Source organism: Nicotiana sylvestris, chromosome 8 (assembly GCF_000393655.2).
Source record: "Nicotiana sylvestris chromosome 8, ASM39365v2, whole genome shotgun sequence".
NCBI classification, from domain to species: domain Eukaryota; kingdom Viridiplantae; phylum Streptophyta; class Magnoliopsida; order Solanales; family Solanaceae; genus Nicotiana; species Nicotiana sylvestris.
The window spans coordinates 44,559,671-44,631,759 of NC_091064.1; the positions used below are offsets into that span (position 1 = coordinate 44,559,671).

At 36.8% G+C, this 72,089-nt stretch overlaps 1 protein-coding gene across 8 annotated transcripts; it reads right to left on the reverse strand.

The window, feature by feature from the left end:
* Positions 1-7,777: 7,777 nt before the first annotated feature.
* On the reverse strand, positions 7,778-40,092 carry LOC104223089 (uncharacterized). Of its 8 annotated transcripts, XR_011401778.1 has the most exons (21): positions 39,778-40,001; positions 37,580-37,778; positions 37,425-37,506; positions 37,262-37,339; positions 37,094-37,153; positions 36,906-37,010; positions 36,529-36,639; positions 35,127-35,168; positions 31,119-31,232; positions 30,724-30,908; positions 22,766-22,899; positions 22,585-22,694; positions 22,435-22,477; positions 22,191-22,282; positions 20,314-20,362; positions 20,131-20,201; positions 18,179-18,276; positions 17,711-17,830; positions 15,200-15,288; positions 14,272-14,317; positions 7,778-8,167 (listed from the first exon to the last, which is right to left on the reverse strand). XR_011401778.1 is itself a non-coding variant. In XM_070155471.1 (20 exons), exons 2-20 carry the CDS (start codon positions 37,654-37,656, stop codon positions 8,135-8,137), a joined length of 1,641 nt encoding a protein of 546 aa, XP_070011572.1. In that variant the 5' UTR covers positions 37,657-37,778; positions 40,009-40,092; the 3' UTR covers positions 7,778-8,134. The 8 variants fall into 8 exon arrangements, 7 of the variants coding, with proteins under 7 accessions (XP_070011572.1, XP_070011571.1, XP_070011570.1 ...); XM_070155471.1 differs by lacking the exons at positions 18,179-18,276; positions 39,778-40,001 and adding an exon at positions 40,009-40,092; XM_070155470.1 differs by lacking the exon at positions 18,179-18,276 and having other exon boundaries at positions 39,963-40,033.
* Between the last annotated feature and the right edge of the window lie 31,997 nt (positions 40,093-72,089).

Below are 72,089 nucleotides of genomic sequence, written 5' to 3' on the forward strand. Positions count from 1 at the left end.
TTAAAGGTGCCTTATAAGTGTTAGGGAAATAAAAGAGAGTGTCACTGGGAAACAGTCAAAATTTTTAGTTCAGAAGCAACCCTACAAGCACAAGGGCGCGGAGGTAAGTAACTAGGGATAATTATAGACGAGCACGAACATTAAAAAAATCTGTCAAGTATATGATGTAATTAACTTGAAACTTTACTAGATCTAGAAGGTATCCCTAAGTACTACAACAAAAGACTAGTTGAGGAAATAAGGAAGAAGGCTTCAACCTAAGCATAGTAACTTGAAGAAGAAATGGTCTTATAATAGCAATATCACTACAACACTGTATGCACTCCATAAGAAAGTGGAACCTATCGTGGCTAATGAGCGAGAAGTGAAGCCAAAAGCAATATTCGAGATCATATGAGTTGCAAAAAATTCCAGCATGCTTGAGAACTAAGATAAAGCCAGTTAGAAGATAACCTGCCTCATAAGAAGTCAGTATGGAGCTCCCACCAGATTGTGTATGCACTAGAGGTGCAAGTATTATAAGAGAGATTCAAGTTGTGGATGTGAATTATACATCTGTGGAAGGGGGGTTATGAAAGATATAGAAGATACGATGTGCGATTTTAAGGTAAGTAAGGTAAAGGTGAACAATGTACGTGATACTCAGGTGCAGAAGGTTGTGAATAATCCATACTTTGGATAGAGATCTAGAAGCACTAGGATTCAGTATCCAGGAATGATAGCGGTGTTATTAGTGGTATATCTTCCGGTCTATAGTTTCTAGGTACGGAAAGGTCTAGTTAAGAGAGTAAAGAAAAGTTAGAGACAATGTAATGTCTCGCTTGATGTTTCAGAATATTATAAGGAAATCTATGGTGCAAGAAAGTTGAAGGAAGGTTGCGAGTAGTATAAATAGATAGGTGTAGGTCGCAAGATAAAGTATGGTAGAGCGACAAGGTTTTAGGAAGACATGAGTAAGGATAAGAAAAGGCAAGTGAGAAGGTGATGAGAATGGATAAGTCCTCGGGATTAAGCCCATGAAAATAAGAGAGTTGATTGTTTCTCTAAGTTATAGATAGATATCCTGAATGAACTCAAAGCAGTCTAAGACTAGCAGCATTTAGAAAAGACGGAATGTTGCCCTAGTAATAGAATGAGGGTGTAATTGTGATAGATAAAGGATGATGTTTGAGCCTTCGATTGAGTAATTATTTGAAGAGAAAAAGGGATTTCATGAAGTGTACAGGATTAAAATACCCACATAAGGTGAATCACATTGGGATGCTATGAAATATGGTTATAGAAGTATAGTATCGCCCCTAGGTGGATCAATCTAATCACTTCAGATGTTTCTCGATGAGACGTGAGCCCTAGCGGCAGTGTTACATAAGAGGTCAAGTTATCAGTGGTATATAGATCAACATTAAGGTGAATCAACGTAGATGGATAAAAGTAAAATAGTATGAGATGAGATCAGGCTGTCATTCTTAAGATGAACACCAATGAGGAAGCATTAAAGGACTTAGATTTATACATATATGATAAGCAGTGAAAGAGTAACATGGAGTTGGGTAGTAGACCTCGGTAATAATAAATCGAAGTAAGAGTTAGGATATTGTATGACCTGCCTAGATGTCGTAAAGCTATAATGATATATAACCAAGGCTATGAAACAAGATATAGCAATAGTCATAAGTTCGACAAAGTAAAGAGTGAAGAACTTCAGTATACCTATAGATGCCCAGAGGTAAATCTTGTCAAGTTATGTATATGTTCCCAAAGTAAGGCCTAGAGATTGTCTAAAAGCTAGAGCGAAGAGTCGCATAGGCGCATATACAAGGAAAAAGTCGTACAAGATGCATGACAAAAGGTAGCAAGAGTTACGAGATTGGAAGAATTCCGACCACATGTCGTGGTGTGAGAAAAAGCCTAAAGGTGGGAATGCCCTGGACTTTGGATTTATTCACAGAACAGTTGATGGCAAGGACAGTATTAAAACCATTCGTAAGAGATATCCGGTTATGAGACCAATAAGTTCATCAGTCAACATTCGAGGACGAATGTTCCAAAGGGGGGATGATGTTACACTGCAGTTTTACGTCAGTGTTACACTCTGCAGTATTACGACGATGTTACACCCCATAGTATTGTATGTTGGATTAGTCGTAAGATAATTGACATCATTTTAAGGACAAGATTATTTGAGGTTATAAGTAGTATGCTATTTGAAACAAGTGATAAATAAATTCTTGAAGGTGAGAGGGTAAGCGAATCGAAGAAAAATGAGTTTTGTCGAAATTTAACATTTTGAGATAAAATACGGTCCAAGCTATAATACCCCATATATATGGACTAGTACTGTACTACATGACCATGATAGTAAGGTGTATAAAGTAGGTTAAAGTGATTAGTATTTTAATTAAATTAGGATATTACCTAATTATGTTGGTAATGGGTTAATTATTGATTTAAGTGGGAAGTGAACAAATTAATAGAAATGGGTGGATAATTATTTGGTGGAAACATCACCCCCAACGTGGCAGCAAAGGATAATATTTGCCAAGATCAAACAATGACTCTTTGGTTTATGTACTAGGTGGTATATTTAGGGAATTTGTTGGCTAAGTCATCACCTAAAGTGGGGCCCACTCACTATGATAAAAATAACCTCTCTACATCATTAAATGGAAATATATATGCTTGTAGTAACGTATGGAAATTCTCAAAAGGAATTCCTATGAACCCCTATAATGCTATAGCAGCATGAATTACAAATTCTAAGGGAGTACAGTACAATCTTTCTCAAGAATATCATACGGATTTTCCCCTACTTTGATATCGTCATTACATGTTTTGTTGCGATTGATGTGTGTTAGAGTGATTGTCAAGAGAATTGGCTCAGGTATATTAAGGTTATCCCTTCTTTCCTTTTGGCATGATCCATATCACACACACAAAACGAGCAAACATGCAACTTTCACAAATAACTCTATTCTTAAAAGTACTAGGGGTTCCTATGTTCTTGATTACCCATGTGTCCTATTATTCTATCGTCTGTTCATGGGTCTCAGAAAATACGTAAGTTGATAAAGTTTATTTCATGATATTAATCAAAGGCATAATGACCTTATGACATTCCGAGAGATCTTATTGATGTACTTCCCATGCATTGCATTCATTTATACATGTACATTGATCCATGACCAGATGGATATATATATATATATATGGGGTATGGGATAAGGTTATCGCGTTATATACGCATCACCACCTGATTAGCTGGTAGATGTTGATGATTTTGCCCACAGTGGCCGAGATGATATGATGGATGCCCTCAGAGGCTTGATGATGTTATGTACGCATATACCTATGTATGGTATGACATTCATACACATATGCATGACATTATAAATGTTTCATGATTCACAGAGCTATTCATACTTACAGGTTATTCCTTTACTCCATGTTTTTTTTATGTCTTTTATGTACTGATTTTCATGCCTTACATACTCGATACACTATTCATATTGACGCCCCTATTTTTTGGGGCCTGCGTTTCATGCCCGCGGGTGCAGGTAGACAAGCTGATGGTCCCCCTTTTTAGGATCCTTGATCAGCAAGAGTTGGTGTGCTCCACTTGATCCGGAGTTGTTATTAGTTTTGGTACGCTATTTTTGTATGTAGATATGGATACAACGGGGCCTAGTCCCGTCCTTTATATAGTTGTACACTCTATTAGAGGTTGTAGATGTAAAGTTGGATAGTATGTGGCGTTATCGTCTTCCAGTTTTGGATATATAGTTGTCTATAGCAGCCTTGTCGGCTCGCCCTACCATTTTCCGTATGTATATGTATACATGTCTTTTGGACATGTTTTCCTCATGTATGTTATTCACGTGATTCAGCAGTTTATTGACAGATGTTATTCATGACCTACCTTTAATTCATGTTTATATCTTAGACGCATGCTTAAGGGTGTTCGACAGATAAGACTCGGACACTCGTCATGGCCCATTGGTTTGGGCCGTGACAATAAGAGGTTTTATGAATGATCCCATGAGAGTTCATAAACGGGTGAAATGGAGAAGACAAATACTATGGACATTATCAATACAAAATGTGCAGACAAAAACCCCCAAATTGATTTTGGATTCAGCGTAGAAGGTTTGAAAAATAAAAAACAATTCACATTGATTTTTCATCTATAATATCCAAGTGTGTCTGGAATATTCATCAATGAAACTGACAAAGTAGCAGAATTCCAAGGTAGAACCAACCCGACTAGGGCCTCATACATCTGAATGGACTAAAGTGAAAGGTGACTCTGGTCGATTATCATGACGCCGAGGGAAATGGCGACGAGTATGCTTATCGAGCTGATATGACTCACACTCTATAGTGGGCAAATGAGACAAACTAGGTACCATTTTTCGAAATTTTGATAAAGTGGGATGTCCCAACCATTTATGTAATAAATTTGGTGAATAAGTAACAGAACAAGTTGTAGATGTGGGTTCATGTGATTTGGCAAGGATAAGGTAATAAAGTCGATTTAATTCAGTCCCAGTACCAATAATCTTCCATGTACTGCGTTCTTGATAAAATTAGGTCATCAAGAAATAAAATAGAACATTTAAGTAATTTGGCTAAGCAACTAACGGTTATAAGATTAAAAGGATTACCATGAACATAAAGAACTGAATTCAAAGGTAAAGAAGGAAGTGGACTTGCTTGACCTATTTCAGTTGCCACGTTTGAGACCCATTGTCCATTGTGACCATTGGAAGAGATTTAGAATAGGAAATAATAGTGAAGGTAGATTTATTACCAGAAATATGATCAGACGCTCCTGAATCAAGAACCCAATTAATGGAGAAGAATATTGAGAGACACAAGTAACGTTATTACGTGTTTGAACTATAGTAGCAATCTCAGAAAATGTCTGTTTACATGCTTTGTACTAGGGGTGTACATAGACCGGGTTGGTTCGGATTTTACAATTACCAAACCAAACCAATTGTGTCGGGTTATTAAATCTAAAGACCAAACCAAACCAATAAAATTTGGGTTTTTCAATCTCGGTTTTTCTCGGGTTTTCGGGGTTTTCGGGGTTTTTCTCCGGTAAAATCTTCATAGAACAAAAGATATAACGTATGCTCAAAATATTTCTTTAATCCTAGTAAGATACAATTATATAAAGTATTTTCCAAGAAAATAATACAAAATATGAGATGTGTCATGGCATTATCCTAAATTATTCAACAATAAAGACAATAAAATTATGTAATATAAATATTGCTAATTAGAAAGACATAATAAAAATAAACACAATCTAAAAGTACTAAGTCATGCTAAAATAAATAGACTAATAAGGGAGTATTAATTACATGACTAAACGCTAAAGAAAAATAAAAATAGGTTATGCATTTTTATCTAAATTATTGCAAAGAAAAAATAGATATTTAATACATTCCCGTTCGTAATATTGAATTTAATGTCTTTTGTTAGTATTAGTATTGATTTGATTTTGGTTTGGACTTTTGTTAGCATTATTTAATTTACTAATATTAGTGGCTATAAAACTTATTGGAGCATCCAAAATTTCTAAGTCCAACCTTGAAATAATACCTTAAAAGCTAAAATTATGAAATTTTTTAAGAAATATTTATAAATTACATCACAATAAGTATATTTATATATTAAATATATCTAAATTTCTATATATGTAATGTCGGGTAGGTTTAGTTTCGGTTTGACTTTCTTTAGTTAAAACCAAACCAATTATGGTCGGGTTTTTTTTCCAACACCAACCAGACCATACTCGGTTTTTTTTTCGATTTGACTCGGATTATCGGGTTGGTGTGGTTTGTCGGTTTCCTTTGTATACTCCTACTTTGTACTGAAGGAACTCTATATATTCCTATAAAGAAACCATATCGATTGAATTTAATGTAGTGGATCCAATGGATTATGTCAAAGGCTTCTAATACGAATGACATTATAATGATTTAAGGCAGTTTTCAGTGACCAACTCAAGAATTTACTGTAAAAGTGTTGCTGCTAAACAGAAGTTGACCGAAAAGCCGCTGGAGAAATTTAAAAATAGTGAAACTAGTTGTAAAAGCTTCAGCCGAGTTCCACACTAAAAAATAGGTTCTAAAAATACCACCAAAAACTTTTATGAAAATTATCGTTCACGCCGGGAAATCACAGTTCATGCCGAAAAAATATTGTTCACGCTGGAAAAATATAAAAGTAGTCGAAACTTGGTTTAAATTAGATGGGTAGCCTCAGAACTGAAGGGAGAACAAGCTGTCATAAAGAAACTTTGCGGGGAAAAATGGTCGAAAAGTGGCTCACGCGCTGGCGCGTCGGAAAATTTTCTTCCAGTGGTGCATGAGGGCTCAGAGGATGTTCTACCGAAGATTGTTCTAAGGGTTGGTCGCTGGAGGCTGATCTACTTCATAGTGGTATTGATTTTTACACAACACTGATGAATAATGATTTTTTTCTTGTGGCAGACCTGTGTTTGCCAGAAAAAGACTTCTGATTGACTAATTTCTCTTTCCGGAGTCGCTGGAATTTTTGCACAACGATAAATCTCATGATTATTTTGATATCATGTGAGAAAGCACGAGAGAAAAATATATTATTGCTATGATCAATTATAATACAATGAGTCATATTTATACAACATATATTCTACTCCTATTCTATGTGGGACTTGAACTAACTCATATTATTTACATAATCTATCTAAGAGAACTGAACTTCACTTTGAGGTAGGAGATTGGGTTTGTGAAGCTCAAGTCATACAGTCAAGCGTCAATTCGACTTCAAAGACAACACAAATGGGGAAGAAAGTACTTTGGTCATTTCGTGTTCTTAAAAGAATTGGAGAAGTGGCATACAAATTAGAATTGCCAATAGCTGCAAAAATTCACCGTCTTTCATATATCACTGTTTAGAAAATGTTCAGGGCAATCAGATAATCAGATTACACCACTTCACTTGACTGATTTTGTTCATGATGAACGACGTACCGGACTAAAACTTGAGGACATGGTTCCCATTGGAGATGGGGTAATGTTATGAATCCAGAATCACAAAATGAACCTGTTGATGGGGCTGACTAGTTGGGTGTTTGTGGAGTCCACAGAAGATGTTATTAAGGACAATATGGTCAGGGGCAAACGAGTGAGACAAATGCCTTCAAAGCTACGTGATTATGTAGTGTAAACTGGTGATGTAGTTATAGGAGTTGGTTATATAAGGGTGGGTAGTGGATCAGGAAAAGTTAGGTAAAAGATATTGAGAATATTCTCAAATCATCTATATCTCTGTAATTCTAATTCTCATCTCCTTTCAGTCGTTATCTCCTGCACTCTATGTTAATTTCATCATTGTAGTTCCCTTTGCATATCAATATAAGTTGTTTCTGGTGTGGTTAAGAATTATTAGTAGCAATTGCTATAGTATGTACTCTTTGAATATTGCAGTCAATAACAGTATTTCAACTCGAGCATTAGTTAGTTTGTGTCCACCAGATGCCCCTTTTTTCCAGGCTTGGACCAATCTAAACTTTGTTGGACCAATTAGAATAAAGCCTCTCACTACTCATGGTGAGAGATCTGCAGTGTTGTATTAATTCATTCAACAGTTGCATATTCGTATTCCTGTAAGCTCTCACATTATGCTATAAAAGGATCCTAGGCACTGAAAAACAAAAAATTCTGAAGAAAATATACTAACCTAATAATGATACATTTGACCAAAATTATAGCACAACCATCGAGAATTGCTGAATTGATATCATTGATTTATTCAACAAATTCAATCAACCACTAATTCTGATTTCTGATAAATACAACAAAGGACACAAAATCGACAAGTCACGCCAAAGGGCAAAAAAGGACAATCTAATACAATGATACAACACATGGTGCAATCGTAAGCACCGAATAAAGTTACAAATTTACAACAACAAAATTTAGACAGACGAGGGGGGGGGGGGGGATGGAGACTATCTTTCTTCCTAGTTGTTCAAAACTGTTTATCAAAAGCCTGCTGCTTATTGTTAACTTTTTTATTTTTATTGGTTCATATAAAGAATGACAATGGCCATGAATAATGCACCTATACAGAAAGTAAAGGTTTAAATTCTCCCTTTCCTCTTCTCATCCAATGCCTGCACAAAAAAAGAGAGGTATAACTTAGGCAGCATTTTAATGAATCTATAGCACCAAAAAAAACTCCCTATGAAAGTGTAATGACTCAACCCATGTTTTGAGTTCTAGCATCTCATTCTTGATTTGAGACTTGGTACGTTCGTATAATGTTTATGACAAGCGAGCATGGACAGTTTGGACCCCAAGGGCTCGGGGAAGATTTAGAATTTTATCATTCTATTTGGAAGTTTAAAGAGTTTAAGTAGCAACCTTACCCCTGGATTCTAGTAATATACTTTTGGTTCATGTTTTGAAGCTTCTAATAAGTTTACATGATGTATTCGGACTTGTATGAATGTTCGGTTTAGGACTTGAGGGATTTGGGGGACGTTTCTGCACTATTGCATAAAAGTTGGAACCTTAAAGATTCTTTAAGTTGAATCGAGGTGTTGTTTTTGTTTGTAGCGCTTCGCTTCGTGTTTCGAGCCTTTGGATAAGTCCGTCCAGGATATTTGGACTTGTCAAGATGATTTGAAGGCGTCCCACGAGGCTCAAGTGAGTTTCGCGGTATTTGGAGGAAGATTAGGTGAAAGACCAGCCAAATCCGCAAAGAATGCAAACATGGCGCGCTAGTGCAATTTACCTGAAGTTTTGTGTAAATAGCCGCATTTCGTACTTTGAGTTCATTTCACCATTTTTGGAGCTAGGGAGCTCGAATTGAGGTAATTCTTTGAAGGATTTTTTATGTACGACGTTGGGGTAAGTTATTTTAACTCGAATATATGATTGTATCATGCATCTGCGTCAATTTTGTCTTAAAATCAAGGAATCAAAGAGGTGAAAAGGGGATTTTAGTCCAAACCTTAAGAAAAGTGATGAAGATTAAAAAACTGATTATTTGGATTGAGAATCTAATAACATATTTGAACTCGGGAGATTATGGATCACCGAGATTTGACCTTCGTTTTGAGATTTGACCATGTGAACCCGGGGTTGACTTTGACCTAAGCTTATCTTTTGCTTCGGGAATCGAGTCCTAGGCTTTATTTGACATCAGGAGCATTATTTGGGCTAGATCAGGCTCGTTTGATGGAATTGGAGCAAGGAAAAATTATTTTCGACAAATAGAGCTAGTCCAAAACCAAGGTCCTCACTGAGGGAATTTTTCCCAAAATTGCCTTGTTTTTTATGTGCTATGTATTTGGGGGTAATGTATATACGAAGTGACGAGCGTATACGTGGACATCATGTTATTTCCATGCTTGGGTAAAGGATAAGCTTTGTATGCTTTACTTCTTTTAATTGTTGCATGATTACTTGAGCATCATATTCATGCTAGTATCATCTTATTAGCATTCCTGCACATGATAGTGTTATGTATGTTGGATTACATGAGTTACTCATTAGTTATACAGTGATCATGTCTAATCTTTGACTCATGACTATTTATGCATCTTTATATGCTAGTATTATGTTATAGGCATCTTTCACATGCTAGTTTACATAATAGGTTACATAAATGTCGAGTTACATGTTTTTTACACAGTCATGCACTGAACATATGCATCTTCATCTGCATAGGAGGTTCATACATAGATGTGATTTTGGCATGTTGAGTCATCCCTATGGTTTATATTGTGCATGTTGATTTGGCAATACAATCAGGGTGTGTGGATCCACGTTCATGTTTGTGTATGGATTAGAACTCATCCCTTATGAGTCACCCTCTCATGTTTCTCTCTCAGTCGCATACACGCAGGTTTGTGAGAAACTGACGAGTTTATGGTTTGTTGGACACTTTGAGGATATCGGTTGATGTAAAGTTCGAGTTTATATCATACATATGCAATCATAGACTCTTGTTGCATTTTATATAAATGTTGACCGGTGCATATCATTAGATATATGTTCTTCCATGCATTTCACACATGCATTGGGTTGTTTGTTGAGAAAGCATACATCATATTGCATGCTTAGACTGTGCATATCATTATATATGTTATTTTGAAGCATTGATACATGTATTGGACTTGCTTAGTCGAGATAGAGTGCATCGGTTCATATGCTCTATCTGTGCATATCTTTATATGCTTTGACCATGATTAGCTTGTTATGTTGCTTCATTGCACTTTTTCTTTTATTGCTATGTATATGAATTACACGTAAGAGAGTATTTTGACAAAACCCTTGCACTAGTTTGTTAGGGGAATAGTCATGGATACTTACAGAGTATGGTGCCGCTATACGCATACTACATTTTTGCACCTTGTGCGATGATACTGGAGCTGAGCGTTTATGGAGTTCTTGAGCGAGTATTGAAGATATATCATCGTTCTAGTTATGAGTAGTCATTTTGTTCATAGGAGTGTGTAGGACCTTGTATCTATGTTTTGTATATTTCAAATGGATGTTGCATTTGTTTTTCATGTCAGCGTATTCATATTCTTAGTAGCTCTGACTTATGACACCAATTCTTGGGATAGTTTGTAGTGAATTCTACATTTTAACCTTGTTATTTATATGAAGATTTTCCACTTAAGTTATATTTGTATTGATTGGTTCACCTAACTGGTTGTGTTAGGTGTCATTACGATTTACTGATAGAGTGGGATTTGGGTCGTAACAGAAAGTTAGGTTCACGTCAAGACAAAGTTGCCGAAAATAGAAATCTTTTCTATGCCGATGTAAAGAGTAAACAAGATTCTAATCCTTCAAGTTGAATTATAAGAGTAAAGCACGATTCCCACACTAAAATATTCAAATCTTGGCTGGCAAGTACTCAAATTGCTTTATGTCATAAAGAACTGATGTCAATGCCTATGATAACATTATTTTCCCCTTCGTTTTCGTCCAACTCTAGACTTAGGGACTAAATATAAAAGATAAGAATGAAGCCAAAGCAGCACTATCATATTAACTAACACCGTGTTGAATTTGGACAAGGACAAATAGATGAAAACATGAAAACAAAGAATTCATATTCTGAAAAATAGAGGGCACGACACGAATAGGACAAGAAATTTGTGTGTTTATATGCAAGAGTACAATATAACAAAAAGAGAACACTGAAAAACATGCAACACATGCTTCAGACATAATTTATCAAACGTTGTTAAATTGTTTAACTATCTGATCTAAAAGCTTAAACTGTTGGAAAGAGAACACTTATATTTACATAAGTCTTCAACCCGCCCCTCACGTGTAGGCCTAATTCTTCTTCATGGGTCAAACACATGAAACTTTTTCATGATAACAGATGGCGGTGAGGCTAAAATTCAGAACCTTTGTCTGCTCTGATATCATGTTCAAGTGTGCGACTACCTCATTTAAAAGCTTAGGCAGTTAAAGAGAAAGAGAATACACTTTCATTTACTTATTTATGTCTTCAACAAACTTCATGAAATCTTAAAAAGGTATTAAGTGGCCCATATTGGTTGAGGAAATGGATTGTTGTCTCCATAAAAGCAAGAAATCCTCACCTCATGACATGAGTTAACTTTTGGGTTAAGTTAGGTCCAAAATTCATTTTTTAAACATGGTATTAGAGTCAAACCAGTCGTAATTCCGTTGCCAATGTTGAGACCCCTGTTATGTTTTCCATGCTTTAGCTGTCTAAATATGGTCTTGTTGGAGGGGGAGGAAGAAGGGGTATTAAGATCCCAAATTGATCGAGGAAATACGTTGTTGTCTCCTTAAATGATGTTGCGCAATCCTTGTCTGATGAACTAACTTTTGGAGTCAGAATAAGGTCCAAGGTCTCTTTATTTAACACAAGAATAGATAAAGATATTCAATATTCCAGAAAAGTTAGAAGATAAAGAGAGAGAATGTAAAAGTAGTTCCACGGCTTAAAAAAACACATGCTTGTTGTGAATTTAAAATCATTCGCAAATTTTCAGGATGTAGCTTTCTAACTTCTGAGTTAGAGCTTGATAAAAACAGGGATTTTGGAGATTCCATTTTTTGACAAGCTTCCTTCACTAAAAAGGATAGCCCATTTATTCCTTTAAAATATATTATTAGTCAGCATAGGATGGGTGAAGCCTGAAGGTGAGATTAGACGGGATTATGGGGCCTAAATGCAAGCAATTCAGATATCTAAGCTCATTTCAGGCGAGTGGAATGGGAGATAAAAATGTTACATATGGAATCAATATGAGATGGTTGAAACGGAGTAGTAGTACCTGGGTTTTATGTGCTAGAAGGATGCCTAGAAAAATGTAAGATAAGTTCTATTAAACATTTATAAGACCAGTAAAGTTATATGGGAGTGAATGTTGGGAAGTCCAACACAATCCACAGGATGTGTTTCATATAGATGCAGATGCTAAGACAGATGTGCGGTCATAGAAGATTAGATAAGATTAAAAATGACAATATTGGCCAGAAGGTGCAAATAGCAAATATTGAGGATAAAGTGAGAGAAGGTCGCTTGAGATGGTTTGGTCATGTCATGTGTCGCCACTGGTCTATAAGTGTAATAGCATGGTGAGTGGAGGTGTTAAAAGTGAACAAGGTAGACCTAAAATCACATGGAAAGAAGTTATCTTGAAAGACCAACAATTTCTTGGAATACATACAGACTTAGCGAAAAATAGGGCACAATAGAAGAAAAAGATATATATATATATATATATATATATATATATATATATATATATGGGTTTTGTTAACCTACTACATAGTTGTAGTAGGTTAGCATTGTATACATCTTTTATTTTCCTTTTATGTCCCTAAAAGTTAATTGACAAACATTAATAAGAGAGGTCTTTTTTGTCTTTTTGACAAAAATTAAAATCCATCACAATTTTGCACCGCTATCCCCTGTCCCTATCTCCCCAATTTCTCAACATCTCTCTCTCTTCTCTTCAGAAACTCTCCTTCTCCCTCCTCTCCGCAACGCCATAGCCATTCATGAAATTGAACTTATTAAGTTTTCTCCCTTTCTCCTTCTGTCATTATTCAAGGTGCCAAGAGGAATTTAAGAATGTGTGCCACCAATGTCAGTAAGAGAATCCAAAATACAATCTTCACCTTTCTATCCCCATTTTCTCTAAATCAGTAATACAAGAATGCCAACTGCAATTTTTAGATCTGAAGTTAGTGCCGTTCGAATTTGATTATATATTAATCTGATTGCTGAAGCTTCTTCTGAAAGAACTCCAAGGGAATGGTAATAATCAAGGAGAAAGTAATGACTTTGCCCAAATGATATTATAACTTCTGTTTCGTCTTTAGGTTGCAGCCATTTTATCAGTTTAATATTTTTTTCTTGTTATGGTAACACCATTGACGTGAGAAGAAAAGAGGGGGAAGAGGAATTGGGTAGGCTTTAGTTTTTGGATAAAAAGACAATAAAACCCCTCCTATTAACGTGTTGTTAGGGTGCTTCTAGGGACATAAAAGGAAAATAAAAGATGTATACAATGCTAACCTACTACAACTATGTACTAGGTAAGCAAAACCCATATATATATATATATATATATATATATAGGCGATATTAATTAGTTGGGAATATGTTTTGATAATATCAATACATTTTAGCCCTATGCTTCTAGGATAGCCTTATCTCAGATTTTATGCCGATACAAAGTGCAAAGAACTTCTAATACTACTATTCTTTTTATTCTGTATCATGTTGGTCTGAGATGAATTGAAATGAAGAAACATGGTCATCGAGGACTCATATAGTCAACTCCAACTTGTTTGGAATTGAGGTATGGCTATTCTTGTATGCATTAGAGAAAAAACTTTAGCAAATAATAAAAGTAGTAGTTTAGTGCAGTCTAGTAAATCAACACAAGTGCCCATAGTTGACAACTGCGTTTATATTTTCAAGATTTCGGACATGATAGGTTTGGTGCTAAAAACTGTCCCACTGGTGTTAGTGTCGGACTACTGTACGACTCAAATATGTAACCCAACATTTGATGCCCACACTTTCAAGAATTTTAGCTAAGCATCAATATACAGGAAAGTTTCAATTGTACTAAAACAACATATATGTGCAAACTGATTAGTAAACGGAGAAATAGTAGCAAATCATATGAGATGGTTAACTAAAAAGGAAAAAGTTAAATTTCGAACCCATATATTTCAGAATATCGTAAAGGAAACACACCTTGCTTTGGAAGATTCTTATCGTCAGCACAAGAGTATCGCGCATTCTAGAAAGAAATAAGAAAGCAGCAACTTAGATTTCAATGATTCAAAGAACGAAGAGAATCAAAATCTGATTTAATAACAATATAGTAACTAAGGAAACAATATATTCCCCATACCAAATTCTTTGGTAACAAACAAACCCAAGAATACAAGCAACAAAAGAGATAACAGATTAGTTCCTCTCTTTTTTTTTAAATGATACACGAAAGTTGCCTCCCTAAAAGAAGTCACAACTTAATACCTTATCTTAAAATTAAAAAAGAAAAAGAAGTACACAACTTAATCTCATGAAATCACTAAAATTTAAGCTGAAAAAGGTAAAATACAGTGGGAATATACATATATATAGCTGTTGACAAGCAACTTATGACAGGAAATATCAATGCATGCTACAATCTGAAATAAATCCATATGCATCAAAGAACCATGTCTAGAATAGTACTGCAGAAATAATTAATAAATACTTCTAAACGATGAATATGTGGATGCTTTTCATTCATTTACGTGATAAAGAACACATAGAGGGTGCCTTTTTATCTACTACATATTACTCTTAAGACATGTGACACTAATGCGCTTTTAGAAAAGTAACTTTAAAGATAGATGAAGTGACAAAATCCTAATCTCTTCAACACAATCTATCACTGTTTGCCTCGGTTGATGCGGGTACCCCTAAGTTAGATATTCTCCTAAAGCAAGAATTTACGATTCAATACCACTTCAATTGTTTGCTTACAGCTTTACTTTTGTGTGACTAAGTAGAACCTACTAAGCAAAAAAATTGATAAGTTATATGCCTTGTGCATGATTATGTTATAGGACAACTAACATTTTTTCAATGTCATGTGATTTTAACCCAAAAAAGATGCTGAGTTAAAAGTTACCTTATATCATTGTTTGTACTGAAGGGATGTGAAGACCCATCGGAACATGTGATAACAAACTGTGTTGACAACCCACTTGGTATTTTGATCTGAACATAGAAGAGTCAGAATTACACTCAAATATTTGACAATAAATTAGGAGATAATACAAATTTCTGTTCGGTATATTCAAGAACTTTACCACCATACAGTTAAGCCTATTTTCTGTTTATTTGCTCCAATTATGAGTATCAATCACCCTCACACCCACCCACCCTTAAGTACAAGTAACTTGCCCATCCATTGACCGATAATGGTGTCTCCAGCATTTTAAAATTACTAAATTTTGCTTCCTGTGATTATCATTAGGTTTTTCAAGAACAATGTGACGAAACCACGATAAAATGGGCTTCTTTTGCTTGCTATTGTTATTTTTACTATAGTTTCTTTTTCTTCTTTTCTTAAGTATAAGCCATATGAACCTATCAACGGTTAGGCGGCGTGGCCACCAAACACAGTTAAGTAGGATACATCCTTTTCCTCCCTACAACAAGAAAACATAAAACTAATGTATTATCTCCTCCAACTAATAGCCTGTTATGACAATCAGCATCACTGAACCTCAGTTTATATGATGATTCGAACCTATGTAAGTATATATAATTGTATCATTACATTTTTTATAAGTAATGAAATTCAGGATGCAACCAACAGCTCCTTTCCATTTGTAAAATTCAGAGAGCTAACTGCAAATCAAAGGTCAAGACAACAGTCTACCAAGTCTAGAGCTCCACATCTAGTGCCAGTTCCTTTTTTTCTATTAACGGAGTTAAAACTGAAAAAAAAAGGAGAGAGAGAGAGAGAGAGAGAGAATTGTAAGAAATATTCAGTCATATCCTCAAACCACTGAGGTGTAAATAGTGTACACACATGTGACATGCTTTAAATAACATACAATTATAGGAATTGAATCAGCCTAATGATTCTAATTAATCCAGATAATATTGCTTTATATCCATAACATTACCAAATATAAGTCCTTAATTACATAATATATACTTCTTAATTATAGAAGGAAGAATATATAGATGGTTTTCTAAACTTGGCAACAATTTTCACTTAGCTACCTCCACTATGGCTTGTAATTAGATACTTCAACCTCACTCAATGTGTTCCTGTTGAGCACAACATGCTGACATGGCAAAAAAAGTGTATACTCGGCAACAATTTTCACTTGGCTACCTCAAATGAGGCTTGTACCTGCTAGATACTTCAACCTCACTCAATGTGTACCTATTAAGCACAACATCTGACAAGGCAAAAAAAAGTGTATCTCATCCCTCTTAGGAGCGTGGAAATTCCAAAATTACATATTTTTTTCAAAAGTAAATCCATTTTCAGAAAACCACTGGGCCTCAAACATATAGTACAGTCCAAACAGCGGCATACCAGAGTCAAAGACACCCGAAAAAAATTGGAGCGAACGATTACTGCAAACAGATACTCCACCCTCTGAAGGATTCAGAGAGCTCGAGATGACTTTTCTTGAAACCATGGACGAGGAAAGCATTGAAATGGAGAGAGGGGTTAGGAAGCGGAGAGCATTTTTCGGTAGTGGTTCACTGGTGGGTTTCTGCTAACAAGAAAGGAGGGCTCGAGAAGAGCGAAAGGTGGCCGACGGCGATTTCAGAGGTTGAGACTGGTGGACCGGCAGTGGCGAGATGATGAAAAGAGGAACGGGAGGGGGTAGAAGAAGGTGGTGGCGGCTATTTTGAGGGTGTTGCATTAGTGGTGGGTTAATGACGTTTCGAAGGTTTTCGACCATGTCGGCGGTGAAGGTCCTTTCTGGTGGTTTCTTTTGGGAATCTGATGGGTAGTCAGGTGATGGGGTCGCAGGTGGTTTCAACAGGTGATGGACAGGAAGGTTCGCTTCAGAAAGAGGGTGGAGTAGGTGGTGGTTCTGACCTGCAATGGAGAGGGGGAACTTGCCGGCGACGGGTGAGGGGGGTTTGCAGCACTGGGGGAGGGGTTTCTTTTATTAGAACAGATTTTTCTTTTTCTTTCTTCTGAAAAGTTATCTTTTTGGATTATCTAAACTCAAAAGCCACATGGCCTTGTCCCATTTGTTAATTCTTGCCAAGTCATCGCATGTGAGATTCACACATTACATTCTTTTTGCTGATTAGACAATTGTGCCCCATAGGCACTCAGTAAGTGAGGTTGAAGTATCTAATAGTTACAAGCCTCAGTTAAGTTAGCTAAGTGAATATTGCCAAGTTTAGGGAGCCGTGTATGTATTCCGCCATTATAGAATGTTCTTATCAAGAACTTTTCCAGACGTGATTATAAATAATGCTGGAATGTATACATACATAAGAAATTTTATGGTAACTATGGCTGCAGGTCTTCACATTATCATATATTTGCAGGAAAACATGAACTCAGCTTCTCAAGACCCATACTAGATGAGTACCGAGTAGTAAATTCTATTGATTCACTTTAAGTATTAATCCATCACATGCAAGCACATACCGACAACTCTTTGGAAAATTTTTCTGCTATTACAACAGCTTGTGTTCTATGAACCTTGACTTGGAAGCTTGATCGCCGCAAAAATATAGTCGCTGGTTCCCAGTTCTCAGAAGACTCGACCTGTTGGGCAGAACCAAAAAAGATTGTTCTGAGAGATCTCACAGGGTATTGACATCCATGATATCTAAGAAAATGATAACAACAGTTGACTCCCAAAAAAAAATAAAACATCGAACAACCAACCATGAATTTCATTCTAACAAAACATTTTATGAATTCAACTATATGAAAAGGCCTAAACTTATTGAATGATTTAAACTCAACAAGCTTAAATCCTAGCCAATGAATTCCTCATCGCTTTACTCATTTCTCTAATTTTTCTGCTAAATAGGGCTTATTATCCAGGTAGCTTAAAAAGAATGTTTCCTATAAATGTTTCTACAACACTACCTTTGACAGAAAGGATACCTGGTGCCTAAGGGTGTCCAAGAAGAAGAATTGAATGCCAGTAACTGTGAGGAGAGGCTACAGGTGCAAGAACGGGAGAAATAGAACATCTCTTGAGCCTATCCAGGAAAAAGTAATGTCATCAATACAATATTTTGTGTAACCCGTCTGGATATAACTCGCAAGGAGCAATAAAAGACGAGGAGCCTAATTTTGCTGCCTGCTGAATCTGGCTAAAGGGACTTGTTAAGCCTGAGAAGAAGTTAATAAGTTTTCACAATGCACATCCGGAACCTAATATAATACAGGTTTTCAGTACATATCATCTATTTGGGCAATTGGTTTTAAATGAAAGCAGTGCTTTCCCTTCACATCATAAACTTGTATATCCTGGATCACACTGCCATCCTCTACACCAGCTGAGCTACATTGAGCCCAAATGAGTTTATAATGAAAGCTAAAACTAGCAAAAGATGATTCAATACCAAGATGAAGTTGAACGGAAGACATTGATTACAAAAGGAACTGACAAGAGACCTACTCCAGCTAGACATGCCCTCGTTTATAAAACCATTTAATCCAGATGTAACTTCTTATTAATTTTCCAGCTGAAGTTAAAATTTTATTGATACTTTAGCTCTACTAACTAAGTGCACCATTATCAGTGTAGTTACCATCTTGCTGAATGATTAGGACAAAACCTTTTCCAGCATATGCATGTAAATTTGAAAAGGTACTTGTTTGAGAACGTCACATAGAGGTTCTTGAATAGGGAAAGAGTTTCCTCTCACATACTTCCTCAAGCAGCGGAACACTCAATGCCCAAGCAGTTACATGCTGTTGATTTCAGACTCCTCCGGTAGAGAAATCAATGCTCTCTAACCGGGATATGTCACGTGTTCGCTAACGATAGCTTAGCTATGGCCTCAGGTCATCTTTCTGCTCAAACAAACTAAGGCCTTTTAGTTTCGTTTCATCTAGTCTGTATGCAAGGAAATTTAGCAGTCTAATAGAAAACTCATTCATAGATGAAAATTGTCCAAATTTCGAACAGTTCAATAACTGGTGGCTTGATGTAGAGAGGCACTAGCTGGAATATCACTAGACATTGGTCAATAACTGGTGGGTGTATGTTCCTAATTCTTTTCAGCTTTAAGTGGGTAATACCAGAGAACTTAATAATAAAACATCCTGCAGCTGGAAAGGAGCAACGGTACAGAAAAGCAGAAGGAACTTATGGTATGCCATTCACTATGCATACTCTGAGGGGTCGTTTGGTACATGAGATAAGGTGGGATAAAGTGTGGTATAAAATTTTTACTATGTTTGGTTGGTGGTATAAATTTATACCACCAACCAAACATAGTATAAATTTTGTCCCAAACTTGATCCTAGATATCTCATCTTATCCCACCTTATCCCACCTTATCCCATCAAACCTGGTATTATTTTATCCCACCTCCCAGGTGGGATAAATTAGTCTAGGGATTATAATCCCAGGACTATAATCCCGGGATAATTTTGTCAGCGTACCAAACGACCCCTGAGTGTTATGGAGAGAAGAATAGCAGATTGATGGCGAAAGAAGACCAGTGCACCAGCTAAAGTATTTTTGCCCTTAGTCTTTGTTCTCATGGTTAGCAAGTGGCTATAAGTGATATGGATCAGATACAAGACCTTATCAATTCCCTATATATCCAGTAATCCACAAAGAGGCAATTTGTAATTTTCACGTGCATTCTCATGACCACTTTCTTGGTGCCGATGATTAATGAAGTACCTTATTCTACTAATTTAATTTGATGTTAAACTTGATTTTAAAAAACTAATTTAGTATGCTGTTCTCTATCAAAAACCATTTTAAAGCACAGCAATCCCACAAAGTTAATTCCTGAGCATCATTCTGCAACAATTTGTAAAGGAAAATTTGGAATAAATAAAACAAAGCATGTATTTGGATAAAATCAACCTACAAGCATTAGAACATTAAACGTGGCCTGGCCTTCAGAAATATGGGTATCTATCTCTGATTGCATGTCTGGGTCTGCAAATATCAAACCACTCATCAAAAGGAGTTGCAGCAAGCAACAAGAGAAAGCTGCTTTTGCTCAAAGTGGACAACTGAATCACAATTTTTGACAGTGAAAGCTAATTACCACATGTTATTTTGTTTTGATCATTGGCAAAAAGCCTGACAAGTTCCCCCTGACAATACCAAATATTAGCACAAAAAATCTACAAGATAATATGCAATAAAAATTTATTGTACACACACACAAAACTAAGAACAATAGATAGAAAACGATTAAGATCCATAACAAGATCATCTTTGAATTAGCAATGACCAAATAGACAGGATGCTCAACAAAAGACACAAAATCAAAATTAACGGCTTAATAATTTGAAGTATGGTTAAATTTCTATTAGATTATGTTATTGTAGAATCTTTGGTCATGTCAATTTTAGGTCTTAAAAGACAAAGATGTACTGTAAAACAAAATAATCAACTCTGCTAGCATGTTCATTCAGGTAATACTAATGAAAAGAGTAGATCAATTCTTTGGTACTTGACAAAGAATTCACAGTAGCACAATGTTGGGAAGACAATAGCTGGAATATAAAATTCAGAGGAGACATAAATGACTAGGAGCTAAATGAGATAAATGAATTCTTCAGTATACTACCTACGACTGCATGCCTAACCACTAATGAAGACCGTTTGATATGTAGAGGCCACAACAAAGGGATTTATACTGTCAAGACATGTTACAACATATTCATGAAAGAAGTAAATCAGTTTCTTATTGGTCCCCGGAAGCAAATCTGGAAGTCGAAAGCTCCTATGAAACAAAGGGATTTATACTGTCAAGACATGTTACAACATATTCATGAAAGAACAAAATCAGTTTCTTATTGGTCCCCGGAAGCAAATCTGGAAGTCAAAAGCTCCTATGAAAGTTAGTTGTTTAAAGTGGTTGGTGGCTAAAAAGCTTGTTTGACTCAGGACAATTTACAAAGAAGGGGATTCCAGATAGTTAACAGGGCTATATGTGTAAAGAGGAGGCAGAAACTATCAATCATCTATTCCTACAATGCACAGTTGTGGCAATTATTCTTGAACATTTTGGGAAATAAAACGGTGAAGCCAAGATCTACCACTGAGTTACTGTCATGCTGAAATAAAAAGGGACTATCGAACCAAATGAAGAAGGATGGGAATACAATACCGACAGCTATTAGGTGGTGCATATGGAAAGAGAGAAATAGGAGATGCTTTGAGGGACAGGACAATCCATTCTTGAAGATCAAATCAGACTGCATTTTGTTGATATCTTAGGGTGTGAACAGGATTGGATAGATGATAGTGAAACCCTACTAGAATTCATGGATTCTTTTGCATAGACACACAGGGCGTTCTTTTTTACTCTTCTTTGGTAAGGTTGATTATTTTATACAACACAAAAGCATAGAAACATAATCGTTGGAAAAGGAACCTATTAAGGGAAAAGTTCAATTATGCCCTCAAAAGAAACATTCTTATTGTTTCAAATTTATATTTACGATACAAATATTTTCCAAATCCATAGTACTTCGACCAGCATAATTAAAAGAGTTGCGTCCTTTCTGCAAAAGCATCCCGCATTGGAGTCACTGCTCTAACTATTACAAGTATACCAGCATATCATAGATCAGATACTACTGTCAACTAAATACAGAGAACTCGAAATGATTGCAATAAATGGGCCATAATTCCATCCAATCCAATCACATAAAAGCGTGCTAGAACGGACACATAAGATGCAGCCCAAGATTTTGGGTGAATGGCTGAGTGAAAAGTAACTAATTTGAAATTCAAAGCGACTTGAAATCTGCGGACCAAGCAGTTTCAAAAGTCAAATATTTCCTAAAGATACATATGTTTTATAGCAAGGAGGTTGCATTATTTCCCACTTTAATTGGTAGCACACAATTTCTTGTTAGTATAAATCAAAATAGAATAAAATTTAAGGACAGGGAGAGCAAGATCAACTACCTGATGTCCCTGGTCATCCATCGGTATGCATTCAACAGCTATAAGTTTATCAATGTCATCAGCAGTAACTACATATTCAGGATTTGTGGCACCTGAAGATTATGAAAGATGACAGTCAAAAAGTAGATGTTAAAGCTAAACAGTGGTGGTGTTTAAGGCAATCTCTTTATTGTTGTACACTAAGACATATAAAATAAATAATGACAAAGAGCCATGAGAACCTCTGCATAAAGGTTAGACTTACCTTCAATATACTGCCTTGTACCATCAGGATAATGACGGACCCACTGACATTTGGAAACAAAAGATTGGGAAAAAATACTTTAGATATCAGCGTGTAAAGCTCCCATAAGGATTAAAATTGACTACCATATAGTAATTAGACATATATTACCTGGAACATACAAAGAGAAGTTCCACGTACAGGAAACCCACAACCCAAAATTCTGCATCCTGGTTTAGCTTCTCCGATTATTTGAAAATTTTCTATTCCAGGACTTTCCCCTGTGATAGAACTTCCCATTAGGAGCCATACAAGTTTATGCACCAACCTTAAAGACAAACAAATGTGTTACCTTCTGAACTAATAGAACCACCCATCTCATTTCCCATAGGAGGATTATGACGGTTTTCATTGGTGCTCTCCTCAAATCTCTCATTCGCCCCATTTCTATCAAACAAGTTATCTTTACTGGGAAAGGGAACATCCCTGCAGTCTCAAACTGTCAGAGCCAAAAAAAAAAATTGCAAACTCTAGTAATAGAAAAAACTCAGTCACAAACTCATCAACACTAGCTTAATCATTGGTCAACTAAACTTCATCCCAGCTTGTTCATTTCAATCATAGACCTTCTTTAAAGTGAGGCTGACTGGGTAGTATCTAATAGGTGGGGATGGGGAAACTGGTACCTGGACACCTCTAGATTCACATGCCAGTTATTCTGGGGCAAACAGTTATCAAGGAATAGCAGCACAGGGTCATCACTTGCAAGTATGGGGTATATAAGGAAATTCAATAGGCAATAAGAAAGCAGACCCTCTATATGGAGATTGTTAGGAAGGGATAGAATTCATTTAAAATTATCTTCCTCTTAGATGAAAGCAGAAGAATGAAATTTAGGGAACACCAATGGTCCCATGATGCTACGCTTATACCAATGCCCACCACTTAAATAACTGCTCCAAGAGCATAAGGATCAGCCGTTGGTGACCAAGACGGATAGTGGTCAGATGTGCAGGCCACCAGGTTTCACAAAGCCTGTGTCAAGATTGAATAATAGACCATGTGACTTAATTCTTTCAGATACTTTAGAACTGAAGGGAGACTAATTATGATTTTGCAGAGAAGTTGGCTCTTTTCATGTGAACACTAAGAAGTTGTTTGCCTAAGATTATAAGCTGGTCAAATTAGTTTATAATCATTTATTGGCTTATCTATGCATTTTGTAAACATCAAAAGTGCTTTTAAACCAAAATTAGCCAAAAGTCATAAGTTGGTCACCCCCAATTTGGGTTTTACAGCTTATAAGCACTTTTGGTTTGACCAAGCCTTTTCACGATTTTGTCCCTAATATCTTTATGAAAATGTTGGTTTATGTTTAGTTAACAATGGCATGCTGAAAATGTTGGTTTATGTTTAGTCAACAATGGCATGCCAATTGGAAGAGTTGGTGGAAAGAGTTGGTGTGGATGCTAGGAGGAAGCTTCCTCCTTTGATGTCACCCATGACATCAAGAGGAGGTAGTTTGATGTCACCAATGACATCAAGAGGAGGTCTTTACCTCTATAAATAGATGCACTCCTTCACTTGTAGAAATCATCCCAAAATAATACAATACATTGTAGTGAGTAGAGAGTTAAGAGAGAAATTCTCTTAAGTGTAATTGGGAAATCTCCCCTTCCTTTGTTAATATTAAAAGGGCAATTGTTCTCTGGTGGACGTAGGATTATTTTGATCCGAACCACGTTAAATCTTGTGTTCTTTCTTTTACGTTTCCGCTAACAATTGGTATCAGAGCGACAGGATTCTTTAACGATCCAAGGAGAAAGAACAAGCAAATATGAGTTCCATGAAGTTTGAAATTGATAGATTCAATGGACGCAACAACTTCAATATCTGGAAGATCCAGATGATGGCGTTACTGCGGAGGGAAGGTTCAATCCATGCTATTGACGGAAAGTATCCTACGGATATATCAGCTCCCGACAAGGAGAAGATTGAAGGGGATGCATTGAGTGCAATCCAACTATCCCTTGCACCTAACGTGCTTTGTGAAGTGAGTACGGGTACCGAAGAGACGGCCAAACAGTTGTGGGAAAAGCTAGAAGGGCTATACCAAGACCGATCAGTGACAACAAGAATGTTGTTACAACGGCGTCTTCACACATTTAAGATGGGGCCAGGTACTTCGTTACAAGATCATTTAGATGCGTTTAATAAACTTGTCATGGACTTACAGATTGCAGGAATTAAAAGGGAGGAGGAGACGCTTGCATGTGCTTTGCTATTTTCATTGACTTCAGGATATCGTGATATTGAGAATTCAATGATGTATAGCAAGGAGCCTATCAAGCTTGAGCAAGTGCGGCAGGCACTTAACTCTAGTGATGTGCGGAGGCACATTGAAGGAGATAGAGATGACCAGGCAAGTGGCCTCTTTGTAAGAGGCCGGACTAGCCAACAGGGAAAGACCAAATCAAAGCACAGATCAAAGTCTCGTGTGAACAAGAAGAATACAGAGTGTTGGGGTTGTGGCAAGAAGGGGCACTTTGAACGAGATTGCCCAATGTCAAAGTCCAAGGAAAAGGCGAGTGCATCTACAGTTGAACAGGTACATAATTTTGATAATGATTATGTACTAACAACATCGTGTAATAATAATAGTAGTTATGAAAACAAATGGGTGTTAGACTCTGCTTGTACTCTGCATATGACGTTCCGAAAAGACTGGTTTAGCAGCTACGAGAAAAGTGGAGGAACCGTAGTAATGGGCAATAATGCAACTTGTGCAATAGTTGGCATTGGCTCAGTTCGGGTTCGCTGCCATGATGGAATCGTGAGGACTATTACACAAGTCCGTCATGTTCCTGATCTGAAGAAGAATTTGATCTCCTTGGGTACTCTGGATGAACAAGGCTACAGGTACATGAGCGAAGCAGGAACTATGAAGGTGACTAAAGGTTCTTTAGTCATGCTGAAAGGCAAGCTGGAGAACGGCCTTTACACATTGGCCGGAAGCACCATTGTTGGCTCTGCAAATGCATCTACAGTGCAGTTATCTAATGATGACAAGGCAAGACTATGGCACATGAGACTGGGTCATATGAGCGCACGTGGACTGGAGATGTTGAGCAATCGTAAACTTTTGGAAGGTGAGAAGATCAGCACGCTTGACTTCTGTGAGCACTGCGTTCTAGGGAAGCAGAAGAAGGTCAGCTTCAGCACTGGCAAACACAAGACAAGAGGAGTGCTAGACTACATCCATTCAGATTTATGGGGTCCTTCTAAACTTCCATCGAAGGGCGGAAAGAGGTATCTTCTCATTTTTATTGATGATTTCTCACGAAAGGTTTGGGTGTATTTTTTGAAGGCAAAAAGTGATGCTTTTGAAGCATTTAAAGAGTGGAAGATTTTGGTTGAAAATCAAATGGAGCGGAAAATCAAGTATCTTCGCACAGACAATGGCTTGGAGTTTTGCAATGAAGAGTTTAATGAATTCTGCAAGGTTCATGGGATCTCAAGACATAGGACTGTCAGGCATACCCCACAGCAGAATGGAGTTGCCGAGAGAATGAACAGAACTCTTCTTGAAAAGGCTCGTTGTATGCTCCTACAAGCCAAAATGTCCAAAGTATTTTGGGCTGAAGCAGTTCACACTGCTGCTCATATTGTCAATCGATCTCCAGCATCGGCAATTGACTTTAAGACTCCGAATGAGGTATGGTCAGGTGAACCCTCTAACTATTCATACTTACGAGTATTTGGGTGTCCAGCTTATTATCACGTTAATGAAGGAAAGCTTGAACCAAGGGCTAAGAAGGCCATATTCGTAGGGTATGTGGATGGAGTAAAAGGGTACAAACTTTGGTGTTTGTCTTTACTCAAATTTATAGTTAGTAGAGATGTCACCTTCGATGAATCCTCTATACTTGATCCCGTAAAGTTTCCGTGGAGTTTTCAGGAAACAAGAACAACGAGCAGGTGGAGCTTCCGGTGGAGCTTGCCAAGGAAAAGGATCAAGAGACTCAGGTTAAAGATGAGTCAGAAGATGTAGGCGTTGAAGAACTTGCTGTCAATGAACCATACACAATTGCGAAGGGGAGGGAGAAGAGGCAGACACGAGAACCGGAACGCCTTATAAATCAAGCAAACTTGATTGCATATGCGTTCGTAGCTGCACAAGAAGAGATTAAAGATCTGGAGCCCTCCTCGTATATTGAAGCAACTTCTTGCAAGGATGCCGCACAATGGCGGTTAGCCATGACTGAAGAGATGGAGTCTCTTCACAAGAATCAGACATGGGTCTTAGTGAAAAGACAAAAGGGGAAGAGGACAGTTGGATGCAAGTGGGTCTACCGAAAGAAAGAGGGAATTCCTGAAGTGGAAGATGCTAGGTTCAAGGCGAGATTGGTTGCAAAAGGTTTCAGCCAAAAGGAGGGAATTGACTACAATGAGATTTTCTCTCCGGTCGTGAAGCATAGCTCAATTCGCGTGCTACTAGCATTGGTTGCACAATTTGACTTGGAGCTTCAACAGCTTGATGTCAAAACTGCTTTCTTACACGGTGATCTAGAAGAGACAATCTATATGGATCAACCTGAAGGTTTCCTAGCTGAGGGAAAAGAAGATCACGTATGCCAACTAAAGAAGTCTTTGTATGGTTTGAAGCAATCCCCTAGACAGTGGTACAAGAGGTTTGATGCATTCATGACTACACATGAATTCTCAAGGAGTGCATTTGATAGTTGTGTGTATCACAAGAAGATGTCTGGTAACTCAATGATTTATTTATTGTTGTATGTTGATGATATGCTTATTGCTGCTAACAACATTACAGAGATAAATGCTTTGAAGAAACTATTGAGTAAGGAATTTGACATGAAGGATTTAGGAGATGCAAAGAAAATCCTTGGTATGGAGATTTCAAGAGAAGACGATGTTGTACATCTTTCTCAGAAGAGGTATATTGAAAGGGTTCTCGAGAGATTCAATATGCAAACGTGCAAGCCTGTAAGTACACCATTAGCTCCTCATTTTAAACTTTCAGAGTCACAAATGCCTCAGTCCGAGGATGAGGTGGAGCATATGTCAAAGATTCCTTATGCCAGTGCAGTTGGTAGTATTATGTATGCTATGGTATGCACACGTCCAGATATTGCTCAATCTGTAAGTGTGGTAAGTAGATACATGTCCAACCCAGGAAAGAGGCATTGGGAAGCTGTCAAGTGGATATTGAGATATCTCAAAGGAGCTTCTGGTGTTGGTCTTACCTTTCGAAAAAGTGGTACAGGTATTTCAATTCTCGGTTATGTGGATTCTGACTATGCAGGAGATCTTGACAGAAGAAGGTCCACAACTGGATACATCTTTACCCTCGTTGGCAGTGCCGTCAGTTGGAAGTCGACTTTGCAGTCGATTGTCGCTTTGTCTACGACAGAAGCAGAATACATGGCAGCAGCGGAGGCGGTAAAGGAAGCTATCTGGTTGAAAAGTTTAGTAGCGGAATTGAGTTTGGTTCAGCTGGAATCAACTCTTAGATGTGATAGTCAGAGTGCTATTCATCTAATGAAAAATCAGAGATTTCATGAGCGCACTAAACACATTGATGTCAGATTTCATTTTATTCGAGATGTTATTGATGAGGGAACTATCAAGGTCGTGAAGGTTATCACAGACGATAATGCTGCAGACATGTTGACCAAGATAGTCCCGCTCGCTAAGTTTGCACACTGCAAGGACTTGGCGGGGGTGTGCATCAACTGATGCAACTCCGAAGAGAACAGTTGCTAGGTGGAGGTGGTATGTTCAACAATGGTTTGATTCTTCTTGTTTCTTACAACGGGGTTGCCCAGTAAGCTTAGAAGTTTTGGCCAGAGTTGTTCACACGCTCGAAACGCAAACCAAGGTGGAGATTGAAAATGTTGGTTTATGTTTAGTTAACAATGGCATGCTGAAAATGTTGGTTTATGTTTAGTCAACAATGGCATGCCAATTGGAAGAGTTGGTGGAAATAGTTGGTGTGGATGCTAGGAGGAAGCTTCCTCCTTTGATGTCACCCATGACATCAAGAGGAGGTAGTTTGATGTCACCAATGACATCAAGAGGAGGTCTTTACCTCTATAAATAGATGCACTCCTTCACTTGTAGAAATCATCCCAAAATAATACAATACATTGTAGTGAGTAGAGAGTTAAGAGAGAAATTCTCTTAAGTGTAATTGGGAAATCTCCCCTTCCTTTGTTAATATTAAAAGGGCAATTGTTCTCTGGTGGACGTAGGATTATTTTGATCCGAACCACGTTAAATCTTGTGTTCTTTCTTTTACGTTTCCGCTAACACTTTATGATCTCTGAAATATTTCCTAAAATTTAACTTTTAATTATCTCTTTATTCTATTACCATCATTCGCTCTTTTTATGTAAAAATACTTTTAAATTTATATTATTTGTAAATAGCTTTAAGAACATCTCAGACGTTTTAACAAAAAAAAGTGCTTATTAGCAGCTTTTTTACTTGGAACAATAGGGAGGTTTTCCTTGTTGGAGATGATCTGAGGATGAGCGGGAAAACTAACTAAGATAGCTCTTTAATGCACTCATATGCAGATAAAACTTTTAACCATCTCATGCAGCCATGTGGCAGAAAAAGAGTTGTTGCACCCTAGTCGCTTTGCTATGAGCGATATTAATTAGATATGCATAGAACAGTTAAAAGTTATTGTTAAGCTGGTCCCTTTTGGTAGAGAAGAAGATATAGAGTTTTTGGAAATCTGAATTTAATGTTTGTCCCAAACGGAAGTAGAGGAGGACCTACATGGAGACATATACAAATCATAACTAATATCTAAGTTGCTCAGACGTAGGTGCGGATATCTGATACGAGGACGGATCTGAGAGTCGGATTTGGCAAAATCTAAATTTTAAGATTCGGGGGTGCAGATCCAGGTATGGATACGGATGCTAGGATTCGGCTAGGAAAATTCAAAATTATAAAAAGTAGAGCTATAAAGATATTCTAAATTTTGAGAGAGCTTTTGTGACAAACTTACATGTATATTGTAGAATTCAATCTTTCATTCTCCATGTCTTAAATTGCAAAACTTAACATTATATTGTAGAAAAACTTATATGTATATTGAAGGTATGCCATTTCCCATGTCCTAAATCTGTATTATCTATTATTTCGAGAAATCAAAATCTCAATTATTCCTCCAAATTTGTCCATGGACTCCGGTCAAAGTATTCGAAGTTGGTTGACCCAAACGTATTGACTTGTCGAGACGGGTTCGACATAAAAAATGAAGAGTCCGCTCAACTTAGGCTAATATATCCTCCTTATGGCAGAACCTCTCTTTTGGTCTTCAAGATGGTATCTTGAAAGACAGGTCTATGATACTGCAGAGGTATTGCGCATTAGAAGGACCATTTACTCAAGTAAAAGAAGATACCCTTGTCCTTGTAAATGAATGTAGACCATGATTACCAAAGATGATGGACTTTTGTGGCTTCATTTTTGTGTAGTCCTTGTTTATCTATTAGTTTTCAGCTCTTATCTTTGGCGCAGAGTAGACAGTTTGGTACTGCGCAAGGCTCATAAACTTGAGGCCATGAATTCAAATCCTCTGCAACATCTTATTTTTCTAATTAGCCCATGATTTTTATAGTACACGCTAAGACAGAGACTGAAGTATCTCAAAAGGATACAAAGTATAGAGACAGAGACTGAAGTATCTCGAACGGAATACAAATTTTAGAGTTTAGCTTCTCCAAGTATGAAGACCCATCCTTCCAGATTGGAAGACAGCTAAATGAATAAACCAGATAACAAGCTGTTACCGCCTAGTTCAGTTGCAAGTCTACATCTACTAGTCCTGCATCCCCAGGCCTTATCATGGATCTCACTCAGGGCATGACATTCTGTCCTCTTACCTTTTGACACTGAGAATGTAAGCAGGACTATCACCTCAAACCGGTACAACAAATACATCTCCCTAAAGGTAAACAAGTTAAAGCATAATTATGACTGCAGCTGATATATATTTTCCTTCGTATTAAAAAAGCATCCATCTTTAACTTAAGGATGTTGAAAAGAAGTAAATTAGCAGATTCAGATATCTTATGATACGTTATTGAAATATGTCACCTTTGAGTAATTTACAGAAATTCCAGAAATAAGTTGGAAAGACCATTGTTTCTGTGTTTCTTAATTTATATGATTTTAGTTCATACATAGCAAAAAGAATTTCCACATAAATTGGGACATGGAAGGCAACACTAAGCCAACATAAAAAGTTCGTCAATTTTGCAGCCTGACCTATCAGTATTGGATGAGATTTCGAAATGACTTCCAATATTTGCTTGCTGATGCATCTCATGATTGAGCTGCAAGCTTTCAGCTCGTAAATGTAGACTGGCTTGCACATCTCTTGATCTGGCATCAACTGCTTCATCATGTTTTCCATCAATGTACTGTTTAAAGGATGGATATTCAGCCATACCCTGAGAGAAAGAAAATGAGACAACTCTTTTCTCTTCTCTTTTTTTGATAAGGTAAGGAAAATGAGACAACTCTTTTCTCTTCTCTTTTTTTGATAAGGTAAGGAAAATGAGACAACTCTTTTATCAAGAGGATAGAACAAAATGATTGCTTATTGTTGGAATAAGAAGTTAATCCGAGCATCTAAAAACTAAACTGATAGTCAACAATACCATAGAACCACTTGGAAGTTGATTGTTTATAGAACTAGAATGAGGTGATTCCGTATCAAAAGATCCACCTCTAGCATGATGTGTCACCATGGAATTTAATTGTGCAATTTTTGCCTGTTAAAAAACAGTTGACTCCTTGTCACTGTACTTGAAATTAGAATTTACAACATGGAAGCTTTTGAACTTCTTAGCAGAAAGGCAAACTCAATAACCAAAGCCTCTCAGGAAGTACTACAGCAGTATGGAATCCTGCCCAGGACTTAACCAAATTAAGCTCTCCCCCTCCCCCCCCCCCCCAAGAGTTTAAGCTTTTAAAAGAGTTGGATCCAAAATTTGATGGTATTAACCAGATGGTGGTCTTGGATTTCAAAATCTCACTGTTGCTTCACATCCTTGAGCTAATAAACAAAAAAGAATTTGCCACATACGACGCCCGGGGGGGGGGGGGGAGGTTGGATGTTGAAGACCTAATTGATTTAACAAATACTCCCTCCGTTTCAATTTAGATGATGTAGTTTGACTTGGCCCAAAGTTTAAGAAAAAATAAGAAGACTTGAAATATGTGGTCCTAAAAACTTAAGGGGCAAAAGCTTTGTGCAGACATAATATTTGTGTGGCTATAAAAGCTTCTCAGTAAGGGTAAAGTTTGTAAAATGAAGAGTTTTAAGTTAAATTATTTCTAAATATAGAAATGTGTTATTCTTTTTGGAACGGATGAATAAGGAAAGTGTGTCATTTAAATTGAAACGGAGGGAGTAATTATCATTTGAAAACAGGAAGGACAACACATCAATACACCAAACCATCTGCCATAGATAGGGAAACACAAAAGATCACTCACTTTACAGGGAAGGGACAACATTTAAATGCAACAAACCATCTCTGATTGTCAATGGAAGGGAAACGCAAAGGTGATCCCAGCTTTCTTCTTTTGCCAAAGTAGAATGCACTACGCAGCACATAGACAATGATGCTGAAATTCAATGTATGTACCTCCAACAGTTCACTGATTAGAGGATTAAATTCTGAACGGTTTTCCATGTATTCAGTAGATTATTCCATTGTTTTCCAAGAAAAGGTTAGTACATAAAGGCTTAAACTTTTCATGACCTTTTCCCTTTTTAAGACGAGTAGCTAAAAAATACTCCCTCCGTTTCAATTTAGATGATGTAGTTTGACTTGGCCCAAAGTTTAAGAAAAAAGAAGAAGACTTGAAATATGTGGTCCTAAAAACTTAAGGGGCAAAAGCTTTGTGCAGACATAATATTTGTGTGGCTATAAAAGCTTCTCAGTAGGGGTAAAGTTTGTAAAATGAAGAGTTTTAAGTTAAATTATTTCTAAATATAGAAATGTGTCATTCTTTTTGGAACGGATGAATAAGGAAAGTGTGTCAGTTAAATTGAAACGGAGGGAGTAATTATCATTTGTTTACTCTTCCAGCTTGTCAAAAGACAAGATACTGAAAGCTTTTGCATGCGAAAATTTAGGCCTATTCAAATATTTGACTTGAAACATGTTCAGTAAAAGAATTATTATTTATGGAAAAAGTCAAGCCATTGCAATAAATCATAAATCCACCAAATGTTACATTTATGTCTGGTCAACTATTTTTGGCGAGCGGTGAATTTATTGCAGTCAAGAGGTGCAACAAGTGCACCACACTGTTAAAATCAAATTCAGACACATTTAGAGATTTTCAGAAGAGTATTTAACATCTATAAATAGGTGCAGTTTGTATTTCAAAATCAAGTCATCAGTAGAAAACATTGTTTGCATATTTACTGGTATTATCAAAGCACTTGCAAGAAATAAATCTTAGTTCTGTCATTGCATTTTTCAGAGACTTGTTGAATTTATGGCTCCAACTTTTGTTTCTTTTTTTTTTGTGCATTAACTGTCAGTGTTTTTATCAACAGTTTTGTTTCTGGTAACAGTTGGATTTTCTTCACAGCAACTTTGTGACTGTCAAATTTTTGTCACCATTTTGCTTGGTGAGTACCCGACTTCAACTTTCTCTACTACATTCTTTCTTCACTTCTCTGAGGTGACTATTCACTGTAGCATGTACTAACCTGACCACCATTTTAATGATGTTTTTTCCTACGCGTACCTTAATTTTCTTGTTTAGAATGATAATGTTAGAAAATTGTAGATATGGTAAGAATCCATTACTTGAGAATATGGAAAGATTTAGATAATTGTGTAATGAGGTATAGGAATTACTTTTGAGAAAGATGAGGAATAGGAATTAGTTTATTTTCCTTTTTCTGAATACTAGCAAACACTAAACACTACTCAAAATCCAACAAAAATCAAGCAAATTTTTTTCAATCTCTTTTTTTTTTTTTTCAAATCATTCTTCTCGTGGTATCAGGGCTAGGGTGTTAGCTCCTCCTCTGAATTGCTTACAGTTCCCCTTTTTGATTCCTTCTATATACGTCCTAAAAAAAATCAAAATCAAAATTAGGGCAAAACCACATAGGCCAGAACCTAGGGTTTCAATTTGCCACTCCCAACTCCCGCACCACTAAAAACCTACTCCAAACGATCTGGACCAAATCATCCGCCTCTTAACAATCTGGACCAAGTCCACCTAGTGACTTATTGCTTACTCCAACAACATTCCTACTTTGGTCGAGCAATCAACAATGTACTTGATCTTCCTATAGCTCCTCGAGAGGCACTCAGACTGCTTGCAACCTTCATCCAGTTTATAATTTCTTAAGTTATCACCATTTTTCACCCTCATAGCATGCCTTTGTTACAAGTTCATCCAATGTCAAAATACCTAAGACTGGCAGATACAATGGCTCATCCAGGTTAGCATCACACTGTAATTCATGATTATTGTACTTGGGAGATAAGTAATTTTACAAAATGGCAAAACAAGTATAGGATGTCGCTGGGTATTTATTGTAAGTGTAGGTATTGATGGGAAGGTTGATCGCCTAAAAGTTAGATTGGTGGTCAAGGGATATATCCAGATTTTGTAAATCCCCCACACTTTATATTTCCGTTCAAATGTATGTTCTTAGATATCTTAGCTCTGGAACTGAGTACATAAAAAGGTTCCTCAAACCTGAAATCATGATGCTGCTCATTCTTTGCGTTTATGTCTAGCCAACTATCTTAAAAATATGGCTAATGGTGCAATTACCGTAATCAAGTGGTGCAATAAATGCACCACTTTTTATTTTTAAAATTTTTTAATAACTGAGAAATTCCCGAGGTTAGTGGGCATAGTTCGAAACTCGGTAGATGATGCTTCTCCCCTTCTCCACTTAAATACTAGGTTTTTTTCCGCGGCAGAGTTCGAACCCGTGACGTCCATCTAATCCACAAATCACTTGTTGGGCTCTTACCATGCATAAATGCACCACTTTTTAAAGATCACATTCACACTCATGTAGGGATTTCCATCCGTGTGTTTCACACCTAAAAATAGGTGTACTTTATTCCAAAATGAAATCATCAATAGAGAACATTTTCTTCTTTTATTATCTCAAGGCCCCCGCCTCCTACTAGGATAATATGACATTCGTAGTTCATTGGATCTAGGTGTAAAGATCACTTCCTTAAATGCAATTTTAAAATCTCGTCTCTCACACCAAAATTCTAAAAAGGTTCGAACATATGAAGCTCTCCCCCCCCCAAAACCCCCAATTGCTTTTTATTTCCTTTCTAATGTATGTTCTTAGATATCTCAGTTCTGGAACTGAGTACATAAAAGGTTCCTCAAACCTGAATTAGTGATGCTGGTCACCTGCATTTACAGTAATCTGATAGTCTGCTGAAATAAACATAGCGCAATTTCCAAAAGAAACAGTATAATGCTTTCTTTGCATTTATAGTATTCTGATAGCCTACTGAGGTAAACATCCCGCAATTTGCCAAAAGAAAAAAAAAGTATAAAGCTTAGTGGAAAAGGCTGTGCTCCCTATCTTGTTCGTAAATACAAAATCATAACTGATAAGATTGTAAACGAGTCATACAATGTCAAAACCTTACATGTGAAGTTCTGATCTTCATCTCCAGTTGATCGTGTAAGTGCTGCAAAAGATTAAGGAGAGCAAAGCTGGATCAGATGTGGTACCCTGGAAGGAAGACTACAATGCACCAAGTACAATATTCATTAATGCTATAGCCAATAAGACTAGATTCAAAGTGAAAGGAAAAGGAGAAGTTTGTCTAATTTAGTCAAACAATAAAATAATGATCCTTTAATATTGACTAGAAAGGAATGGATACAAAGGATTCATAAAGCTTTCCTCAACATCTAATTATGATGATCCTCTTAATATTGATAATAGCATACTGGATACAAAAGGATTTATAAAGCTTTTCTCAACTAGTTGGGATTAAGGCATAGTTGAATGATTTATTCTTTTGTAGATTTTGCATTTCTTTTTTCTTTTTATATGGCGATGGTGCCCGAGCCAGCTTGTGCGCACCTCTATAGTATAACAAGCTCATTTAGGCAGGAAAAAGTTTTATTTAAATTAAACTCTGAATCAGGCAGAATTTAACAGCACAGAAGCAAAAAGATTTCCGATCATACAAGTCTAGTTTTCCTCACAACACCGAAAAGCAAAACTTGAGAATAACAGCATTCATTCAGGCCTTCAGATTAGTCTGGCATAAGAACTCCAGTAACAATCCCATCAACATCCACATGGCAGTATTATTAGCATGCCAAGCATGATATACAACAAAAGAATGATGATGGAAGTTTTAAGGAATGGTTTTGGAATTAGATATGTAGTAGCGTTTATTGCCACTATGACTGTTAAATGAATTTCTCCGGATTAGAAAAATGACAACACTTTTGTGGGCAGTACTCTTGCCAAAGCAATTTTTGACCGGCCAGAGCAATATGTCCGATACAAGTATTGTACCATGTGCCTTACGTTTCTACTTTAGTCAGGCCAGATGAAAATTGTTCCAGCATCATCAAATAACCAGCTTTGCCAAACTAGCAATTTAATATATTTTGTCTGTCACGATAAGAGCAATTAAATTGACATTGTTAAAACTTGTCACAGAGAAATAATGTGTAGCAATTAGATATCTTTTCTTCAACATATAGTCTTCAATTTAATGTCTGGTGGCTGGTCAAGATGCTCCATGTTACAATAACAGAGAATACACTAAGCAAGGGGCCATATTAAAGATTTGAACAAGCTTTTTAACGAACAAAGAAAAGAATAAGAAGAAACTCATAAGAAACTACAGATCCACATAATCTGCATGTCAATGATGAGTTTGAAGCACTAATACATGAAAAGCATGCTGGATCTTTTAACTCCTCAGAGATTATTAAATACCTCAAGGACTGTAAACAATTAGATCGAGAGACACAGATAAATTACTTTCTTATTAAAAAACTACTCTAGTCCTATGTGATCAGTACCTTCACATTGTTGGTCAGACTAGAGGCATTAGCCACACGAGGAAAGATGCCATATTCAGCCAATAATCCAAGCATGGATGACATAAAAATATATCTGTCATTCTCTGTATCCTGAAAAAAAAAAGAGTAAGCCTTTCAATAAACAAAATCCTAGAGAGAGATGCAGATAGAGGATAAAACAACAAACAACTACTATGCCTCAATCCCAAGCTAGTTGATTTAGCAGTATATACAGTTCTTCCAAGAAATATCTTTCTCAAAGAAGAAACCATATTCTGCAGTTAAATCAAGAACAACAAGTACAAAAATATTTTAAAAGACTGAGGCTTATACACCAAAAAAAGTGCCAGATATTCACAGTCAACTCTAGTGCTTACCTTTAACTCGTTCACCAGTCTTAAATTTTCTTCAAGATCACCTTTCCTGCGGGCCAGTTCGTTTGAGGCAGACATTATAGCTTCACTTTGCTTTTCATCTAGCGCCTACAAGTGCAAAAATAACAATACAAGAATGTATAGAACAAAAAGATTAAACAAGTAAATTCAGTCAGACAAGAAAGACAAACCATGCGTAGTTCAGAAAATTTCTTCTCAAGTCCATACTTCTCATTCAAGAGCTGCGATTCCTAATAACGTGGTAACAATGCGATGTGCTTAAGGTACAAGTTGAACAATAGAGTGTATTATCTCTTAAGCGAAAAGAAAATGAGAAAAGGCCAAAAAAAATGGCACACCCGAACACTAGCAAGAGCAATCTGTTCCCGAAGATATAGAATTTCTTCCTGTTTTGCTTTAGCACGTGAATATAGCTCCTGATCACAGATTTATTCAGCATTAGCATAACATAGTCTCCCTTCATACTGTAAGTTATATTCTGTAAAAAAAGTGAAAAGCTACCATAGCTTCATGATCCTGAGAGTCGTTGATGGTGTCATTTCCCATCAAATTTTTTGGTAGAGAAGTCATCCCAAAATCATGCCTGCAACTGAGATGAATTAACAGACATACACACTCGACCTAAAATTTCCAACATAATCTAGCTCAATGATTACCTGCTTGACAAATTAGAGCTTTGTCCCTGAACTCTTACATCTTTCTGCCCATTACTAGAGCTATTAGTGGGAAACATGTTAGCCAACTCCTCTCACGAGAGGAAGTCAAATGAAAAGTAGTCAATTAGGTCCAACATCATCGACCAGTTCCTTGCATATTACAAGCTGTTCTGATTCACAAAATGCTGCCGCTCTTCCTCTTCCAAAAAGGAATAAGCAAGCTATAAAAGTCAGCAACCAAGCTAAAGAATACATAACTGAGAAATCTGATAGGTTGAAAAGAAATAAGGCAAAAGTAGCAATCACTTTATCAATAGCAACTAGGACACGAATAATAAACAGATCAAGCAATCAGCAAGGCTTCGTCAAAGGGGACTAAAAACAGTAACAGCCCGAGGAAGATTTTAAAGACAGCAATATATTTGTCAAAGTAAAGATTGAGCACAGTTGATCCACAGATGTTCCCAAGGATAAAAATGCAATCCTATTTTCCGAAAGAGAAAAAGAGAAAGATTAATAGAACAGTGTTCATTTTTATTTGCTTTCTGGAACACTAGTGACAGCTCTTTCATACATGTTTTTTGTGACATTTATATATTTAACATGAATTAATTTCTCCTCCAACACCCACCAAAAGACCTTTCTTGGTACTCTATAATATGCTTTCTCCAAGTCAATGAACACCATTTGCATATCCTTTTTCCTCTCGCGATAAATTTTCATCACTCTTCTTAGCAAAAATATAGCTCTCATTGTAGATCTACCGGGTATGAAACAAAACTGATTCTTATTCACTCTTGTAGTGTCGCTAAATGTACGCTCTACCACTCTTTCCCAAAGTTTCATCGTATGACTCATGTTTGATTCCACGACAGATGGCAAAACTTTGAATATCTCCTTTGTTCTTATAAATTGAGATCAACGTACTCCTTCTGCACTCGTCGAGCATCATACCACTCCTTAGTATAGCATTAAACAGCTTGGTAAACCATCCTATTCCAAGATATTTCCTACCTCTATGAAGTACCATCTGGACTACAAGTTTTTGTAATCTTCATATTTTTCATGGCATCCTTTACCTCAGCTGACCTAATTCTATGGGTGTAACTACAGTTTCTATCATGTACAGATGTTTGTATTGAACAATTGATCAAAATAACCTCTCCATATCTCATTGGTCTCACGATCTCCGGCCAGTACTTGTTTAGACAACAACAACAACAACAACAACCCAGTATAATCCCACTTAGTGGGGTCTGGGGAGGGTAGTGTGTACGCAGACCTTACCCCAACCCTAGGGTAGAGAGGCTGTTTCCAAATAGACCCCCGGCATCCTTCCCTCCAAGAACTTCCCACCTTGCTCTTGGGGAGACTCGAACTCACAACCTCTTGGTTGGAAGTGGAGGTTGCTTACCATCCTTCCCTCCAGTACTTGTTTAGAATCGTCTTTAATACAATTCACCTGGTTTAAGTCCAAAGTCCTCTTCTATCTCAATCATACTAGTTTTGCTACTTCTTTCTCTCCTCGTGTCCCTAACTTTTGTTACAAGTCATCGAGGGTTTCTCCTCGAGTTTTATTGATCGTTTTCTTAACGCCCTCTTAGCTCTCTTATACTCTTCAAAGAATTCTCCATCTCTGTATCTGGTAATTTCCTATAGCAGTCTCTTTTAGTTTTAATAAACTCATAGCACCTCCTCATCCCACCACCAGGATTCTTGTGGTCGAGGTCCTAAACCTTTAGACACACCTCTATCACTTCACTTGCTACTTTATTAACTGCAAACTAATATTTCCTTCCACAGGATATCTAACCCCCCCCCCAATCTAAATCTCATGCTCCTTCCTCTCATAATTTTTCTTAAAACGCTAACTGGTTAGCACCCTTTAATGCCCAGTTGCTGCCCAGTTGCCTACCACCAAATTAGTTATACTTACCAAATTCATGCAAATTGTTAGGAAAAAACTGAAGCTTTGATTATCACATCTTAGTAGTAACTTTTCTCACAGACCTTTTTGCAGCTTTAAATCAGAAAGAAAGAAAAAAAATTTAAACTAAAGCAGAGAAAAAAAAAAACTCACTGAAGATATAAGAAACTGGCACAAACTTATTAGCAAAAACATTGAAATGGGTATATACAAGTAAGGTCGACCAAAAATTCACGCAGAATTAATAACAAATAACAATCAAACTCCTTACATATGCATTTATAAATCACAACAAATTGAAAATAGCAATTGGGTAAGCTTCCATATTTTTATGTAGAAGAATAAGTCGTCAAGAATAGAAAGGCTTTGAATCTCAGATCAATCACTTTAGGAAAAAATATGAAGAAAACTTGGGAATGAAAGAGAAAAGAAGGTGCAAAACGTTTTAATTCTCACAAAAGTCAAAATGTGGGTCGTTGGAAAAAAGTTTCTCTATTGCAACCTGAAAGAATAATTCGATTTAACTAATCCAAAATCACATGAAGAAATAGAGACCCTGTGAACATGAGATCCCCTTTTTCTTTATTTTCTCTTTTTCTTTTTGGGGATTTTGATGAGACCCACTTTTCATTTCTCTTGTTTGACAAAAACAGAGTCTTGAAAATGGAACAATTAATACTAGAATAATTAATGAAAAACAAAAATCCTAAGATTAATAAAGGAAAATAATTATTTATTTTAAATTGGGATAGAAATATTTATAAAAGATTACTTACTTTCTGGAATATATTTTATGGTGCTTGGTTGGAGAGTAGAAAATAATTCTTTAAAAAGCTATTTTATTGAAGATTGATAAAAATATTAACAAGTTGAATAGGGTTCTTAAAGAAATAATTGAGTATTTGATACTGATAATAATGTTAGTGTTGATTTGAGTAATAATATGAAGGGAAAATTGAGAATTGAGATAACATGGAGAAAAAATTAAATTCAATAATAATAAGTTAAGAATTAAAAATAGTAATTGTAAAGAAAATTGACTTATGCCCAAATATGAAGGAAGTCATCTTTTCCCATTTTGGTGAAAATAAATTCTTTAAAACAGAATTTTCTCACAATGAAATGCAAAAGCCTTATTTTTGTAAAAATATATATTTGAGAATATATTTTCCAGCCCGCCAAAACACAAAAGAACAAAGTGATGGGGCTATAAATCAATGTTTATTTTGTTTTTAAAAAACGGTTTTTCATACGGGGTGTGATATTCACGTTGAGGTTTGACTAAACTCATATTCATTCGGGAAGTTTCACATTAAAGAGTAAAGCGTTTTCTAACAAAGGCGATTTCAATTTTAGTTATACATTCTTTTCTTCGCCTGTTGTTCGATATTTATATTAGAATTCGATTAAATTAAATTCGTCCCCAAAAGCCCCACATTAAAGGGTGAAGTGCTTCCTTAAAAAGTTTATTTCTATCCAAAGTAGAATGAGAAACCTCTACTTAATGAAGAAAGACTACTTATCACTCTACCACTTATTCTTGTGTTAATATAATACTAGTATTAGTACCCGCGCGATGCGCGGACAAAAATCATGTCAAATTGTGGTGTAGGTTGTTTGAATCATGTGCGAATAACCTTAAAATATAAACCTCTGAGATAAAAATTATATAACATTAGATATTAATTATGAAGAAGGATATGAAATTATTGTTTAAATCTCGTAGTGGACAACCTATTTTTTTAATATATATTTGTAGTAGCATAATCCTTATTTTTAGTACTTGCATTTCGTTTCGCTATCAATATTAAAGAATATTAAACATGTCATGTTATGATCTGTCTTGTTTGAGCACATTAGATAATATTATTTTAATAAAATTCTTACTACCACTTTGTTTTTATCTGAAAGTCAAATATATCTTATTTATCACGTCATTTTTATGCAAAAAAAAAATTTTTTTGGTTCTTTTCTTATAGTTATTGTATAATTTATTATTTAATATTATTATACTATTATATAATTTTTTATTAGCTTAGTAATTAAATTAATATATTGTTTATTATCCTTTAATAGTCTTTAATAAATATAAATATTTTATTATATATTTTTACGCTTGTAACCTCTTATTCGGAATTTTTTAATCATTTAAATTTAAAGTAATATTTTAAAATATAATTTAATTATTTAGTTTTTAAATTAATTTAAAGTATAAGTATCCTCACACTGCCTCTAATTTTTATGCATTCTCTTCCCTACTACAATATTTTAATTAGTTTTTATACTAAAATTTCGCCTATAACATAAATAATATCATATTTTGTTTTAAATTATAACTTTGAATTAATTTATTTGATTATTATATTCCAAGTGTATAGAGTTCTCTTATAATTATTTTTGTATTAAATGTAGTTAAATTTTTTTTCCTTTTCAGCGTTAAGATGCAAATTTAATTTTTAATTTTATTAGTAAAATTACCTATATTAAAATTTTATTTTGTATTTTTAAAATTTTATTTTAATCATAAAATATGTTTCTTAATTATTTTGGACCTATTATATCTGAATGTTGTAGAAATATTTCCACAGTCATATTATTTCTTTATGTTAATTTTCTTTCTTTATTAGTTTTAAGATACAAAGTTAATTTTTAATTTTTATTAGTAAAATTACCTATATATAAATTTATTTTTTATTTTTTAATTTTATTTTTCATAAATAAGACTTCAATTTTGTGGTGTTATCTATAGTTTGAGCATTCTCATCATAGTTTTAAGAACTTTCTAATCTCAAATAGTCTCTCCCTTTCATTTAGATTAGTAAATTTTTAATAATTTAACGTAATTTTGCTATTTTTTAATATGATATATAGTCTTATTACATTTTTGTGTGGCTTTCTATTAACTTGTAACTTTATTTAATATTATTATCAACTATTATTCTTTAATATAATATAGATAAATATATATTTTTTTAATCATAAAATAAACATTTATTTTGATTTAAAAATATTGCTTGAAAATTTTAAATTATTTAAATTTTAATAATATTTTTAAGTATTGTATATTTATTTTATCTATATTATACTAAAAGGAGAGTAGTTTCCATTGTGGTTAAGCCAAGTGGCAATCTAAAATGAACCGCATTTTATACAGTAAATATACAATATTGGGTTCAAACAGTAAATATACAATACCGGACCGCATTTTTAGATATTTTATACGTAAATATTACTATATTATTGCACCGCATTTTAAAAATTTATGTTATGCTTTCAAACTTAAACTAACTGAACTCAATTCAAATATTAATCATATAAAAATATTTCTTAATTGTTTGAACCCATTATATCTAAATAATATAGTAATATTTACGTATAAATTATTTGTTTGCCCGATTTATCAATATTAATATGACTTTATTAATCTTGTTATTAAAATATTTTTTTACTGATTCTTTAATTTTTTTCTTACCTTATAAATAATTTGTATACTTTATATAAGATCTTATTTTGCTGCTTGAATTTTTTAAATTTTAAACTCAATAAATCTTTAATATCTTAAGTAAATTTTAGTTTTATTTTATATTTTAACTTACTCCAAAATATAAATAATCATAAGTTATCTCAATTTACGTATCTCTATATTTTTTATTTTTTCTATTATATTTATTTAATTAATTTTTTACCTCTTTATTTCTAGCTAATATAGAAGAAAAATCTATGAGTGGATCAATATATAAATACAAATATACATATAAATATAAATATAAATATAAATATATAGATTAGATTTGTCTGAGATCTATTTAGATTATTATAGGATTCATTAAACTACTTTCATTAATTATGTTTCTATTTATAATTTCTAATTATTAATGTTGTCTTAAAATTGTCAAGTGCCTTTATTTTAGCTGGTCATTTAACTTAACCACAATGCATATTACTTTCCTTCTAATATAATATAGATATAGAAGATATAGATATAGATATAGATATCTGTGTGAAAGGTTTGTTTTGTTTCCTAATGGAAGTGGACTTACCATTTGAGTTAGTAAAAGATAAGAAAATGGTATATAATGTGTTTTTTTGGCTCTAGTGCTGCCACGCAGCCCCAAATGGTCACCTTGTTCTCTTTAGTCTCTCTCTTTCTTTTTTCTTTCAATGATTACTTTACAATTTGACTTTTCTGTCCGCAAATTAGATGAACTTTTAAATTCAGAACAGAGCAGGAAAATTCTTCAATGCGTGTCCAAACAAAGGAGCACATGAAACATATATAAAACATTATGCGGTCGTTTGGTTCAAAATTAGATTATTCATTGATTACGATAATTATGAGATAATAATCGACAAAGATAATTTCACCTTTTATATGAGATAAATAATTTCACATTTTTAATATAAATTTTATTTTGATTTGAGCTAATACCTATCATTAATTACTATTCCCTCCGGTTCATAATAAGTGACATGCTTACTTTTTCATTTTAGTTCAAAATAAGTGTCCAGTTAGGTAATCAAGAAAAAATTCAATTTGTTTTTACTCTTTTACCCTTATGTGCATATCCCTAAAAAGTTTCTCACCTCCTCGCTATAACTATGTGACCAATATTTAATAAGGGTAGTTTAGTCATACTAGATATTTTTGTATAGGATTTAACATTTTTTTAATGGGCGTGCTAAAAGAAAATTGGTTACTTATTGTGAACCGGAGGGAGTAAACAAATTTAGTTTCGAATTTCATATGGAGATAACCCCTAATCCATATAACCAAATGACCCATCACAAGAAGAAGAATGTTTGATCTCAAAAGATAATGTCACTTTTGGACTCCGTTGATAAAATTGTTTGCCCTTAAAACGGTGCAGTTGAATTTATATGTGGTTTATAGACAAGTGAATTGATTTGACCCTAAAATGACAAATAAATTAAATAAAAATGTAAGATTTAGCCTTGAAATCGAAATAAAATAGCAGAAATCTTGGTCTCGGGAGCGGAGCTTCCGGAGGCAGTAAGAACAATATTAATGAGTAAGAGGATAAAATAGTATTAAACTTTTGAGCAAAGTCACAAATCCTAGGTAATCACAACTCCTGGGACCACACCCCGGTACTCGACAAAACTCATAAATCCTGAACACCTATTTCGATATGAGACCAACCATGTGTATTTCGTCCAAAACCAACCTCAAATCAACCCTCAAGTATCAATTTTCACACTGCAAAATATAGTTAAAACCCTCCAAATTCCACATTTAATTAAAATAAATTAGGTTTAATAATCTATGGGTAATCAATATCTATGATCAAAATCAAGTAAACTCTACTTACCCCTTCAATTGTGGTAGAATTCTCCCCAAAAATCGCCCCTAACCGAGCTCTACAACTTTAAATAATGAGAAAATGACTTGACCCTTCGAATTAATATTCTGCCCAGCTAATCCGCATATGCAGACACTTTTATGCATATGCGACTCCACTTCTGTAGAGAAAACTCCCGCACTTGCGATCCCACTTAACGACCCGACCAACCACATTCGTGGTCACCTCACCATTCCTGCGCACCCGCTTCTACGGTCTCCTTATCACAGATGCGGCCCCGCTTCTGCACCAAACCATCCACATTCGCGGTCCCTGACTCCTCCATCCCAACTTTGCTTCTGCGACCTCATGTCCGCATTTGCGGACTCGCGCCTGCGGCCCATCCTTCGCAGGTGCGAAAGCACCAGAACTCAGAAATTCTTCAGCAATGCAACATAGTCCAAAATGGTTCGAAACCAATCTGAAACACACTGGAGCACCCCAGGACCCCATCCAATCATACCAACCATTCCCAAAATATAATACAGACCTACTCGAGGCCTCAAATCAAACCAAACAATATTGAAACCACGAATCACACCTCAATTCAAGCCTAAGGAACTAATCCAAATTTCCAAATTCAAAACATACACCGAACAAGCCTAAACAACTGGAAATGGCCTCAAATTTTGCATGAAAGTCCCATATGACACAACAGACCTATTCCATCACCCGGAATCACAATCTGAATATGATATCATCAAAATCAACTCTCGGTCAAACCTATCAACCTTCTAAACCTTCAACTTTCCAACTTTTGCCAAATAGAACCAAATCAACCTAAGAACCTCCAAATCCAAATTCAGACATATACCTAAGTCCAAAATCACCATATGAATCTATTGGAACCATCAAAATACCATTTCGGGGTCGTCTGCACAAAAATTAAACTCTATTCAACTCTAACAACTTAAGCCTCCAACCAAGAAACTAATTGTCCCCATTCAATCCAAAACTCCCCGAAACCAAACCAAACACCCACGCAAGTTACGTAACCACAAATACACATATGTAAAGAATCAAATAGGAAAAACGAGGCTAAAATACCCAAAATGACCGGGCGGCTCGTTACATTCTTCCCCTCTTAAACAAACGTTTATCTTTGAACGAGTCTAGACCATACAAGTCTAAAAAAGGTGAGGATATCTGCTACGCATATCCTTCTCAGCCTCCCAAGTAGCCTCCTCGATCACCTGACCTCTTTAATGAACTTTTACCGATGTTATATTCTTCGACCTCAACTTTCGAAACTGCCGATCCAAAATGGCCATCGGCTCTACATCAAGTCAAAATCATTATCCAATTGCACCGTGATAAAGTCTAATACAGGTGACGGATCCCCATAGTACTTCTGGAGCATAGAAACATGAAATACTAGGTGAACTCCCGATAGAATAGGTGGAAAGGCAAGTATGTATACCACCTCCCTAACTCTCCCTAACACCTCAATACGACCAATATACCTAGGGCTCAACTTGCCCTTCTTCCCGAACCTCACACCCTTCATGGGCGAAACTCTGGGTAGAACCTTCTCACCCACCATATATGCCACATCACGAGCCTTCATGTCAGCATGACTCTTCTACTTGAACTGGCTGTACAAGGTCGCTCTTGGATTAACTTCACCTTCTCCAAAGCATCACGAACCAAATCAGTGCCCACAACCAAGCCTCTTCATGCTCAAATCAACCCACCAGGGAACGACATCACCTCCTATATAAGGCCTCATACGGATCCATCCAGATACTCGACTGATAGTTGTTATTGTATGCTAACTCTCCTAATGGTAGAAATTGATCCCATGATCCCCCTAAATCAATGATACATGCTCGTAACATATCCTCCAATATCTGAATGTTACGCTCGGATTGTGCGTCCTTCTAGGAATGGAATATCGTACTCAGCTCGACTTGTGTGCCCAACTCGCGCTACACTGCTCTCCAAAAATGCCATATAAACTAAGTGCCTTGATCCAAGAAAATAGACATAGGCACACCATAAAGGTGAACCTGCTCTGATGAGTAAGTAGCCATGACTGGAATGGTAATGGTACTCCGATCCCAAGTCAATCTTCGGGAATACCCTAGCACCCTGAAGCTAATTAAACAAATCATTAATACACGATAGTGGGTACTTGTTATTGATAGTAACCTTGTTCAGCTATTTGTACTCAATGCACATCCTCATAGAACCATATTTCTTATTCACAAATAGTACTGGTGCACCCCAAGGTGACACACTTGCCCTGATAAAACCCTTATCAAGCGATTTTCGTAATTGTTCTTTCCATTCCTTCAGCTCCACTAGTGTCATGCGATATGGTGGAATAAAGATGAGCTGAGTGCTCGGCACTAAATCAATGCCAAAATAAATATCCTTGTCAAGTGGCATGCTTGGTAGGTCTGTAGCAAACACATCTAGGAAGTCCCTCACTACTGAGACTGACTGAACAGTGGGAGAATCAACACTAACATCTCTCACTAAGGCCAAATATGCGAAACACCCCTTCTCAACCATCTGTTGAGCCTTCAAATATGAAATCACTCTACTAGGAGTATGATCAAAAGAACCTCTCCACTCTACCCTAGGCAGCCCATGCATCTCCAACGGCATGGCCTTAGCATGATAATAAAGAATAGCATAGTACGGAGATAGCGAACCCCTAACCATAATCACCTCAAAATCAACAATACTAAGCAATAAAAGATCAACTCTAGTCTTATAACCCCCAATAGTGACATACAAGACCAATATACATGATCGACCAAAATAGAATCACCCCGATGTAGATACATGAACATGCATATCTAAGGAATCATGAGGCATATCCAAATAACGAGCAAAATAGGATGACACATAAGAATAAGTAGAAGCAGGGTCAAATAACACTAAGGTATCCCTGTGGCACACTGAAGCAATACATGTGATCACAATGTTAGAAGTAACTACCTCTGGCCTGGCGAGAAATGCACAACAACGGGCCTGACCACCGCCTGACTGACTTCCCCCTCTAGGGCGACCTCGAACTGACTAAGCCCCACCCTTAGCTGGTTGTACTAGTGGTGTAACTACTGGTGCTGAAACCATAGGTTGCATTCTCTAATGTGGGACACTACTCAGAATTCTTGGGAAATCCTTCTTAAGATGGACAAGGTCTCCACACTTGAAACAACCCTTGTTATGAGGCTGTTGACCCTGATAACCAAAATAACTGCCCGTAGAACCTTAAGAAGATAGAGCATGGTAAGAACTCTATGTCGGCATCATACTAAATGAAGACTCGACTGGGCGAGCACTGTATAAACTGTGGCTAATTGATGAACCACGAGGAATCTGACGATCTAATTGAGTAGGCCTAATAAGATGGCCTCTCCTTTGATGTAACTGGACTCCAGACGAGGCACCACCAAAACTACCTGAACCGTGGGGCCTCTTGGCCTCCCATGCCTCTCGCTCAAGCCTGCGAACATGCTCCAAACACCTAGCAATCTCAAGCACATAGTCAAACCTAGTATTTTTGTCGGTCTCCCGAGCCAAACTATATCGTAGACTATAGTTGAGGCCATCAATGAACCTCTTGATCTTCTCCCTCTCAATGAGAACCAACCATATTGCATGACATGCCAAATCCGTGAATCTCATCTTGTATTGGGTCATAGTCATACCCTCATGGTGTAGATTCTCAAACTCCCTACACAACTCCTCCCTACGAGTCTGTGGAATAAACTTCTCTAAGAAAAGAACTGAGAACTGATGCCAAGTAAGTGGTGATGCGCCAGCTGGTCTACCTGACTCATAGGCCTGCCACCACTTGTAGGTTGGCCCTGTCAGCTAAAAGGTAGTAAAGTCAACTCCACTGGAGTCCACAAGACCCGTTTTGTAAAGAATCCAGTGACACTAATCAAGAAAACCCTAAGAATCCTCTGACTCCCGTCCGCTGAACTGGGGAGGACGAAGCCTCTGGAAACGCTTTAACCTCTTCTGCTCCTCATCAGTCATAGATGGTCTAACCTCGTCCCAAGCAACAACAACTTGTTGAACTGGCAACACCCCTGGTGACTGATAACCTTGAGCTAGTTGTTCTGGTGTACAGGCAGCAAGAGTCTAGGCTCCTTCCCAGCCTGTGAGGTAGATGGTGCAACTGGTATCATACCCACCGAACCAAACTCATGTACACACTCAAGATCTGGAAACAAGTATAGCAATAAGTATCTTTGGTGTCTGAGCTGGTCCCACCGGCTCAACAATATCTGGAACCTGCTCCTTTATTAGAGCAACTCCTAGCTCCACGGGTGCTGCCCTAGCTGTTGTGCGAGCCCTACCTCAGCCTAGCCTTTTGCGGCCCTAGCTAGTGGCACTGGTGCCTGCCCTCCCAATCCGACTGAACGTGCCCTTACCATTGTGAGGGAATAGAAGAGTAAAGGTTCAAACTTCGGAAATAACAAATCCACACAACAAGAATGCAAGAAAGTGATGTTTTTTAACAGTTCAATAACCTTTAGAAGATAAGTACAGACATCTTCGTACCTATCCGCAAGACTCTACTAAACTTGCTCATGACCCGTAGAACCTACACACTTAGGCCTTTGATAAAAACTTGTCATGAACCAAAATCACCAACCGGTCATGTTGGAGCCTAACTATATGCTAGGAAAGCCAAAATAACAAAAGCAAAACATAATAACGGAAATAGTATAAGTCTAATGCCAATAACATAAATAACTGCATCAAAAATACAAAATTCCCCCAAAAATGGTAAATACAGAGCCATGAGTTGTATACTGAAGTACAAGTCTAGACTACAAAGTAACCATAATGTTTGAATGAAAGTAATAGTACTAAAATGAGAAGACACGCCAAGACTACGACCGAAATTCAGCTCTACCTCGTCTCTCGAAGATGTCTACAGTAATAACTCATAGCTAGCCACATTCGATCCAACACCTAGATCTACACAATTAAGTACAGAGTGTAGTACGAGTACAATTGATCCTGTGTACTCAACAAGTACCATAACTAACCTCGGCGAGGTAATAGAATCAAGAATTATCAATGATACTCACTATTCACCTGTACAATTCATAAATATAACAAGTACATAACGATAATATGAGCAAGTCATGAATCATAGATAAATCCACCTTGCTACACAAGATAGCATAACTGATGGTAGGCTATAATCTCATATTTTATTCGCTTATCGCACTCTAATTTACTGCACTTTAATTGAGTTGGAGTTTTAATCGCTAGTATTTTTCACTAACTATGTACTTTATGCATTATAGGAGTGATTTCGAACTATGTAGATGTTATGGAATAAATTCAAGTGATTTTGATCTTTGAAGTCTGAGTAAAAGCTCAAGGAATTAAGCCGAGATTGTGTTCGGGGATCAATAGATGATAGTCACTTTAAGAACGAAACGAAGAATCGAGTAGGCATAATGCGCAATGTCCAGTAAAATGCATATAACGTTTCACTCAAAGATCCATTTTGGCTCCACAATATATTGTTGGAAATCTATTTAAAAGGTCTACAACTTTCATGTTTTATATTTTCCCAAATTCTCAACAAAACAGGGTAAAAAGTGCACGGCCGCACACTCGTCGTGCATTGGGCGCACATTTGGGGCAGAACAGTGTGAAAAGTGCACGAGCACACTCCCAGGTGCGCAACTGCGACGTCCAACTCTGGAAAAGTGTCCTATTTTGCGTAGGAGAAGGTGATTTCATTTGGGCCTGACCCTACTTGGTATATATACATGGAAAACCGGATTTGTTTTACACATCTAAGACCTAAGGAGGCTAAGGAAAAGCGGGAGAATCAAGAGCACAAGGAATCCATCATTCAACCCCAACTCAAGACAAGGGTTTGGATTATTTTATGTTTTCTTTACTTTAAACTTAATTATGATGAATTATCCATATCTATGGAGTAGTTCTCTTTAGAGTTTGATGGATTTGGTGTATTGATACTTGTTTGTAAATATTAACTCTAGTTTTATGTATTGAATTGTTTTGGATGTTTTAATCGTTACATCTATATTCACTTGTTAATGTAATCAAGAGAGACATAACTTGTGATATTTTTGCATTCTATCTTATTGGTTGAATTCATTAATTCTTCTTAGTAATCGAAAGAGGCTAGTAGAATTGTTGATTAAACCTAGTTAGGAGGATAATCGAGAGAGGTTCTCCTAAAGACCAATCCACTACAAATTTTTGCATATCTTCATATGCTTAAAATTGGTTTATATTGTGAGGTTGAGACTTAATCGAGAGAAGAGTTGAACAATTGAACTAATAACCAAGTGAATTCGAGAGACTCACTTGAACATTAAAAGTAAATTATCTAGAGTTAAATTCCAAGCATTTGTCTTGCATCTATCCTATCAACCATATTTTCTCCCAATTGATATCTTCCTTTGCCTACTACTTGCGTTGTTTGTCATTAGTCACTAGTTTAGACTCTTAGTTAATTTTAGTTTTAAATCACATAATTCTTAATTGTTGATCATCTTGGATAGCAATCTAGCTACAAACTACGAAAATAAATGTTTAACTCCAATCCCTGTGGATACAATATTATATTTACTATATTCGACTAACGAGCATATCTAAGTGAGTGTTTCAAGCTCGTCAAATTTTGGCGATGTTGCCAGGGATTGACAATCAATAGTGTTTGAGAGAGTTTGTAGTGCTAATACAGGAATTAGCTTTTAGTTTTTTTCCTTTTCTATCTTTTCTATTTTATTTTCTTTATTAGTTAACTTCTTTTCAAGATTTGTTTGTAGTTCCTAATAAGTTGGAGAAGATACTGTAGATATTGAACTCTAAATGCTGTGAAGATAGAGAACAACTAGCCTAAGAAAACGGTTGAAGAGTTAGCAGCTGAATATTGTTAGTGGTCTGCTATGTGTTTTAAATGCGGTAGAAATCATCTATAGGTTGACTATCAAACAGGTTCATATTTTGAACAGTCTCACATTGTTTCTAGTTCGTAGAGGTATGAGAATTCATATGGGCACTATCTTGACTCTGGTTTGGGATGAACACCCTTATTATAGTGAAAGCGAAGTGAAACAACCACCTAAAGGGAAGAATAATAGTTTGGAAGAGCTTGTGTATAAGTTCATAAATAAGCTGGTAGAGAGATTTACACAAGATGATGAAGCCATGAACAACCTAAAAATGCAAGAAAGTCAAATAATAAGTACACTTTTAGAAAGCTCATTGCTTTGTGATGGTAAATATATAGAGGAGATACCTTGTGAGAATGAGTCTACCCAAGAGGATGAGCATCCACAAAGAGAGCGTTTCACTGTTCAAGAGGACTCTAATTCAACTGAGATGATAAAAAATAAGGTTGTGGTTGAGTGTGAAGCAACAGAATAAGAGTTCTAACCCCCATCCACCTTTCTACCTTTGCAACATGTAGTAGAAGAGAATGAGAAACAAATGGTCTTGGACATATCAGAGGAATATTCACTTGACCTTTCTACTTTGTTTTCTTATTTTAACTTTGATCATGTAGATTTTATTTTTGAGGATTTATAGATTGATCATGTGAAAGAATGCAGGAACAAGTTGAGGATGATCATGAACGAGCAACTTACCGCTCAAGATGAGGACAAGAAAGAAAGAAAAAAGTGGGTCTTGCAGGTATCCTCAGAAGAATTGGGCTTAAGGATCTCCATAAAGAACCCCAAGGAGCGAAAATGAGGAATGAATTCAGAATTAAGGGTGGAGTTCATAAGTTCTCGGAAAAGAAGAAAATTCAGGGAAATTTTCTTTACCTTATGCTTTTTAATTATGTGTCATGGGGACATGCCATAACTTAAAGTACGAGTTGGGGATATATTTGTAAGATGTATGTATGTTAGTTTAGTTTTTGTTTAGTTCTAGTAGTAGAGATAGAGAAAAAAAATTAAAAAAACCATAAATTTTTTAAAATTTTGACTTTTCCCGACGATGGATATCATATCGATAGGTTTCTTGAGGGATTAAAGTTGAAAGAAAAAGACATAAAAAGATTTTCTTTTGTAGGTAGTGTATCAATTCCCCCTTGGTTTTTCTTTATGCCGCAATTCTTTTCCAAGAGTTTTATTTGAACTGGGTGTAGTTAGTTTTTATTTTTGTTAGTAGTAGAAAACCTTGTGCTATGGTGTGAATTGAAGCAATATCTCTTGAGCTTGTTATGCCTTGAGAATAGTGAGTGCTTTAATTGCGACGCTTAGGCTCAGTTTCTGACTCTTGTGTAAGTACCTTAATTTGTATGATCTTAACTTTGCTTAACTGCTTTGACTAGAGTGTCTTGATTATCCTATCCTGAGTGAGTTATGTGCCATGAGTGTGTGAGGTTTGTGTATTTTGTGCATTGCATTTGATGCCTAGAACTTATCCCATGTGTTTGCAAAGCAAAATAGTAGTTTTGTTGAGTCTTGAAAGTGATATAAGCATTTCTTTGTTGAGCCAGATATATGTTTTACCCATCTAATTGTTATGTATCTTAGTAACCCCTTTTGAGCCTGTAATCCTGTTTCTTTTGCAACCACATTACAAGCCTTACCCATTTGTTTGAATTGACCATCTATTTGAACCTTTGTACCTCTCGTGAGCACTGGAAATTGTTATAAACTTTGTAAAAGTTGAAGTGTGGGGTGGTTGGTTTGGCTTTTGAGTGGAACTATTGAAATAAGGAGAAATGTGCAATGTTGTGAAAAAGTAAGAGCCACTTGAATAAGAAAAGAAAAAAATATTTAGTTTTATTGTTGTGAAAATATTCACTGGTAAGTGTTAACTCTTTTTGAATTGTGCTTAAAGAAGTAGGGAGTTAATGTATATTTATGTGAAGGTGAATTATGGTTTGACATAAGTGTGGGGTTTTGAAATGTAAAGGGTATGTATTAAAGTGCTTAGGGAGGTGTAGTCACTCTTATATCTAAATATATCCTACCCATCTCGCAACCTACATTACAACCATTTGAAGTTTCACTTGATCCTTGATTGAATGAGCTCAATTAGTAGAGTAGTACACTACGGGCAAACCTATGGTTCATATTTTGTGGCACATGAATGTCGTTTATGAGTGTGAGCGAATTCTTTCTATCTTGAGTTCCTGATTGTTCTTAAATTTTATTGTGTGTGGAACTACTCTCTATTGTTGTGCGAGGGCACATGATTCATGAAGAAAAGGTAATGTCGTTGACCTTAATGTTAGAGTAAGTGAGTAAGCTGTGAATGATACGTGGTACTTTTGAGTCAAATCTTGAGGTGAAGATGTTACACTATTATGCTTAATCGATTTTAAATTTTCTTGGTGTAATGAGTTAGGAGAGTTGTTTAATAAGGTCGTGTCTATATGAAGTGTAGTTTGATTGCTTGAGGACGAGCAATAGTTTAAGTATGGGGCATTGATGGTAGGCTATAATCTAGTGTTTTAGTCGCTTATCGCACTCTAATTTACTGTACTTCAATTGAGTTAGAGCTTTAATCGCTAGTGTTTTGCACTAACTGTGTGTTTTATGCCTTGTAGGAGTGATTTCGAGCTATGTAGATGTTATGAGATGAATTCAAGTGATTTAAAGCTTTGAATTCTGAGTAAAGGCCCAAGGAATTAAGCCGGGATCATTTTCGGGGATCAACGGATGATAGTGCACTTTAAGAACGGAACGAAGAATCGAGCAGACATACTGCGTGGAGTCCAGTAAAATGCACATAACTTTTCACTCAAATATCCGTTTGCGCTCTACAATATATCGATGGAAATATATTTGAAAGGGATACAACTTTCATGTTTTAGGTTTTCCCAAATTCCAAACAGAACAGGGTAAAAAATGTGCGGCCGTACACTGGTCGCGCATATGGGGCAGAACAGTGTGAAAAGTGCGCGAGCACACTCCCAGGTGCGCGGCCGCGCACGGCCAACTCCGGTAAAGTGTCCTATTTCGTGCAGGAGAAGGTGCTTTCACTTAAGCCCGACCCTACTTGGCATATATACATGGAAAAATAGTTTTTTGACACATCTAAGACCTAAGGAGGCTAAGAAAAAGTGGGAGAAGCAAGAGAACAAGGAATCCATCATTCAACCCCAACTCAAGACAAGGGTTTGGATTGTTTTATGTTTTTATTTACTTTAAACTTAATTATGATGAATTACTCCATATCTATGAATTAGTTCTCTTTAGGGTTTTATGAATTTGGTGTATTAATACTTGTTTGTGAATATTAACTCTAATTGTATGTATTGAATCGTTTTGGATGTTTTAATCATTGCATCTATAGTCACTTGTTAATGTAATCGAGAGAGACATAACTTGTGATATTTTTGTATTCTATCTTGTTGATTGAATTCATTAATTCTTCTTAGTAATTGAATGAGACTAGTAGAATTTTTTTATTAAACCTAGTTAGGAGGATATTCAAGAGAGGTTCTCCTAAAGACCAATCCACTACGAATTCTTGCATATCTTCACATGCTTAAAATTGGTTTATCTTGTGAGGTAGAGACTTAATCGAGAGAGGAGTTTCTACTGAACAATTGAAATAATAACCAAGTGAATTCCAGAGACTCACTTGAACATTAGAAGTGAATTATCTAGAGTTAAATCACAAACATTTGTCTTGCATCTATCCTATCAACCCTATTCTCTCCCAATTGATAACTTCCTTTGCCTACTACTTGCGTTGTTTGTCATTAGTCAATAGTTTAGACTCTTAGTTAATTTTTGTTTTAAATCACATAAGTCTCAATTGTTGATCATCTTGGATAGCAATCTAGCTACAAACGACAAAAATAACGGTTTGAGTCCAATCCCTATGGATACGATATTATATTTACTATATTCGACTAGTGAGCATATCTAAGTGTGTGTTTCAAGCTCATCAAAAACATACTCTGCTCAGTTAACAATCTAACATATAAAGAATATATGCAATGAAACAGGCACACAACCAAGGAAATCACAAGTCAAGAAGAAATGCAATAACCGAATCGAACACTGGCCAGTCTTTCCTCATACCGCGTGTACACCATCAAGAGAGAAACATGAGAGGGTGACCCTAGGGGGATGAATCCTTATCCACACGCTGCACATAACTCACGTGCCATAAATGTTATCCGCATGACGTATTCACGTGCTAATTATCACAACCGCACGGCCTATTCACGTGCTAACAATGACAACCGCACGACGTATTCACATGCTAAAATTCACAACCATAGGGTGTATTCATGTGCTAACAATCACAACCGCACAACCAATTCACGTGATAATAATCACAACCGCACGACCAATTCACGTGCTAATAATCACAACTAAACGACCAATTCACGTGCCACTAGTCTAATCCATATCATACAGGAAGTAGGTATACACGAATATATCTCTATGAACAATGTATTCCAAATTTCATACTCGTGGACTGGTACAAGTGACATGGTAAAGTGTATGCATGTGCAAAGCATGCTATCATAGCTCAAATGAGACAATTACATCATGAAAGTAGCAATTATAAGGTTCAATTAGGAGATTAACCTCTACATAACCTCAACCATGGTTCAAATAGCTCACAAAGAAGGGTACAATTATAAGAAACATCATAACTTGAATCTTAGCAATCAATTCAAGGCATATCATAGCCTAAGTACTACCCCGAGCATGAATAATACCTCGGTGCACGCACGTGGGATCAACCCCACACATATGCGCCACCCATAACATGTAGCTATCATAACTATCTCAGGAAACTAGTACTTCAACTAAGTTTAGGTAAGATACTTACCTCAAGCAAGCTAAATGAGTACTTTAGAAAGCCCTTCCTACGTGAATCAATCTCCGAACGGCTCGAATCTAACAAAAATAACATAATAATATCGATAGATGCCATAGGAAACAAGCCCAAATAATAAAGCTATGATTTTGATGTAATGTTTAAATGTAAACCCTGGGCCCACACCTCGAAACCCGATAAAACTCACAAATCTCTAATATTCATTCCGATACGAGTCAAACCATGTGTATTTTATCTAAAAACGACCTTAAATCGACTCTCAAATCATCAATTTTCACTCTCCAAAACCTTAGTCAAAGCCCTCAAAATTCCACCTTTAATTCATATACACTAGGTGTAATAATCCATGAGTAATCTATATCTATGATAAAAATCAAGTAATGTTTACTTACCCATTCAATTATGTTGAAAATTCTCCCCAAAATTGCCCCTAACCGAGCTCCGCAACTCCAAATAATGAGAAAATGACCAAACCCTTCGAATTAATATTCTTCCGAGCTAATCCACATTTGCGGACACTTTTACGCATCTGCCGCTCTGCTTCTGCGAGAAAACTCTCACACTTTCGATCCCACTTAACAATTTGACCAACCGCATCAGCGGTCACCTCACTGCTCCTGCGCACCCGATTTTACGGTCTGCTCATCACAGATGCAAGCTCGCTTATGCGCCAAACCATCCGTATTTGTTGTCCCTGCCTCCTCCAGGCCAGCTTCGTCTTTGCTGCCTTAGGTCCTTATTTGCGGACTCACACCTGCAGCCCATTCTTCGCAGGTAAGGAAACACCAGAACTCAGAAATTCTTCAGCAATTCAACATAGTCCAAAATGATCCGAAGTCAATTCTAAACACCCCCGAGGCACTCGAGACCCCGTACAATCACGCCAATTGTTCCCAAAACATAATATGGACCTACGCGAGACTCAAATAACACCAAGCAACATCAAAACCACGAATCACACCTCAATTCAACTTTAAAGAACTAATCTAAATTTTCAAATTCAAAACTTACGCCGAACAAGCCTAAACAACTCGGAATAACCTGAAATTTGGCATGCAAGTCCCATATGACACAATAGACATATTCCAACTCCCGAAATCACAATCCGAATCTGATATCATCAAAGTCCACTCTCATCAAACCTATCAACCTTCCAACTTTTGCCAAATACAACCAAATTAACCTAGAAACCTCCAAATTTAAATCTGGATATACGCCAAAGTTCAAAATTACCATACAAACATTGGAACCATCAAAATATCGTTCTAGGGTTGCCTACACAATAGTCAAACTCCGGTCATCTCTAACAACTTAAGCCTCAAATCAAGGAACTAAATATCCCATTTCAATCCAAAACTTCACTGAAACCAAACCAACTAACCCCGCAAATCACGTAACCATAAATACGTATATGTAAAGCATCAAATAGGGAAAACGGGGCTAAAATACTCAAAATGACCGACCAGGTCATTACAACAAGTCAAGGCAGACAATAAATAAAAGCATGAATACGTGGAAAGATATAGAAAATAGAGGTATGTAACAAGTGAAGGAATGTATTGAATAAGTAAAGACATATAGTAATTAATGTATATAACAAGAAATAACATGGAACAAAAGAAGGCATGATATAATTGAAGGCATGCAATTAAGTAATCCACCCCGCATGCTTAAACTCATGACAACACATATACACTCGTCACCTTGCATATACGCCGTCCCTACAAATAAATCACGCAACAGATAGACCAAACAAGTCCCAATTCCCTCAATTCAAGGTTAATTATGATACTTACCTCTTTCCGGAAATACGTCAACAATCTAACATGGCTTTTCCTTTGGAAAGAGCCTCTAAACTAATCGAATATAGTCAAATATTGTTCAAACATATCAAAACAAGCTTTAGAAACTACCTCGTACGATAAAAGTTCAATCTTCAACAAAAATTGAAAAAGTCAACCTTGACCACGTGGTCGAAATCCAAGATTAGGATCAAATCTCGATTACCCATTCACCCCCGAGCCCGGATATGTGATTTGTTTCAAAATTTGACCTCAATTCGGGGTCTAAATCTCAAGTTTATAAAATCCCTAAATTCTACCTAAGGCCCCCAATTTCTACTTTGAAATCATAGATTTGATGATAAAATTCATGAAAAATTAATTGAAAATAAATTAAAGTTGCTTACCAATGAATTTGGGAAGAAATTATTCTTGAAAATCGCCTCTATGGAGTTTAGGGTTCAAAAATGGTGTAAAATAAGCTAAATCCCGAAATTCCCAACCTCTACCCACCTGCAAATGTCACAATTACAAACTCTTCTTCGCAATTGCGACCTTCGCAAAAGCGAACCACTGATCGCAAATGCGATCAGATTCTGAGTCTATCTCTTATCGCAAATACGACTATGACCTCGTATTTGCAAAGTCCCCAGCCATCGCAAATACGGTGAAAGCTTGCAAAGCTGTACATGGCCTCCAATTATCGCAAAAGCGACACCTAGGTCGCAAATGCGACGAGCTCTTCACAAAAGTGAACCCCAATCCCCCTTCACATTTGTGAGCCTGACATGGAAAATGAGAGGCTCACAATTGCGATCAGGTCCTCGCAAATGCATGACCTGCAGATCAACACCAACAACAAATTCTCATCAATTCACAACTTAGCCAAAACACATCCCAAACTTACCCGAGCCCCTCGGGCTCAAATCCGAACATCCACATAAATGTTATATCATCATAAAAACTCAATCGCTATCTCAAATTATTAAAATAACATCAAGAATCAAGAATCGATCGTCAAAACTCAAGATTTTCAAGTTTAAAACTCAATTTTTAATTTTTTCATATAATGCACTGAAACGGCCTTCGGTCAACAAATATGCGTACAAGTCCAAAAATATTATACGAACCTATCAGAATCATCAAAATATCGATCCGAGATCGTTTACAAAAACGTTGACCGTGGTCAACTCTTGTTGTATTTAAAGCCAAAAACACCTTTTCTTTAAATTTTCACATAGGAGATTTCCATAAAATGATACGGGCCATGCACACAATTCATAAATCATCAGATAAATCTATGAGATGTTTCAGAACACAGAAAAGGGGAGCTAGTACTTAAAACGACCTATCGGGTCATCACAGAATGTTTCAAATATCTTTGCATATATCATATTCTTATGCGACATTAACTTGTAGTACATGTTTAACCAATATATGGCCTCTTTTTCCTATATTCAATCGGCCAAAAAAGGGATTATAAATGATAAACTAAATGCTAACACTATTTTTCCTTCACTGGGCAAATAAATTATGATGAATTTGATTAACAATGACGAGAAGAAAAATGTAGGATTCACCACTAGAACTATGATAAGAAGAGAACCTAATTAAATTAGGAATGGCCATTAGTAAATTGTTGAATTTAATAAGGTTTATGAATGGCTTTATGTATAATATGCCTTTCCTTCACCACTACTTATATCTCTTATGCAATCACTGGTTTTGCTTTTGGATTGTATGGAGGATTGGCGACACCTTTAATATGTTTCACTTGGTAGGAGTATTAAGTATGGTGTCATTCTTTTGCATAGCCTCTCAAAAATATGGAAGTCACCCAATTACAATTGAGTATGATCGACTAATTAAAGTGATATCAGTCATCATTAAAGAATTATAGGTATTAGGACTTGAAGTACTTGATGGAAAAATCTTTCGCCGATTGATTAATACATGGAATAAATATGTTTAAGCGCGAGGATACTACAATTGAACCTTGATGATTTATCTGTGAAGGAACATGTTAATCTAAACACATTAGATAGCACACAAATCATATTTCACGACCCAACTTTCGCTCCGTTTAGTCTTAGGGACTAGGTAAGCCTAACTCATACTGAAATACCACAATAATAAATAAAATTTGACAGTCTTGAAGAGGAAATCTAAAAAAAATTTATAATTCCCAAAACCCGGTAGTATAAGCAATAAGCTCTACAGAGTTAGCTACCACTTCTAAATATAACTGTTCGAAAAAAAGTGAAAACAGTTGAATACAAGTAAGAAGGTGACTCTGAAGCCTGCGAATGCAGTAGGTTTATCTTGAGTCTCCTCGGCAATGATCCGCACAACTACTAATGATCGATACCTAGATCTGCACAACAAAAATGTGCGGAAAAGTAGCATGAGGACACCACAGCGGTGCCCAGTATGTATCAAGACTAACCTCGGTAGAGTAGTGACGAGGAACAGCCAAGACACCTATCGGTCCAATAAATTGTACAAATATAGGAACAACGGAACATGATATATATATAAAGACTACACGAAATGGCTAACAATACTACAATCACAATAAGGGAAGAAGAGAGCAAGTAACAACGGAAATACCAAAAATGACATAGAAGAGCGAGCGAAAACACAAACCCAAATCCTAAATTCACAATGCATTAAAGGTAAGCAATAACTCAGATCCTACAATAGTGTTCACATCAGGTCTTGTCCCACAATTTCCACGAAGTACCGAATCTCGGACAAATTACAGCTCACTAGTCCCAGTACCTGAAATCTAACACTTGGCATCATGTACCCCCATCACACCTCATGGTCATGCTGATAACTCACTTGGTAACTAGAGCCACTATCACATATATAACAAGTAAACAAGGGTGTGCATATATACTCAGCAAAATAAGGAGGACTTCACATCCAATAGGAGTATTCAACTACGTGTATGCTTGTGCAAGTGCTTTAACATAGTTCCTACCACCTAATAAGCATAAGGAAAAGAACGGACATCACGTAATATGTTTCCTCACAACTTCCACGAGATAAAGCTCATACAGGTAAGAGTGCCACAACATAATATCAAACAACAAGAATGCCCCCAGGCCATCACAAATCATCACAATCAATCCTGACATAGCCCACCTTGTCTCACCACGTGTGCAAATAATAACATAATAAGTGCCCGCCTTGTTTTGCCACACGTGCATCATAATGTTCCCACCTTGTCTCGCCACATGCGCAACCCACATATAAGCATATATATACATACCCCGCCTTGTCACGTCGCATGTGCAATATATCAATAGTAGCAATAGCACGGTAGAAACCTCGTGCAACCCCATAACAACAATCGCACGACAGAAACCTCGTGCATCACAATATCAACAACCTCACGGCAGAAACCTCATGCACCACCACAACAAGTACAATAGCAACAATGACAATATATACAAGAACACGACAAATAAATCAACTCAAGAACTTTCGATCACAAGGAGATGGTAAAACTAGCTCACAAGAAATAACCACAATAGAGAATATTAAGCGTAATAAGAATAGCTCAATAAGGGAGAAAATAATATTAAGTAACGATCCCACAATATGTAATTCAACAACAAGGAAGAACGAATCAAATAATTCCAAGTAAGGAAATATCAACTAAATATAGGATATCTAAACTTCTTTTAAGGTTGGGCAATTTACGAAGAATATACAACAATTTCAATTAAGGATGAGCAGCGGGAAGATAATCATAACCTCAATTGAGAATATACAATTACAGAGGAGATAATAACGATTTCCAATAAAGACGAGCGGTTATGAAAGCTATCATGACAATAGAATAGGTAAAAATCTTTAGTTAAGCAAAATAAGAGTCAAATAGGCAATAAGAATGAATCATTAGCAATTAATTCCAATTAGAGCATGTAGAGGTGAAACTAGTAAGTGGAAAACTCAAGCATATTAAGTACACGTTAATACATAGTGAATATAAGTACCTAAGAACCCTAAAAGGCCAATTTTTCCACAAATAAGTCCGAGCATGCACTCGTCACCTCGCGTACACAAACTACAATCAACATAGAAGACTCAAATCCTAAGGGGAAGTCCACCACACAAGATAAGGCAAGATACTTACCTCAAAGACGACAAACCGATACTCTAAAATGCACTTCTCGGGTGAAGATACCTCCGGATGGCTCAAATCTTACCAAATTAACTTCAAATCGCAAATAAAATACATAAGAAACTATTCCGGATCATAAAGTCTCAATCTTTAACAAAATCCAAAAATCAGTCCAAAAGTCGACCCCTAGGCCCGCATCTCGGAACCTAACAAATTTTACAAAAACCGAATACCCATTCCGATATGAGTTCAACCATATAAAATTTATTAAATTCCGATACCATTTGGTCTCTCAAATCATGATTTTTGATTTTAGGAATTTTCTTCAAAAACCAACATTTTCCCAACCCAAAACACAAATTAAATGATGAAAATGAAGATAAAATCATGGAATATGTCAGATTCTTGATGAAGAATACTTACCCAATCGGCTTGTGTGAAAACCCCTCAAAGAATCGCTCAAAACCGAGCTCCACAAGTCAAGATATGAATAAAATGGTATAACCCTCGATTTGGGAATTTATTCTGCCTGCCCAGGGGCTGTTCTTCGTGTTCGCAACCCTTCTCCCGCGTTCGCGATGAGTAATTTCCTCGTCAGTGATTTCCAAACTCGTTCCAGACAGCCTTTAGTACAATAGCCATAACTCTTTGCACACAACGCCAAATGACATATGGTTCGATGTTCTGAAAACTAGACACCAAGGGCTATAGTTTCATAGGTTGCTCATTTCCTTAGTCATTATATATTGCGAGATATAATCTTCCAAAGTTAACCCTGTGCAGCAGAGATTTTCGAACTCTCCCCAGACAGCCTGTAGTGTAACTACCATAACGTTTTGTACACAAATGTAAATGCCAATTTGTTTATATTTCTGAAACTTAGATACAAAGAGCTACAACTTTCACTTTTGGATCATCTCCAAATTCCTTATAGATTGTGAGATATGAGCCTCCAAAGTCAGACCTATGCAACCGAGATTTCCTTCTTCGAGAACACGAAGAACAAACTTCTAGAAGCCAAATTCTTCTTTGCGAACGCGAGAGGCTCCTCGCAAACATGAAGGACAACACCAGATATCAGATAATCAACATCCAAAGCAGCCGAAAATGATCCGAAACACAACCGAGCCCCCCGGGACCCTGTCTAAGCACACAAACAAGTCATATAACCTAACACAAACTCACTCGAGGTCTCAAATCATATCAAACAATGCCAAAACGACGAATCACACCATGAATCGAACTATGAACTTTCAAATCTTCCAACTTCGAAAACTTGTGCTGAAACCTATCAAATGAACCCGAAATGACGCCAAATTTTGTAGACAAGTCCAAAATGACATAACGGAGCTATTCCAACTCTCAGAATCGTATTCCGACCTCGATATCACAAAAGTCAACTATGGGTCAAACTTCTCCACTTTCCCAACTTCAACTTTTCCAACTTTCGCCGAAATGCCTCAAATTAACCTACGGACCTCCAAATATGAATCCGGACGCCTGCCTAAGTCCAAAATCACCATACGAAGCTGTTGAGATCACCTAAAACCCATTCCGGGGTCGTTTACTCAAAAGTCCATTTCCGGTCAAATTCTGACCGTTTAAACATCCAAAACTAGATTCCTTCTTCCAATTTGACTCTAAATCATTTGTTAACTGAATTCAACCATGCACACAAGTCGATACTCATATTATGAAGCTGTTCCAGACCTTACGCCACCGAACAGAGCTTAATTTATCAAAACAACTAGCTGCGTCGTTACATCCTCCCCCTCTTAAAACCAACGTTCGTCCTCAAACGTGCCAAGATTCGCCTCGAAGTCCTGAAGTCACTGAGTGCACACTTCCAACATACACCCACGGGTAATCCCACGTCACCCCAATCTACATAAATCTGGTGACACCATCTCAACTGAAATTTAGCCTTTCTAGCAATACCGATAAGCCTTAGAACCAGAATTGTTACCTTTCATCCATTTCCAAAAGACCCGATTCTAAATCCGTACCCGGTATCAGTCTCAACCATCCGCATCAATTCATACCAACACCCATATAGTACAATCTTACAATATGACACATCACACATAGGCCTACAAAAACATTTCTGATCACAATATTCGCCCGAAATCAAATTTAGCACCGACTATAAGCCTCATATTCAATAGGAACCCGTTTCAAACCTCCACAACACTGGAGATGATACAATAACCACGAAAGCCACATAACTAAACACCCGAATCACCAAATCTCAGCTAATACCAACAGGCACACACCCCATAAGCTAAAACTCAAGAAGCACAAAACGAAAATGACTGAATATGGAAAGGGAAACACATAAGGGAACTATCAAACAAGCCCGACAAGCACAAATTTTTCTATCAATACTAATATACTAAACAATCTAGCAAGAAAGAATTAAATTATACAAAAGAATCACAAGGATCTTATACTGATATAACTCCCACCGCGGTACACAGCCCGGTCTCAACACATCAAATCACATGAAATCACGAGGGTCCCGCCCTCCACTCTGAATCACAAGTAGGGTGTACATCAAACTAGCTGAAACCTTTCACTGGATTAGTTCCTTCAACAAAATTACAACACGTACTAGCTCCCACACTAGTGGAGCATAAAAATCATAGCTCGTAGCAAAAAATACTCAAAAATCACATCAAACCTACCGAAATGGACAACAGGAATTTACTACTAGTCTCATAACTCTCGAAAATAACTAGAAACAGATGATAGACACAGATATAACTCATAGAACCTCCCAATAGGGTAATCACATAAACAGATTGCTAATCATAAAATGCACCCATAAGTGGAGCAACAAATAGGGGAACTCACCCCGATAAGCAAAACTGTAATAAACTATGGATGGTGCTCCTCTATAACAAATCGAAATCATACCTGAATGACATTTAGCTAGCGTAGCTGCCTTAAGCATACTATATGAAACACATCAACGAGTCGGGCCTCCCCCTCTTGGGCGCCCTCTGCTCGCCTGAATACCTCACTGTGACACATCGGCCCGAAGTCTAGGACAATCTCTCACCACATGGCTAGTATCTCCACACTCAAAACAACCTCTCTCCTGACGAGGCTGTGGGAACTGTTCTGTACGGGTACTCTGAGACCCATGAACACCTGAGTTACTATGTAAAGTCTGAAGCGCTAACTGAACTAGCTGACCCACAAAACCTCTACCATGTCCCACCCTGCCTCCAAAATAAGGACCAGCAGGTCTCCCCGGTCTATAAGGCCTCCTCGCCCCCTCAAACTCTCTCCTGATCTTGTCTGCCCTCTCTCTCATGGCCCTGCCTGTCCTCTCTCTCCTGGCCTCACTTTCCCTCTCTATCCTCTCTCTCTCTCAAGCCAGCAATCCCTCCACCTTCCTAGCAATACTCACGGTCTGCTGATACGAAATATATATCTCTAACTCCCGGGGCATGCTAGTCCTGATGTTGGGATGGAGTCCCTCAATGAACCAGTAGACCCTCTCCCGAATAGTAGAAACCAAAATCGGTGCATGTCTGGCCAAATTACTAAATCTGACGGCATACTCTGATACTGATATAGTGCCCTGGCGCAACTGCTCAAACTCCACACGCCATGCATTATGAAGGGACTGAGGTACGAACTCTCTCAAGAACATCTATGAAAACTGAACCCATGTAAGTGAAACTGACTCGGCCGAGCTATCCAACTCATATGCCTACCACTCCCCTAAGTTGGAACATAGTAAAAACAACCTCACTCATCTCTATAATACCCATAGTGTGGAGAATGTGATGGCACTCCTCTAGAAAACCCTGTGCACTCTCTGAATCCAAACCACTGAAGGTAGGAGAGTCGTACTTCTTGTACCTCTCAAGCCTAAGCTGCTCTTCTTCAAATGCTGCTGCCTTGACTACAGGCTGAACTGGAACCACAGGCTATGCTGCCATGATGCCTAGAGCCTGACCAACATGAACTTGTTGCTCTAGAGTGTAGGCGGCGAGAGTCTGAGTCCCTCCCCCGGTCTGTGAAGTAGCTGGTGTAGTCGAAATCAACCCCGTCTAAGCCAATGTACCAAACATGCTTAGGAACTGTGCTAATGTCTTCTGAAGTTCGGGGGGTAACAGCAGGCGCCTCCGGTACCTACTCCCCCAACTAGAGCTACTGGCGGCTCCTCAACAGTTGCTCTGGTAGGTGTTCTAGCTTTGGCACGTACTCCTCGTCGGCCTCTATCTCTACCTCCAACAACACTTACTCCGGGAGCAGCGTCATCGGTAACTACAACGCGTATCCTCACCATCTGTGAGAGAATGGAATAATAATAGTTCAGACACCGAGATCAATAAGCTCACACAATAGGAATGAAATAAGTGAGATTGTCCTAATAATTTCATAGCCTCTCGAAGATAAGTACAGACGCCTCTGTACCGATCCGCAAGACTCTGCTAAACTCGCTTATGACTCGTAGCACCTATGAACCTACAGCTCTGATACCAACTTGTCACAAACCAACTTTCCCTCCGTTTGGGTATCGTGATGGCACCTAGTATTAGGGACTAGGTAAGCCTAACTCATATTGAAATACTACAATAATAAATGAAATTTTACAGTCTTGAAGCAAAAATCGCAAAAAAATTTATAATTACCAAAACCCAGTAGTACAAGTCATAAGCTCTGCAGAGTTAGCTACCACTTCTAAATATAACTGTTCGGAAAAGAGTGAAAACAGTTGAATACAAGTAAGAAGGTGACATCGAAGCTTGCGAACGCAGCAACAGGTTTATCTTGAGTCTCCTCAGCAATGATCCACACAACTACTAATGATCGATACCTGGATCTGCACAACAAAAATATGTAGAAGAGTAACATGAACACACCACAGCGGTGCCCAGTAAGTATCAAGACTAACCTCAGTAGAGTAGTGACGAGGAACAGTGAAGACACCTACCGGTCCAATAAATTGTACAAATATAGGAACAACGGAACATGATGTATATATAAAGACTACACGAAATGGCTAACAATACTGCAATCACAATAAGGAAAGAAAAGAGCAAGTAATACCAAAATAATGACATAGAAGAGCGAGCGAAAAAACAAACCCAAATCCTAAATTCACAATGCATTAAAGGTAAGCAATAACTCAGATCCTACAATAATGTTCACATCAGGTCTTGTCCAATAATTTCCACGAAGTACCGAATCTCGGACAAATTATAGCTCACTAGTCCCAGTACCTGAAATCTAACACTTGACATCATGTGCCCCCATCACACCTCATGGTCATACTGACAACTCACTTGCTAACTAGAGCCACTCTCACATATATAACAAGTAAACAAGGGTGTGCATCTATACTCAGCAAAATAAGGAGGACATCACATCCAATAGGAGTGTTCAACTACGTGTATGCTTGTGAAAGTGTTTTAACATAGTTCCTACCAGCTAATAAGCATAAGGAAAAGAACAGACATCACGTAATATGTTTCCTCACAACTTCCACGAGATAAAGCTCATACAGGTAAGCATGCCACAACATAATATCAAACAACAAGAATGCCCCCAGGCCATCACAAATCATTACAATCAATCCCTGACATAGCCCACCTTGTCTCGCCACGTGTGCAAATAATAACATAATAAGTGCCGCCTTGTTTCGCCACACGTGCATCATAATGTTCCCACCTTGTCTCGCCACATGCGCAACCCACATATAAGCATATATATACATACCCCACCTTGTCACGCCGCATGTGCAATATATCAATAGTAGCAATAGCACGGCAGAAACCTCGTGCAACCCCATATTAACAACCGCACGATTGAAACCTCGTGCATGACAATATCAACAACCTCAAAGCAGAAACCTCGTGCACCACCACAACAAGTACAACAGCAACAATGACAATATATACAAAAACACGACAAGTAAATCAACTCAAGAACTTTCGATCACAAGGAGATGGTAAAACTAGCTCACAAGTAATAACCACAATAGAGAATTCTAAGCGTAATAAGAACATCTCAACAAGGGAGAAAATAATATGAAGTAACGATCCCACAATATGTTATTCAACAACAAGGAAGCTAACACAAATCAAATAATTCCAAATAAGGAAATGTCAACTAAATATAGGATATCTAAACTTCTTTTAAGGTTGGGCAATTTACGAAGAATATACAACAATTTCAATTAAGGATGAGCAGCGGGAAGATAATCATAACCTCAATTAAGACTAAACAATGACAGGGGAGATAACAATGATTTTTCCAATAAAGACGAGCAGTTATGAAAGCTAGCATGACAATAGAATAGGTAAAAATCTTCAGTTAAGCAAAATAAGAGTCAAATATGAATAAAATGGTATAACCCTCGATTTGGGAATATATTCTGCCTACCCAGGGGTTGTTCTTCGCATTCGCGACCCTTCTCCTGCGTTCGCGATGAGTAAATTCCTCGTCAGCGATTTCCAAACTCGTTCCAGACAGCCTTTAGTATAATAGCCATAACGTTTTGCACACAACTCCAAATGACAAATGGTTTGATGTTCTGAAAACTAGACACCAAGGGCTATAGTTTAAGAGTTTGCTCATTTCCTGAGTCGTTATATATTGCGAGATATAATCTTCCAAAGTTAACCTTGTGCAGCAGAGAATTTCGAACTCTCCTCGAATAACCTGTAGTGTAACTACCATAACTTTTTGTTCACAAATGTAAATGCCAATTAATTTACCTTTCGGAAAACTAGACACAAAGAGCTACAACTTTCACTTTTGGATCATTTCCAAATTCCTTATAGATTGTGAGATATGAGCCTCCAAAGTCAGACTTGTGCAACCGAGATTTCCTTCTTCGAGAATGCGAAGAACAAACTTCTAGAAGCCAAATTCTTCTTTGCGAACGCGAGAGGCTCCTCGCAAACATGAAGAACAACACCAGATATCAGATAATCAGCATCCAAAGCAGCCCAAAATGATCCAAAATACAACCGAGCCCCCCGAAACCCCGTCTAAGCACACAAACAAGTCATATAACTTAACATGGACTCGCTCGAGGTGTCAAATCATATCAAACAACGCCAAAACAACGAATCACACCATGAATTGAACTATGAACTTCCAAATCTTCCAACTTTGAAAACTTGTGCCGAAACCTATCAAATGAACCCGCAATGATGCCAAATTTTGCAGACAAGTCCAAAATGACACAATGGAGCTGCTCCAACTCGTTGAATCGTATTCCGACCCCGATATCACAAAAGTCAACTATGGGTCAAACTTCTCCACTTTCCAAACTTCAATTTTTCCAACTTTCATCGAAACGCCACAAATGAACCTACGGACCTCCAAATCCGAATCCGGACGCATGCCTAAGTCCAAAATCACCATACGAAGATGTTGAGATCACCCAAAACCCATTCCGGGGTCGTTTACTCAAAAGTCCATTTCCGGTCAAATTCTCACCGTTTAAACTTCCAAAACTAGATTTCTTCTTCCAATTTGACTCTGAATCATCCGTTAACTGAATTCAACCATGCACACAAGTCGATACTCATATTATGAAGTTGTTCCAGACCTTACACAACCAAATAAAGCTTAATTTCTCAAAACGACCGGCCGGGTCGTTACATCATAAACGAGAACTTACTTATTTTTCGTGAAGCGGAAGCAAAAATGAATTGAACCGCGACTGAAATTACTGGTCAGCGGTGGTTGTTACAGTGTGTTGGAGCAACCCCTAATTTCATAGTCTAAACCCATGTTTGGATTGAGAAAGAGAGCGCGTGGAAAAATACTGCTTAGAGTCTTTTTAGTGTACACACTAAATGTACTTATATAGGGAATATTAGGGTTAACTAATAATCCTATTGGGCCTTAAATCACTCTTTATGGGTGGACCTAATTATCCTACATCTCCCACTCACACATAATGGGAGTGCTCATCTAATTTGAGAAATATATTCTCATCTCCTCAATCATTCATATAGGGAAGTAGACCGTGCGACCAGCATACTGTGAGAGCTAAGTGCTATACATTTGTTAGGAGTATATAGCCTCTCGTTGAGTGCGAACCTACAAGTAGATCATGAAGTATGCAGTACCCTAGATCATATGAATCACATTTGATATAATCTCAAAATCTCATATATCATTATTTCTTGTATTCACAATCATAACTCATAAGTTATAATTGGTGCACCGGTGAATACAAATAAACGAGATTCCATCAATGATCTTCCTCTTCTCACGATCCCCTAAACATTAGTATGACAAATTTTCTAGATATGCTCCGCTTGACCGAATCTGTGTTCATGGTCTTTTGGAAACACAATAAGACAGCTAACATCATACTAAGTCTCAAGTATCTGATTAGAGTATATGTTAACTCAATTGGTCGACATTAGCACACATGGTATGAAACACTTGCTACAACATTTTCTCCTTTTTTAAGGATTGTATGTCTTTATCTCATAAAGAATGCTGTAAGATGATATTTAGACACCACAAGCATCTAAATTTGAGTTCTTTGATCTACATTATCGTTTTAACTCATATCTAGCTCACAAAGTAGACTAGGTGATTGTTTTTCACCCTAATGACATTATGTCATTGTTTAAGAGACATTCTAATTTTAAGCGAATAACTCTCAAATTATCCTTATGATAATTTTGCTTAAAACTATGTCTCATCTCCTCATATCACTAAGATAAGAAGATGGTTGCATGTGTGAGAAGGCAAACTTCTTGTCTACTCGACATACTTAAAAAATGAACAAAGAATGTACATAACATTAAACAATAAAAATATGTATGTATGTAAATCAACTTTATTGATAATCAAAGAACATCAGTTTTGTGAACATGAAAAATAAACAACAAAATAAAATATCTCAGAGTCTATGCAAGCCTTGAGACCTAATGTGTCTCACAAATTTATCTCTAGACAAAGGCTTGGTCAATGGATTTGCTAACATATCTTTTGTAGACACATACTTTACATTCACTACCTTGCGTCTAACCATGTCTCTCGCATAGTTATACTTGATATCTACATGTTTGGTTTTACAATGAAACTTAGGGTCCGTAGAGGATATTGCAGCCTCACTATCACAGTAGACTAACACTGGTTCAGTATTTTTAGCGATATCCAACAAGTGCTCCAAGAACTTTTTCAATCAAACAGCTACTTCTGTTGCTGATGCGAGAGCCACGTATTCAGCTTCCATCGTAGATAGTGATACACATGATTTTTTCTTACTACTCCATGATATGGCGCCATCACTGAGTAAGAAAATATATCCTGAGGTAGACTTTCTCTCATCTAGATCTCCTCCATGATCAACATCACCATATCCAACTAATCACAGATCCTTGCCGCCTTGATAACAAAGGGCATAATCAGCAGTTCCCTTCAGATATCTCATGATCCTCTTTACTGCTTACCAATGTACTAAACTTGGGTCGGTTTGATATCAACTTACCAAGCCAATTGCTTGACAAATATTAGGTCTAGT

Bases quoted from the DNA above. Each gene is read 5' to 3' on its own strand.
- LOC104223089 (XM_070155471.1), bottom strand. From the start codon at position 37,656: ATGTTTCCCACTAATAGCTCTAGTAATGGGCAGAAAGATGTAAGAGTT. The intron at 22,900-30,723 runs GTCAGGCTGCAA...TTGAGACTGCAG, and splicing joins ATCTCATCCAATACTGATAG to GGATGTTCCCTTTCCCAGTA. The intron at 14,318-15,199 runs GTAACTTTTAAC...ATTTCTTTCTAG, and splicing joins AGTACAAACAATGATATAAG to AATGCGCGATACTCTTGTGC.